General features: G+C 56.8%; 1 protein-coding gene across 8 annotated transcripts; it reads left to right on the top strand.

Moving 5' to 3' along the window:
• Positions 1 to 10,898: 10,898 nt before the first annotated feature.
• Positions 10,899 to 53,377, top strand: TPCN2 (two pore segment channel 2). Of its 8 annotated transcripts, none has more exons than XM_054438816.2 (25): positions 10,899 to 11,104; positions 16,041 to 16,105; positions 16,729 to 16,805; positions 17,183 to 17,360; positions 19,485 to 19,601; positions 24,805 to 24,911; positions 25,821 to 25,893; positions 31,950 to 32,052; positions 34,125 to 34,190; positions 34,527 to 34,591; positions 35,094 to 35,194; positions 35,796 to 35,877; positions 36,084 to 36,170; positions 41,269 to 41,388; positions 41,521 to 41,580; positions 41,679 to 41,807; positions 42,616 to 42,665; positions 44,190 to 44,289; positions 46,183 to 46,254; positions 47,434 to 47,510; positions 47,894 to 47,975; positions 48,071 to 48,153; positions 48,746 to 48,827; positions 49,279 to 49,373; positions 50,041 to 53,377. In XM_054438816.2, exons 1-25 carry the CDS (start codon positions 10,996 to 10,998, stop codon positions 50,117 to 50,119), a joined length of 2,259 nt encoding a protein of 752 aa, XP_054294791.1. In that variant the 5' UTR covers positions 10,899 to 10,995; the 3' UTR covers positions 50,120 to 53,377. The 8 variants fall into 8 exon arrangements, with proteins under 8 accessions (XP_054294791.1, XP_063526834.1, XP_054294792.1 ...); XM_054438817.2 differs by having other exon boundaries at positions 10,907 to 11,104; positions 31,953 to 32,052; XM_054438815.2 differs by having other exon boundaries at positions 10,907 to 11,104; positions 31,953 to 32,052; positions 35,079 to 35,194.
• Positions 53,378 to 68,575: the final 15,198 nt, after the last annotated feature.

Genomic DNA, 68,575 nt, shown 5'->3' with positions numbered 1-68,575 from the left:
TGAAACCCCGTCTTTACTAAAAATACAAAAAATTAGCCGGGCATGGTGGCAGGCTCCTGTAGTCCCAGCTATTCGGGAGGCTGAGGCAGGAGAATGGCGTGAACTCGGAAGGCGGAGCTTACAGTGAGCCAAGATTGCGCCACTGCACTCCAGCCTGGGCGACAGAGTGAGACTCCGTCTCAAAAAAAAAAAAAAAGAAACAAAAGAAACCACTCTAGGCCGGGGGCAGTGGCTTGTGCCTGTAATCCCAGCATTTTGGGAGGCCGAGGCAGACAGATCACCTGAGGTCAAGAGTTCGAGAGCAACCTGACCAACATGGTGAAACCCTATCTCTACTAAAAACAAAAATTAGCCGGGCGTGGTGGCGGGCACCTGTAATCCCAGCTACTTGGGAGGCTGAGATAGGAGAATTGCTTGAACCCGGGAGGCAGAAGTTGCAGTGAGCCGAGATTGTGCCACTGCACTCCAATCTGGGGGACAGAGCAAGACTCTGTCTCAAAAACAACAACAAAAAAAGAAATCACTCATTGCAGAGTAGGGCGTCCTCGGGAAGCAAGAGGAGGAATGCTTCTATCTTAAACACAGTGCTTGCTATGTTAAAAACAGTACGCTTTATTACAAAGGCTTGTGATCAGCTTGCGACAGACTATTAGCATTATTTTCCTATGTTACTATGGATTTTAATAAGAATTTACCAGTATACTATTATCTTTAAGAAAAACCTCTTCTGGCGGGGCCTGGTGGCTCACGCCTGTAATCCCAGCACTTTGGGAGGCCGAGGCAGGTGGATCACGAGGTCAGGAGTTTAAGACCAGCCTGGCCAAGATGATGAAACCCTGTCTCTACAAAAATTAGCCAGGCGCGGAGGCAGGCGCCTATTATCCCAGCTACTTAGGAGGCTGAAGCAGGAGAATCAGTTGAACCTGGGAGGCGGAGCTTGCAGTGAGCCGAGATCGCGCCACTGCACTCCAGCCTGGGTGATAGGGTGAGACTCCGTCTCAAAAAAAAAAAGAAAAACTTCTTCTTCTTTTTTTTTTGTAGCCCAGGCTGGAGTGCAGTGGTGCAATATCAGCTCATTACAACCTCCGCCTTCCGGGCTCAAGCAGTCCTCCGGGCTCAGAATCCTGAGTAAATGGAACTACCAGCATGGCCACCACACCTGGCTAATTTTTAATTTTTTTGCAGAGATAGGGTTTCACTATGTTGCCCAGGCTGGACTCGAACTCCTGGGCTCAAGCAATCCACCTGTCTTCGCCTCCCAAAGTGCTGGGATTATGGGAGCAACCCACACGCCTGGCAAGAAAAACTTATTCTTAACCCAAGAATGCTTTTTGTTCTTGAAAGATCGGGGCATTTCCATCAGTTCTGGGTCTTTAGTTAGTTAGCATCATCAACTCATTCTCTCAACCATAAAAAAACATCTTGTGGGCAAGACAGCCCAACCCCTTGGAATGTAACCCAGGAGGTTTGGCCTTATCTGGCCTTTATTCGAGATGGAGCCACTCTGGTTAGGACGCCTCTGACAATCCCAGCGAGCTGCTGTGGGTTGACCAGTGTATTAGTCTGTGCTCACATTGCTAATAAAGACATACCTGAGACTGGGTAATTTCTAAAGGAAAGAGGTTTAATTGACTCACAGTTCAGCATGGCTGGGGAGGCCTCAGGAAACTTACAATCATGGTGGAAGGGAAAGCAAATATGTCCTTTTTCACGTGGCCCCAGCAAGGAGAAGTGCCGAGTAAAAGGGGGAAAAGCCCCATTAATAAAACCATCAGATCTCATGAGAACTCACTATCACAAGAACAGCAGCGTGAGGGTAACTGCCCCCATGATTCAATTACCTTTCACTGGGTCCCTCCCACAACATAGGGATTATGGGAACTATAATTCAAGGTGAGACTTGGGTGGGGACACAGCCAAATTACATCAACGGGACTGGGTCAGCCTCACCCTCCTGACATCATCCTACTCTGGGTGGGTCCTGGCCTCGTGTGAAGCAGTGGATGACGTACCAGGGCTGCTTCCAGACACTGTGCCACCAGCCCTCTGGGCAATGCAACATCACAGAGTCCCTCTAGCCTCAGCTTTCTCATCTGCCAACTAAGAAGAGTGACAGTGTCCTTGGCTCACAGGCTGGCTGTGAGAACCAGATGGGAAGTGGGGTATGGGATCTTAGGAGGCATAGGAGCAGGCGTATACCCAAAGTCTCACTTACCACTGTAAACTTCCACACTACATATTGTGGTAGGCCGCCTTCTAAGATGACCCCCAAGGACTCCCACCTCTTGGTGGTCACAGCTTTGCTGTTCCCTCCCCTTGCGGGTGGGCTGGACCTGGTGACTTGCTTCTACCTGATAGAATACAGCAAGAGTGATGAGATGTCACTTCCGAGATTAGGTTGGAAGGACGGTGACTTCCATCTGGTTAGTCTTCTCTTGGGCTCTTCTTGTTTGCTTGCTCTGGTGAAGCCAGCCACCATGTCACATATGGCAGTAGCTGGTGAAGAGCTCAATCCAGCCCACAGCCACTGAGCAAGCTTGGAAGAGGACCCTTCCCTAGGGCAGCTTTGTGCTATCGTAATATAATAAAGAGTGTATATCTGGTTTTCATCTAGGGTTCCTGGCACTGAGTTTCTGGAACCACTGGAATTTCCTAAGTGAAAAGGGTGAGAGAAGTGTCTTTTGTTACTCATAATAAGCCCCCTTCAACCATACTTGAGTTTATTCTAATGAGGTGACTCATGGAGGTTGGGGGCTGGTAGCCAGAGGAACCAACCACGTGATTGAGGGTTGCAACTTTCAGCCTCACCCCCAACCTCCAGGGAGGAGAGAGGTGCCAGAGATTGAGTTCAATCACCAATGGCCAATGATTCAGTCAATTCACGCCTATGAATGGAACCTCCATAAAAACACTGGATCTCGTGAGAACAACAGAATACAGAGAGCTGGTTTGGTGCACGTATGCAGGCTCTGGGAGGGTGGTGGGCCCAGAGACGGCATGGAGCTCCTCTCCTATACCTCGACTATGCATCTCTTCGATTTGGCTTTTCCTGAGTTGTATCCATTATAATAAACTGGTAATGGTATGTAGACTATTTTCCTGAGTTCTATGAGCCATTCTAGCAAATTATTTAACTTGAGGAGGAGATTGTGGGAACCTTCAATTTATGGCTGGTCTGTCATTAGTGCAGGAGACCCTGGACTTTCAACTGACATCTGAAGTGGGGGCAGTCTTGTGGGATCCCTTAACATGTGGGATCTGCATTAACTCCAGGAAGATAGTGTCAGAATTAAATGGAATTGTAGAACACTCACTGGGTGTCCAGAGAGTTGGTTGGTGTGTGGGAAAAAATATCCCACACACTTGGTGTCAGAGATGTGAGTAAAAACAGGTCAGAGACCTTGCGATGACTGCAGCCCTGGCTGACACCTTGATTGCAACCTCTTGGGAGACCCAGAGTCTGAAGCATTCAGCCAAGCTGCATTCAGATTCCTGCCTAAGAAAAACTAGGAGATAATCAGCATTGTTTTAAACCACTAGGTTTTGGGGTTGTTATATGGCCATAGATAACTAACACACATATTTATTTTAACATCTCTTAGAAAAATAGAACTAACACATCAAATTGAGTTTTAGTGTTTATTACTTGCAATGAAACTAAGTAGAGGAAATGAATCAATGTAAATCAATTCAAAGAGAACCATAAGATAAACAGAGGTACAGATGGGTGTGGGATGGCAAACAGCAAGGGGTGGAAGGACAATGACTGAAGTTTCGTAAGCACTGAGCTAATTGAGCTGACCGTAATTCCAAAGCCATAGCATGCATGCTCAGTGTTAGGAATAACGAAGGGTTACCTCTGTCTGGGTGTAGGAGTCTACAGGGTGCAGCAAGTGCCTCCACTTCCAATGGTAAGTTGTGCCCTGCTGAGAGGGCTGCATATCAAAATAATCTGGGTTACCGCTGCCTGCCTCCCATAGCTCCCTCCCGTCCCTAGCTCCTTCTTGTCTTACCCCCAGCCTCAGTGCAGGCAGCACACCCATCAGGGAAGGAATGACTTTGTGACCTGTTTGCTGTAGCCCTGTGTCCAGTGGCCTGAGGGGACTGGAGATCCAGGAACCCTGGTTCTTTTTTTTTTTTTTTTTTTGAGATGGAGTCTCGCTCTGTCACCTAGGCTGGAGTGCAGTGGCACGATCTTGGCTCACTGCAACCTCCGCCTCCCAGGTTCAAGTGATTCTCCTGTTTCAGCCTCCCCAGTAGCTGGGACTACAGGTGCACGCAACCACACCAGGCTAATTTTTTATATTTTTAGCAGAGATGGGGTTTTGGTATGTTGGCCAGGCTGGTCTTGAACTCTTGACCTCAGGTGATCCGCCTGTCTTGGCCTCCCAAAGTTCTGAGATTACAGGTGTGAGCCACCGCACCCGGCCAGCATCCCTGGTTCTAGGATGGCTTCTGCCATCACCTGAACAGGGATTGTGGAAGAGTTATTTCTCTTCTCTGGGCTGAGGAAGAGGAACAGTGGTGGGTAGGGTGGAAGAGAAAGGAGACAGAAAGATAAGGGTAGGGGATAGGTGGGACAGGGTCAAAGGACGTCACTGCCCTGCCTCGAGTCCACTGCAGAACTGCCTCCCAGTCTGGGGCACCAGAAAGACCCACGGATGGGGCAGGCAGGAGGACTGGTGGCTTCACCCAACCTCGGCTGCAGATAAGGGGAGATCTTGGCCAAGCCCTTCTTGCCTCTGGGCTCAGTTTCTCCCTCCCTAAAAGGATTGCGGGGGCCTTTCTGGACTCTATAGCCTTGAAGGGGAGGTGGCCAGAGCCACTGAGTCTGTGCCCCTTCTTCTCTGGGTCTGGGAAATGCTGTCATAGCCTCCTCTTTCTGGGTTCTGTCTCCTCCGCTGGACCAGACAAGGAGCTCTGAGGATGGGGCCGGGCACTCAGACTGTGCCTGCTGGAAGGGTGCCCCCTTCACCAAGTGCTTCCCATTGGCCCCGCTTCTGACACATGTCATCTTGTTCGAATCCTCCCTACAGCCATGTGAGGTGCAATTCTCTCCCCACTTTACAGATGGGGAAACTGAGGCTCAGAGAGGGGGTGATGCGCCCGGCATCTCACAGCTGGGCCAGTGTAGGCATGGAATCAGCAGAGCCAGCAGCAGATCCCCATTTTGCCCTCCCCTCTATTGTATCCACAGCACCTACAAGAGCGCACAGCACATACGAGGCGCTCAGTAAATGCTTGCTGGGCAGGGCAGGCTAGTGGGTGGTTCCTGGTCAACCTCGCAGAGCAACTGGCCCCGAAGGAGCAGCTCGAGCCAGGGCCTGGACCTCCGCTATTGGAGGCATGTGTGTCTGGGAAGATCCCCCTTCACCCAGCACAGGGGGCTTGGGCTTGTTACGCCCCCACTTCATGGAAGAGGCAACTGAGCAGCCAAAAAGTGCTGTGACTTGCCCGAGGTCCTGCAGAGGCTGGGCTGGTGTCTCTCTAATTTTTTCTTTTTTGAGATGTAGTCTCACTCTGTTGCCCAGGCTGGAGTGCGGTGGCACGATCTCGGCTCACTGCAACCTCTGCCCCCTGGTTGAACCAATTCTCCTGCCTCACTCAGCCTCCTGAGTAGCTGGGATGACAGGCGTGGGCCACCATGCCTGGCTAATTTTTGTATTTTTAGTAGAGACAGGGTTTCGCCATGTTGGCCAGGCTGGTTTTGAACTCCTGACCTCAAGAGATCCGCCCTCCTCGGCCTCCCAAAGTGCTGGGATTACAGGCGTGAGCCACCGTGCCTGGCTGTGTCTCTCTAGTTTTACTCCCAGGCTAGCACTGCTCCCTTGGTGATGGGTCCCTAAGCCAGGGCCCAAAACACCCACAAACGGTGACTGCCAGGCTGCTGTGAGGATGGTGCTACCCAGAGGGGCCCCTACGCTAGCTCTTTCTCTCCCTCCCGAGACCCGTAAGTACGTGGCGACAGACTCACTGAATGCCGGTGAGGGACGCAACCCAGATGCCATCTGTCCGCGCCCCATTCTGGCTGTGCCAGGAACAGGTCATTGCCATCCCAGTCTCAGCGCCCTCTTGCGGGACCTCACTGGGCCCTGCCCCCATTGTTTGTTTCTGCTCCTTCTGAGCTCCCTCCTGCATCACGCTCCACATGGTGTAACTGCTTACTGGGAACCACATTCCACTAGGGCCTCTGGGGTTGTGTACCCAAACATCAAGGGAATTCTTTAGTGGCAATAAAGACAATTTATTGGGACGTGCCGTTTTTGCAGACAGCTGCGTGCATCTATTATTTCCTTTCTTCAAAATAAAAACATCTTATACTTTTTTCATGTTTTAAAATGTATGCTCCTTGTCAAAACAAAACAAAAAAACAAAACAAAACAAAACAAAACAAAACTCAAACCTGTGGCCACATCCTGGGATCTCTCTCGACCCCAGTCTGTTCCCTAGAGCTGTGTCATCTTTTAAACATTTGCTGACTTAGGAGTTCAGTGATTTCATTGTTACTTTAATGTGCATCCCTTTGTAGCCTAATGAGATGGAGCTTTATTTTAGGCATTCCTCACTGATATTTCCTCTTTCTTGGGAACTTCTGGTTCAAGTCTTTTCCCATATGTGGAATTTAAGGCTGAATATATGGGATTTTAAAGGCTCTGCAGGAAGCAGAATTTTGGGAGCTATGACCTTCACTCCTGGTGTCCGGCCCGTGGTTGTGTTAGATGAGATGGCAAAAAGCATTTTGTAGATGCGATTGAAGTTGCGAATGAGCTGATCTTAAATTAGGGAGATCATCCGAGATTATCTGATGAGCCCAGTGTAATTGTTACCAGAAAGAGGTCCTGATCTAGATCCCAAGAGAGGGTTGTTGGATCTCCCACAAGAAAGAATTCAGGGCAAGTCCACAGTGCAACGCAAAAACAAGTTTATTAAGAAAGTAAGTAGGCTAGGTGCGGTGGCTCGTGCCTGTAATCCCAGCACTTTGGGAGGCCTAGGCGGGTGGATCACCTGAGGTCAGGAGTTCGAGACCAGCCTGGCCAACATGGTGAAACCCCGTCTCTACTAAAAACACAAAAATTAACAAGGCGTGGTGGCGTGTGCATGTAATTCCAGCTACTTGTGAGGCTGAGGCAGGAGAATCGCTTGAATTCAGGAGGCGGAGGTTGCAGTGAGCCGAGATCGCGCCACTGCCCTCTAGCCTGGGGGACAAGAATGAAACTCTGTCTCAAAAAAAAAAAAAAAACAAAAAGAGAGAGACCAGGCACGGTGGCTCATGCCTGCAATCCCAGCACTTTGGGAGGCCAAGGCAGGCGGATTACCTGAGCTCAGGAGTTCGAGACCAGCCTGACAAACATGGTGAAACTCCGTCTCTACTAAAAATACAAAAATTAGCCAGGTGTGATGGCGGGTGCCTGTAATCCCAGCTACTCAGGAGGCTAAGGCAGGAGAATCGCTTGAACCTGGGAGGCGGAGGTTGCAGTGAGCTGAGATCACGCCATTGCACTCCAGCCTGGCGACAGAGCGAGACTCCGTCTCAAAAAGAAAAAAAAGGAAAAGAAAGTAAAGTGGTGACAGAACAGCTGCTCCATGGACAGAGTTAGGACATTCCGGAAAGTAAGGAGGAACGTGTCCACCCTAGGTATAATACTCGTTTATATATAGGATGAAAAAAGATCAAAGATCATGAGGACATGTGCTCTGCCACCGGGGTTTGTGATAAAGAATTTTCTTAATTATTGTATTTTGCAAGCATCAGTATTATTATCTTTAAAGCAAAAGTAGGGATGCTTCTGTTCTGAAGATATCAGGATATCAGGACACTCCCAAGTCTAGGTCTGCTTAGTAAACATTATCAATCTGTTCCCTTAACTGTGAACACCTAGTGGCTGAGAATGCCTCACTTTCTGGGAATGCAGCCCGATAAGCCCCAGCCTCATTTTTCCTAGTCCTCACTCAAGATGGAGTCCCAGCAAGTCCCAGCCTCATTTTTCCTAGTCCTCACTCAAGATGGAGTCGCAGCAAGTCCCAGCCTCATTTTTCCTAGTCCTCACTCAAGATGGAGTCGCAGCAAGTCCCAGCCTCATTTTTCCTAGTCCTCACTCAAGATGGAATCGCTCTGGTTCGAATGCCTCAGACATAATCATATGAGTCCTTGGCTCACTGCAACCTCTGTCTCCCAGGTTCAAGTGATTCTCCTGTCTCAGCCTCCTGAGTAGCTGGGATTACAGGCGCCCGCCACCATGCCTGGCTAATTTTTGTATTTTTAGTAGAGACGGCGTTTCACTATGTTGGTCAAGCTGGTCTCGAACTCCTGACCTCAGGTGATCCGCCCGCCTCGGCCTCCCAAAGTGCTGGGATTACAGGCATGAGCCACCGTACCTGGCCTGAAAGCAGAGTCTTGACGAATTATTTGTACACTGATGTTCAGAGCAGCATTATTCACAGTAGTCAAAAGTTGGAAGCAACCCAGTGCCCATCCATGGATGACTGGATAAGCAAAATGTCATGGATACATACAGTGGAGTATTATTCAGCCTTAAAAAGGAAGGAAATTTGGACACATGCTACATGGATGAACCTTGAGGATTTTAGGCTAAATGACATAAGCCAGTCACAAAAGAACAAATACTGCAGGATTCCACTTATATGAGGAACCTAGAGTCGCCAAAATCTTAGGGATAGAAAGGAGAATGGTGGTTTCCAGGGGCCGAGGGAATGAGGAGTCAGTGCTTAATGGGTCCAGAATTTCAGTTTTGCAAGGTAAAAAGAGTTCTGGAGTTGGAGGTGATAGTTGTATAGCATCATTAATGTATTTAATATCGATGAGCTGTACACTTCAATATAGTTATGTGAACTAAAAATATCTGAGACAGGTCTCAATCTATTTAGTAAGTTTATTTTGCCAAGGTTAAGGAGTGCCTGGGAGGCAGGTCTATGCCTTCCTCCAAGGATGATTTGTAGGACTTCAATATTTAAAGGGGAAAGAGGCCAGGTGCGGTGGCGGAGGTTGCTGAGTGAGCTGAGATCGCGCCACTGCACTCTAGCCTGGGCAACGAAGCAAGACTCTGTCTTAAAAAAAAAAAAATGGGAGAAAGGGTGGATATTGGGAAAGAGGGAGAAATTTTAAAAATAAGTGGAGAGATAAGAGACAAAGGTTGCATTCTTTTGAGTCTTTGATCAGCCTTTCACTGAAATACACAATTTACAGGTTGCGGGGGTAGAGGAATAGTCACTTAATGCCTTAGTCTGGCTCGGTGAATCTGCACTTTTACAGCAGAGGAAGCAATCAGGTGAGCAGAAGGATGACTTAGAGTTCCATCCTTTGTTCGGAACCTGTGAAGATCAGTTGTCAATTTACATTGTCAGGGTAAAATTCAACAAAACTGTTTTAGGGTAAAGATCTTGGGGGCCCACAAAAAATTTCCTAGTGGGCAAATTGTGAGGGAGGTATGTAGCTTTTTAAATCTTTGTAGTTGTTTTATTAAAGAAGAAAAGGCGAGGCAGTTTACCCAACGCAGTTCCCAGCTTGACTTTTCCCTTTGGCTTAGGTCCTCAGATTTATCTTCCTTTCACAGTTATGATGGTAAATTTTATGTCATATTTATTTTAAACCCTCACCCCTCCCCAAAACGGGGAAAAACCAAAGAGATGTAGCAGAAGGGTAAGTCACAGAGATTGGAAGCATCTTGCAGTATCCTTTTTTTTTTTTTTTTGAGATGGAGTCTCGCTCTGTCACCAGGCTGGAGTGCAGTGGCGCAATCTGGGCTCACTGCAACTTCAAGCTCAGCTCACTGCAACTTCCGCCTCCCGGGTTCAAACGATTCCCCTGCCTCAGCCTCCGAGTAGCTGGGACTACAGACACATGCCACCACGTCTGGCTAATTTTTTGTATTTCAGTAGAGACAAGGCTTCACCATGTTGGCCAGGATGGTCTTGATCTCCTGACCTCATGATCCACCTACCTCTGCCTCCCAAAGGGATGGGATTACAGGCATCTTGCTGCATCTTGAAGCGTCTTCAGTGTGCTCCTGCTTGCTGGCTCTGATGATGGAGATGTTCAAGCCATCGTGGGAATGCAGTGGCCTCTAGGAGTGAGAATGACACCAGCCAACATCCAGCAAGAAGACGTGGACTTCAGTCCTAGGCCCATGGAGACAATTCTGTTAACACCCTGGATGAGCCTGGAAGTGAGCTTTCCCCGGAGTCTGCAGGTAAGAGTCCACGGCAGCTGACATTTTGACTTTAGCCTCGTGAGGCCCTGAGACAGGAGGTTTCCTGCCCCTCAGGACTGAAAGATAATGAATGGGAGTTATTTTATATTTTAAGATTGTGGTAATTTGTCACTGTAGCAATAGAAAATGAATACAAGGTCTTTATGCATTAATGTTGAAAACACTTTTGATATATGTTGTAAATATTTTTTAAGCGTGTCATATGTTTTTAAACTTTTCCCTTAATGATATTGAATCCTCCTAATTTCACCATCAGAGGGTAAACTCCAGTTCCATTCTGGGGGGAGTCCTTTGCAGTCACCCCAGGTACTCAATACTCATATGCATCAGAATCACCCTGAATGCTTGTTAAAACACAGATTCCTGGGTCCTCCCCGCAGAGTTGCTAATTCAGTAGGTTTAGAAGGGCCCAAGAATTTGCATTTCTAAAACGTTTCCAGGTGATGCTAAAGCTCCTGGCCGGAAAGACCATCCTTTGAGAATGTATTTCCTCCCCAGCCCTCGGCCCTTAAGCCCCAGAACGCTGCCCCGCCCTGGGTGGAAGGAAGCTGAGCTCCACCCAGAGGGGCGGGGCCCTTTAGCTCCGCCCCACTCAGGAGACCGCCCCCCCTTTCTCATTGGCTGGGAGTGCAGGGATCCCCGGCGTCACAGGGCCGCCGCTCCCCAGCCAGAACGCCAGGGGCGGGGTCTCTGCGCCTGCGCAGTGGAGCTGGGCGCCCTCCGGGCTTGAGCTTCTGAGAGTCGGGTCCGGCGCGCGGGCTACCGGATGGCGGAACCGCAGGCGGAGTCGGAGCCCCTACTGGGCCGGGCCCGCGGCGGTGGCGGCGACTGCCCGGCGGGGCTGACCACTTGCCGTAGCATCCAAGTCGGCCCTGGTGAGCCGCCCGGACCTGGGAAGGGGACTGGCCCGGGAGACCAGGGTCGCGCGTGGGGGTCCCGCTGTCCGAGCACCCCGCGTTCTGCCGGGCTCGCCCCCACCAGGTTCGAGTCCGAGCGGGGCCCGGGCCGCGCCGGGTGCCAGGGGAGCCGGTGTTCTGAGGGCGAGTGGGCTGTGTCCTGCGGACCCGGACCGGGGTCAGGGCAGAACTGGGGTCGCTTCCGTGTCGCGTCCTGATCCCGACCAGCCGGGCGGAGAGGCCCTCTCCCAGCCTTGGGCAGCCCCGAGGGAATCGGCCCCTTGCGGCAGGCATCTTCCGTGTGCCCGGGCGGGCACAGACCCCATGCTTCCCCAGGGTCGCCTGATTGACTCAGAGAAGGCAAGCACTTTGATTTTTCCCGTTTCTTCTGGGAAAAGCAGAGGCTCACAGAGAGGCGTTACCCCACCCAAGGTCACACAGGCAGTAAGTGGCCGAGGTGGGATTCGAACCAGCTGGGACCTAAGAGTCCTTTCTTTGTAGGGTACCTTTACCTTTCCCACTTCCCGTGGGGCTGGGGCGGGTCCCCTAGACGGGGGAGGCTTCCTCCCCTTGCTGTCTGCCAGCCCAGAGTCCCCTCCCCACTCCCTCCTGCCCTTCCTGTTTTTTGTCCTAGTCTGAAGATTGCTGAATCCCCCCCGAGGGTGGGGTGCGTCCACCCCTCGCTGACACCAGGGGAATTAGGTTCTGGATTAGAGGTGGGAGGACCTTAGCTTCACTTTACAGATGAGAAAACTGAGGCCCAGAAAGGCCCTGAGACCTGCCCAAGGTCACAGCCCTCTGTTCTGGTGTGGCTGCTGCTCGAACCACTCTGAGAATTCACACCTGGCTGCTTCCCTCTCTGGCCTCTGTTTCCTTCTTCTCTGTCTGGAAGGAACTGGGTTGGAATCCTGGTGCCCACCCACTGGTCTGTGGCATGTGCCCATCCATGGAGTAATGAGGGGCCAAGGAGGAGACCCTGACAAGAGATGAAAAACCAGAGGCCAAGGTGGCCACCCTGTCTGCTCACCTCAGAAGCTGCCTCCAGGAAGTTCTTCAGGTGCTTCCTGGGACCAGTCAGGAACGAGATCTTCAGGGAGCAGCTCTGGCAGGCCCCTTGATGAGACGCCCAGCATATGGCACCGTTCAGGGAACACGGACTTTGTGTATAGGGGACTGGGCGTCTTTCTGGGGCTGCCCTGGCTGTGTGACCTTGGAAGGTTGCTTAACCTTTCTGTTTCTTTTTTGAGATGGAGTATCACTCTGTCACCGAGGCTGGAGTGCAGTGGCGTGATCTCGGCTCACTGCAACCTCCACCTGCTGGGTTGAAGCGATTCTCCTGCCTCAGCCTCCCAAGTAGCTGAGACTGCAGGCGCACGCCATCACACTTGGCTAATTTTTGTATTTTTAGTAGAGATGGGGTTTCACTGTGTTGACCAGGCTGGTCTCAAACCCCTGACCTCAGGTGATCTGCCTGCCTCAGCCTCCCAAGGTGGTGGGATTACAGGCATGAGCCACTGTGCCTGGCCATGCTTCACCTTTTCGAATCTCAGTAAAAGGGAGACAATACTAGGGACTGCCTGGCGGGCATTGTGAGGATTCAGAGAGAATCCAGAGTTTGTCCTCAGCACAGGGCCCGGCAGGCTGGTGTGGGGGCCAGTGGCGGTCCTGGGTAAGCACTGTGATCATTGCAGGTCCTCCCTGGCAGGTGAGACCCGCTCTGCTGGGCAGTGTGGCTGACGAGAGGAGGCTCTCAGGGAGCGCTCTTTGTCCCTATGCTGTGGCCTCAGCCAGGGCTTCTGAGAACGTGGACAGGACGCTCTGTGTTCTGAATCCCCTTGGCCAGGGTCCCCGGCAAGACTGGCAGACTGTGGAGCCGTGGAGACTCCGAAAAGCTCATTCAGTCTCTGTGCTGAGGCCTGTGCCGGGCTTTGAAATGAAGGCCCTGTGCTCTGGTTTGCAAGTCCTGTGGTTGGTCTCTTGCCAACGGGTTGTGGGGTGGCTGCTGCTGTGGGTGCCCCAAGGACCCCAGCGGACCCTGCTGTTGGGTCGTTTTGGCTTGGCCCCACCTGGTGGGGCCGGGGTCAAAGGTTGAGAACAGTTGTTTTCTCTTGTTTCTGGGTCAGAAAATCACACTCTTACTGGTTATCAAACAAGTCAGAGGACAAGGGATTGCGATGCTATAGAGGCTTTCAGAATAACTGAATGCTTATGAAGGGCTCACTTAGCAAAGTACTCTGGCTATAGTAAGTCATTCAGTCTGTACTTAGCTCCTGTTGGGTGGGGGTCCATGAGGACCTGGAGCACCGAGAGGTTAAGGGACTTGCCCAGGGTCACACAGGATGCTGGTCAGGACCCTACACAGGTTGTGCAGCCTGGAGCCTGGAGCAATAGGGGAGCGGGAGCTCAGACCTGGATGTTGCGGGTCAGAGGCTTGGATTAGGAAGCCGTGTCGAGGCCTGGTGTGCGGGATGCAGCATCTCAGCCCCTGCTGTCCTCTGTGCCCTGCAGAACCCTTCAGCCCCAGTGGGGTGATGGTGTGTGGACAGGTGATTGTCCTCCAGGGTGATGAGCTCAGGGCGGGGCAGCTCTGTGTGGACAGGTGATTGTCCCCCAGGGTGATGAGCTCAGGGTGGGGCGAGCTGCCCCAAGGGAGTCCCTGGACCCACAAATTGGGGGATGGTGCTCCTGGCAGAAGCAGCAGCCTGAGTAAAGGGTTGGAGGCTTTGGAGAGCATGGCCTTGGCAGAGCCAAGTTCAGAATGAGTGGCACGGAGGGTTGAAAGGCAGGAGAGAGGCGGGCCGGCAAATGTGGGAACCTGCAGTGCCAGGCCAGGGTGGAGTGTGGGCCTGGAATAGTGGGGGCCCAGGGGAAGCTGTGATGTGCTTCTGAGTGTTTGGAATAAGATCCTCGGGCTGTTGCAAGGTGAAACGGAGGATGGCCAGACCCAGAATTTTACAAACCAGCAACCAAAAAGCCAGGCGAAAGGGAACCACGAGTGCTGGATGGTTCCAGGGATGCCCACCACTGTTGGCCCGGGATGGCTGGCCTGGGTGGGTGTGAGTACTTTCCATGGTCCTGGGGTTGGAGTGAGCCCTGGAACTCGGCCGCTTGTCTGTTGTCTAAGAAGCTTGTATCACTAGATCTCTCCCGGTAGAGATTCTGTCTTCTCCCAGGGAATCTGGTAAGGTGGGGCCTCTCAGATCACCGGCCCCCCAGGCTCCCCTTGGGGCTGTTCATTTATTCATGGGATAAATCAGCTTTGAGTCCTGTGTGCTTGAGTTCTGGGCTCTGCAGATACAGCAGGGAACAAAACAGTGTGGCTTCTGTTTACAGCGATCCCAGGATGTGCTCAGGGGACATAAACAGTAGCCACTTTCAGAGCTTCCCTGGGGTGACATTCGGGTGTCCTAGGGGTGGGTCTCGTGGCTGTGCATGTGGGCACCAAAGCCTCAGGGAGGGAAGGCTCTTGCGCCCGGCAGTGCAGCAGGGCCGGGCAGAGCGAGGGTGGGGTCCAGTCTCCTGCCTCTGTCTGGGGCCCCCCACACCTCTAATCCGTCCAGGGCCCAGCTGCCTCTACCTCCTGTCTCCAAGCAGGAGCCCCGAGGACAGGGGCAGCTGCCTCCCTAAGGATGGCCAGCGGCGTGGGCGGGTCATGGCCTGGAGCTCTGCCCGGGGACCAGCACCTCCCGAGGCCTCTGCTGCTGCCTCCCGTGTCACCCCATTGTCTTAGTGCAGCTGTGGGCCCCAAGGGGCCAGGTGTAAAAGCCGAGTCTCAGCTGAAAAAGCAGCTGCTTCACCCTCTCCCCGTGCTGGGAAGTGTCAGCCTCTCCGGGTTCCTCAGTTGTTTCGGGTTGAGCTTTCCTTCCCTCTTGGCCTGCTGGGGAGCAGCTCTGCAGCGAGGCCTGCGATGTGGGTGGGTGGCCCAGGCCCCCCGCAGTGGCTCAGTGGTTGACCAGGTGCGCCCGCTGGCTGCTCCGTGGCAGGCGAGGGGCTTGTGAGCAGGCCAGGGTGCTGGGTCCTGGCTTCTGTGCCGCCTGACTTTTCCTGAAGGCCCCTCCTAGTCAGGAGCCACTGCTGCTTTTGCCCAGGCCTGCCGGGAGGCTCCACCCTGCTTGTGCTGTTGGTAAAGGCGGGCGGCCACCGTTCACCACGGAAGGCACCGGCAGAGGCTGGGGGACTCGCGCGTTGCCACAGCTCTGACCCTGGGAGTGATTTGGGTGGGCTTGCCTGGGCCCACGGACCGGGACAGTGAGGGGGCGGGACCTTGGTAGCTCTCCTGAAGCCTCACGGCGGTGCCTTCGGGTTCTAGATGCCAGTTCTCCCTGTCGGTGTTGAATCCGAGGTCTGGTTTGATGGGGGTGGGTGGGACACTGGGTGCAGTGTCCTGGCTCATGAAGGCTGTGCAGGAGCCAGGTAGGGCTGAGCGGAAGAGGGGTGACAGCAGCCCCGTGTACCGAGCATGCTTGGGGAGCGTGGCAGGGGGCTCTTGCGCTCCTGCGTCGCACCTCACAGTACCCTCTGGGGAGCCGATTGGGTGGCTGTAAATAGCCCCACTTGACAGAGGAGGAGCCAGCCACAGCCTTCCTGCCAGCATGTGGAGGAGCCGGGCCCTGAACCCCGAGGCTGGTGCCAGCGCCCTGCAGGACGCGCTCTTTTCACGGGCTTGCTGGGTGTGTGCGCTGCATGTGGAGGTGCCGTGCCCTGGGCCTGGCCTCTGCGTGTGATGCCGAGGCACTTACCTGGTTTGGTCCCTGCCCCGGGCAGGTACGCGCAGCCCCACTGCCGGGTGGAGTCATCTCTTTACAAACGGCCTTGGGAAGAACCGCAGCCGGCATGTTTCCTTGATCACGGGTGTCCTGGAGGGTGAGGCCATGTCATCCTGCTCAGTCACCTGATGTGTCCCCTCTGCCTGCAGGTGCCGCGGCCAGGTGGGACCTCTGCATTGATCAGGCTGTGGTCTTCATCGAAGATGCTATTCAGGTCGGTGGCACCTGCTCCCTGTGGCCGGGCCTGGGGGGTGGCCGCCCTCCGATTGGCTCACCCCTCCAGGGGCGACTGACTGGGTCCAAGGCCTCCGTTGCTGGACTGTAGGTTAAGAGAACTGAGGGTGGAGCCTCTGGGCACGGCTCTCCGTCAGTCCCCGGAGGACTTGTCTTCTGCATCCTGGACGCATTTGCTGCTTTGATGCACCGTGTTCTGAGGCCTGTCGTGGACCATCCCATTCTAGGTCCTGGGTGGGTGGGGGCATCCTGGAGGATGACACGGCTGCACGGGGCGTGGGAGGGTCAGCCTTGCACAGAGAAGAGAGAGCCTCGCAGGCAGACACGGGCACAGCTGTGCCCTCAGCAAGTGTTCCCTGAGCGTTTGCTCACGCACCCACCCACCCTGGGTGTGTGGCCTGCGAGGTCTTGTGTGTTGGGCAAACCTCGTGGTTTGTGATGGTGTGGGCCTGCTGGGTCAGGGCCAGCCACGTCCACACGCTGAAGCGTCCCCTGTGATCCACAGCCTGAGACTTGGGCCTGTCTCGTGTGTGGTGTGGGGCTCGGGTCACGGCCCACCCTGCGTGCACCCCTGTCATGCCTTGTGTGACTTTTCGCTTCTAGTACCGCTCCATCAACCACCGGGTGGATGCCAGCTCGATGTGGCTTTACCGACGGTATTACTCGAACGTGTGCCAACGGTGAGAACGCACCCATGTGGAACTCAGGGTTCCTGCCGGCTTGCATGGCGGGGGAGGCTGGCCCCCACCTGGGGATCACCTGGTCTCAGGGTCCAGGCAGGCTCCCCACTACATAGATAGGGCGGTTACCATCATCCTCTCCGGAAAGGAGATGGCCTGTGATGGAAGGCTCCTTCTACAACAAGGGTTCCTTTCTGGAATGCTGTAGTCAGCCCTTGGCAATGGAGCTTTGAGCAGATTCGTGATCTCCCCAGTCACGAGTGTCCACGCTCAGGCAGCGCCAGCTCCCGCGCTTCGGACTGGGGAAGCTCCTGATCAGCCTCTGGGCCCTGAGGGCTGCTGGCTCCTGTGTTTTCATGTTTCTGTCCCCTTTCCAGGACTTTGAGCTTCACCATCTTCTTGATCCTGTTTTTGGCTTTTATCGAGACCCCATCCTCGCTCACCAGCACGGCGGACGTGCGCTACCGCGCTGCCTCCTGGGAGCCGCCCTGTGGCCTGACCGAGAGTGTCGAGGTGCTCTGCCTGCTGGTCTTTGCGGCTGACCTCTCTGTGAAGGTGAGGCGGGCGCCAGGCCCTCTACATGCTGCCCCGGCCTCCCAGCGCCTGGCCGCTGCTCTCCTGGTTTATTGCTGATTCTCTGGAGCGAGCTGCCTTTTCCCCAGACTTTGTACTTTGTACTTTCACCCGGTGAGCAAGGCATACTTTCTTGGACAAGCAAGTGCCTGAGGCAGAGGTGGTGTCAGCTCTCCTCCTTCTCCACCATGCAAACTGAGGCCAGTGTGCAGTCAGCTCTCCTCCCTCTCCACCATGCAAACCCAGTGTGCCATCAGTTCTCCTCCCTCTCCACCATGCGAACTGGGGCCAGTGTGCCATCGGGGGTGGCGCAGGCTGGCAGGGCCTCTGGGAACAGTCCAGGATCTGCAGTGCTGCTGTGAGGACAGGTCCCAAGTGAATAAGTGAGGCCCAGGTGGTCCCTCCTCAAGGCTCATCCTGCCACCCCCAAAGAGAAGAGGAGAGGAGGTGGGCGTGGGGCAGAAAGGGGTTTCTTATGCACACAGCAGCTGCTGCATGTTTGACTCTGGGTTCTGCCTGTGACGCAGGTCCTCCCAGAAGCTGGAGGTGGGCCTTTGGTGCTCACCTAAGCTTCTGAGCCTCGTCAGAGCCTTAGTGCCTTTCCAGGGAGGTGCAGGCTACGTGTTCTATTTTTGTCAAACAGTGATTCCAGTGCTGCGGTCTCAGGGGCCCCCACATCCACGCCCATGGTGTTAGATCGGGCCCTGGCTGCAGCTGTCCTCAGCGCCAGCCCTGCCGCTCCTTGGCTGGGCCTTGGGCTCACGTGGCTTCCTGGTCGCGTGGGGCCTCTGCCCGGCACTGCCCTGTAGTCCCTTGTGGGCAGGGCGGGCTGTGTGCTGACCGAGGGTTGTGGCTGGATGCTGTGTGTGTGATTGCAGGCCCCGGGCAGTTTCTCATTTCTTCCTTTGTAGCTTATCATGTGGTTAGCAGGTCTGGGGGTTTTTCAACTGGAACTGAAACTGGCAAGAGGTTGTCATTAGCGTTTTTTGAATGGTTGGTGTGTTTGAGAAGTGTCAAAAGGTGAGAGAGGGTACATCAGCAAGCTGTGACCTCTGGGGGCTGTCTTTTATTTTATTTTATTTTATTTATTTATTTATTTTGAGACACAGTCTCGCTCTGTTGCCCAGGCTGGAGTGCAGTGGCGCAATCTTGGCTCACTGCAACCTCCGCCTCCTGGGTTTAGGCGATTCTCCTGCCTCAGCCTCTCCAGCAGTTGGGAATACAGGCGCGTGCCACCACGCCTGGCTAATTTTTTGTATTTTTAGTAGAGACAGGTTTCACTGTGTTAGCCAGGATGGTCTCGATCTCCTGACCTCCCAAAGTGCTGGGATTACAGGTGTGAGCCACTGTGTCCGGCTGTCTTTTATTTATTTATTTATTTTTGAGACAGAGTCTTGCTCTGTCACCCAGGCTAGGGTGCTGTGGCATGATCTCAGCTCACTGCAGCCTTCGCCTCCTGGGTTCAAGTGATTCTCCTGCCTCAGCCTCCCAAGTAGCTGGGATTACAGGTGCATGCCACCATGCCCGGCTAATTTTTCTATTTTTGGTGGAGACAGGGTTTCACCATGTTGGCCAGGCTGGTCTCAAACTCCTGACCTTGAATGATCTGCCTGCCTCGGCCTCCCAAAGTGCTGGGATTACAGGCATGAGCCACCGCCCTCTGGGGACTTTCTTGATGATGGGAAATGGCAGTTAGGTAAGGGAAGAACAGACCAGACCTCACTTCCCAAACTGCCTTGCTGTGGCGGCGGAGACCTGCCCACTGAGCCGGTACTCTTCTAGCCTTTTCCAGAGTGCATTCTGTGTCTTCTCAGCCTGCACAAGGTGGTTGGTTAGATAGGCAGAACAGGCAGGAGCCTCCGGTTACTGATGAGGACCCCAGGCCAGAGAGCTTCGATGCTGCCTGAGACTGCACAGCGAGTCCCTAGCAGGCTTGGGCGGGAGCTCGGGCCTCCTGACTGCTGCTCTGCGTCCCGTGGGGACCACACTGTTGTGGAGGCGCACCCTGCTCTGGTCGCCTGGTCCTTGCCCTGCGCACCGTCATTGTCTGGCTGCAGGGCCAGCATGTGGGGCTGCTTGCTACTCACCCACCCGTCTCTCTTGCAGGGTTACCTGTTTGGGTGGGCCCATTTCCAGAAAAACCTTTGGCTGCTGGGCTACCTCGTGGTGCTGGTGGTGTCTCTGGTGGACTGGACCGTGTCCCTGAGTCTTGTGTGTCATGAGGTAGGTGGTGAGGCGGCCCTGAGACAGGCGGAGAGCTCTGGGGGTGGTGTGGGTGCAAGGCCCACGGGGGTGCTGGGATGGAGCCCTGAGCCCGCCAGCCGTCCTGCCCACCCGCCCAGCACTGCCCACCTCCCGTGGCACTTCCTTCACTTGTTGGCTGGGGAGCCTTGTTCCTGTCTCGCAGATGAAGACACGGAGGCCTGGATGGGCACAGGGTTGCTCCTGGCTCGCCCTGTTGGTGAGGGCGGATCTGGGAGTGAGCTCCAGGACTTCTGCCTCCCGGCTCTCCGCTCTCTAGCTGAAGGCCTCAGCCGTCCAGCCCCGGATGAGAGCGCCACACCAGGGCCTCACCATGCCCTGTAGTCAACAAGCCTCTGTGAGGCCTGACAGTGAGAAAGCCCTCTCACCCGGCCACGCTCAGCCCTTTCCACCGCAGCACCTCGGTTTCCCCTCAGAGCATCCAGAAGCACCCCCTGGGCTTTGGGAGAATAGAACTGGGAGAGGTGGGTGCGGAGTCAGCAGAATCCATTGGGGTCTGTCAGGAAGCAGAGCACCGCAGGTGCCTCGTGGAGAGAATGAACAGAGGGCCTAAACAGGCTCTGAGAAAGCAACAGTGAAAGGAGCCCAGAACCCAGAACCGCCGGGAGCAGCCCCACCCCTGGGCAGGGGACGGGGGAGAGATGGGGGTTGTTAGTACCTGGAGGCCCAGGGGAGGGGTCCATAGAGCTAGGACCTTGCCCTCTGTCCTCTGGGAGGGGGTGCTGTCCGGTGGGCGCTGGTGCTTCCCAGAAGCTTAGTGAGGTTGGTCCCAGCTGTGCTGATGGGGAGGCTGGAAGCTCCAGGTACAGCTGATAGGAGCAGCCTAGTGAGTGCATCTCCTGTCCCCGCCTGCCCCAGGGCCCTGCTGGCAGGACCTGGTGGGGAGTAGCCGCTAAGGAGAGCTGGAACAGGCGGCATCGCGGCCCACAGCACGGCAGAGCGGAAGGGTGGCTGGAGGGCAGCCCCGTTGTGCTGCTGCGGGGCCTCCGTGGCCGCCTCCTTCCTGTCTCCCAGACTCGGCAGCTTCCTGCAGCCTCTTCCCTGCAAAGGGAGAGCCTGTCGCGTGACTGCCCCAGCAAGGGGAGCGAGGACGGCCCTCCCACCGCCATTTCTGAGTTACGGTTGTGGCAGCTGTATCATGTTCTGTAACTTACAGGCTAAATTGTAAGCCACACCAAGAATCCTTATATGAAATTAGGATGGGGAAGGAGACAGGAAAAAGAGACACAGGTCTACGTTACAAGCAAGGAAAAAAACGAATAAAGGCCTGGTTTTATACCTGGCCGTGGGCCCTGCCTGGATCTCTTCTGCCACCTGCTCCGCGCTCCCTTTGCCTCCGCCAGCTCCCCAGCTGGCCCAGGTTTTTCACCTGGCACGGGGACTGGACCTTCCTCCCTGAGGGGCCCGAGTCCTTGGTGGTCCTGCCTTTGGAAGGCTGGAGTTTTCTGCTAACTTTTCCTGTGGGACATAGGAGTATGAGGTGGCCCAGAGGACCCCCACCCAGCCCTCCCTGCTGTTCTCAATGGCAGCAGCCAGCCTGCCCGCTCACCCCGCTGGCGTAGCAGCCCTCTTTCCATGAACAAGCTATGGTCCAGCGTGTGTCCTGGTGGAAGCATCCCCACCTTGGGAGTGGATATTTCCAGAGCAGGGACCCAGAATGGGGGAGGTGGGAAGTGGAAAGCTGGCCATCCACCTGTGCCTCTTCACCGTGTTCACTCCCATTGCCCTTGCTGGGTCCCAGTGGGTCCTGGCTGGGGGAGAGAGAGCCCTGCCGAGTGGCCTCTGGTTCAGAGCCTGTGCTGTGCCCTGTGACCCTAAGCTGACAGCGTTGCTGAGTCTTCCTAAGGCTCTGGGACCCTTCCTACAGCCAGCTACTGTGGGGGCCACGCCGGGGCTGCCCCGGCTCTTTCACCTGAAGCAGCATTTGCAGGGCTGTGAGTGGGACACAGTGCCCCACTGAGTTCATTCCCCAAGTCCTAGGATGGTGCTGGGAGAGGTGTTGGGGGCAAGGCAGGCAGATCCATAACCTGCATGGCTGTCTGTCCCGGGAGGACAGATGAGCGACGGTTATGGGCAAGGGCCCCTCTGTTGCCAGGGGGCTGTCTCGGGCCGGTGCCTGGCCCTGCCTCTGGCTGAGTGGTTGTGCTGTTGGCACCAGGCATAGCCTCCGTGTCTGTCGTGGTGGCCGCTTTGTGTGTGGTGGAGGGAGTTAGGAGCAGGGTGGCTGAGGGAAGAGGCCCAGCTGCATCCACAGGACGCCTGGTCCTGGCCGGAGAGCCTCCTCTCCGCGATGCCCATGGTGGGCGTTCACGTGAGGCACCAGCTCCTTATGCCACGTGCCCTGCAGAACAGCTCGTTCAGAGCAGCTGGTCCACATGCTTCCTCCCAGACCTCGTCCCCAGTCTTCCACCCTTCTTTCTCCACGCTCCTGTCGTCCACCTGGGAATGTCCCCTTTCTCAGTCCACACGGGACCGCCCAACCCTGCGCACTGCAGAGCTTTCCCTTCCGCAGCGTCCGTGCGGCGCTTTCTTGATGGAGGCTGAAATGCGCATGTGTGTGTTTCTGGCTGGGCCGGCTATTACTCAGCACGTCTGCAACACAGGCCTGAGGTTTTCCCCTGTGGCCAGCTGTCCAGTCATAAAGAACTCCCACAGGCATCGGGTGGCTTGCAGGGAGGACTGGGTGCCCCCGAGCCTTGTGGCTGGGGGGGTTGGATAATACGGGGGCTGCCGGTCACTGTAGGGTTTTGCCCGTTCACTCTTGTCTTTGCAAGGGCTGTTTGGACGTGGTTTTTCCTCAAGACCTTGGGTCTGAGGGTCCCGGGGGCTTGACTGGCATTGTGGTGGGTTGTCCTTGGGGGCTGGTCACCTGGATGTACCTTCCAATCCTCATAGAGGCCTCATGGCCCCAGCTGTCAAGGGAAGGCCCTCAGGTTGGGCTCTTGTGTCTGGGGAAGCTATGCTGTGGTCTGTGTCTGACTACAGGTGAGGGTGCAAGTTCCTGGGCAGGGGAGGGGACCCAGCAGCACCTTCAGCGCCTCCATGGCCTGTAGAGGGGCTGAAAGAAGCCTTTTGTTATCAGGCCCTAAGACCAGAGTTTCCAACCAGTGGGCAATGAGTGGGTTCCGGGTGAGCTGGGCGCACAGGGCAGGGGCCAGAGCCCTGAGCAGTTCTCTGTTCACCGCTGTTCCCTTGGCCTTCTCAGTCCTGCACCAGGCCCTGGGGTCCCTTTTGAGGATGATGATTCACTTGGAGTGAGGGCTGGGGATCAGTCACTGGCAGACATTCCGGAGGGCCTGCCGTGCTGCTGCTGGCTGGACTTTGGTGAACAGAATAGGCAGGTCTCTTGTCCTCTCAGAGCCCCTTCTGGAGTGAGAGAGAGACTGCCAGTGCACAGAAGTGCCAGACACAGAGTGTGATTCCCAAGTGTGGCGGGTGCCGTGCTGGAGAGGAGCCCAGCAGCCCTGGCAGAGGTGGTGTTCTGCAGGTTGCGGGGGGCTGCGCCAGCTGGCTGGGCAGACACTGGCGGCCTGAGGGCCGTGGCCTGTGAGGCCTGGGAAGGGGCTGGACTGGCCGGGCCTGCTCCGTGGACCCCAGAGGCCATGGGCAGAGCCGTGGGCAGCTGTCGGAGGGTTTTGGTTTTGTGCAAGGAGCTGACAGCTCTGCGTTTCTAAAACAAGATACTGATGAGGCTGCGAGACTGCAGTGGAGAGCGTGGATTTGAGATTGTCAAGTGCCAAAGTGTAAACGTGATACTCAAGGGACTGAATCCGGGTTTGAGGCAGAGAGAGGAGGTGGGGGCAGGGTGCCCAGCACAGGCGGATCGGGCAGTGCGGGGGCCCGAAGGGCGGCCAGGAGCACCAAGGTAGCCCTGTCTGGTGCCAAGGGCGCCAGGGAGGATGGGAAGGTGCTCATGGGGACCCCCAGGTGGATCCCAGTGGCCAGGAGGGGAGGACGGGCTGGGATAGGAGCAGGAGAGTGAATGGAGGGAGAGCAGGGAAACGCGGCGTGACGGAAGCTGTGAGAACACTGGTGTGTGATGGTTGGGGCAGAAGGTGGTGACTGAGCCAATCCTGAGAGGGCTGGGGTGGGTTGACAGGACTGGGTGGTGGCTGTGGGTGGCCGTGGGTGGCCGTGGGTGGCCGTGGGTGGGCCCTTCTATCCCCACGGAAGGAAGGCGGGGAAGATGGGGATACCTGTGTGAGTGTGTGTGTGAGAGTGTGTGTGTGAGTGTGAGTCTGTTTTGCGTGGCCATAAAGTAAGACCTGAGGCTGGGTATTAATAGAGAAGGGGTTTATTTGGCTCACGGCTCTGTAGGCCGCATGGGAAGCATGGTGCTGGTGTCTGCTTCTGATGAGGCCTCAGGAAGCATCCACTCATGGCAGAAGGAGATGGGGAGCAGGTGTGTCACATGGCGAGAGAGGCCCCCAGACTGCTTTTAACAACCAGATCTCTCGTGAACCCCTCACCTGAAGTCATTACCGCAGGGAGGGCACCAGGCTATTCACGAGGGATCCACCCCACAACCCAAACCCCTCCTGCTAGATCCCGCTTCCAACATGGGGAATCAGATTCAACATGAGATTTGGAGGGGACGCACATTCACACCGTGTGAGTGTTGAGTATGGGAGCAGTGAGTCTGGAGGGTGCTGTGTGAGTGTGGGGGTGTGGAGGTGGGGCTCCTGGGGGCAGGGTCTGTGTCTGGGAGGGGAAGGCTTGGAGATGGGGGTATGAGAGGAGGCGGGTTGAGGGTTGAGGAGGCGGGGATGGTACCCTGAGAGGCCAGGTGTGCTGGGCAAGGCAGGAGGGTCCCAAGGGAGGCATGGGGCCACCACCCTTCCAGCTGTGTCCTGGGTGGGCAGAGGGGAGGATGGCCTTGGACAGGGACGGGGACAGGTGTTAGGATTGGGGAACCTCTGTGTGCAGCGCCCAGGAGTTGGGAGATGGGTAGGGGGAGACCTGCGACAGGGAAGGACTGCAGAGCATGTGGCCTGGAACAGGTCTCGAGGCCAGCTCTGGAGCCAGGCCCTCCACTCTGAGCTCAGTGACCCTGGAGTGGCCCCCAGGGCACCGGGGTCTCTGAACCGTGTGCCCATCTGGGATGGTCGGTGAGGGGTAGAACTAAGCACTCGACGTGGTCCTCAGTTTCCTGGGTCTCTTCCAGCCCCTGCGGATCCGCCGGCTCCTCCGCCCCTTCTTCCTGCTGCAGAACTCCTCTATGATGAAGAAGACCTTGAAATGCATCCGCTGGTCGCTGCCGGAAATGGCCAGGTGGGCTCTTGGTGCCCCGGGCTCGCAGGGTTGGGAAGGGGCTCTCTTTGCCCCAGGCCATGTGGTTGTGGGTGGGGCCCACCGGAGTCTCATCTTGGACTGCGTGCTGCACATCCCTGGCTGGCTGGTGATGGTGTGGGGAGGCTGCTGGGGGGGCGGGGGCGTTTGGGGTTTCTGTGGTTCCAGCAGTTCCCCAGAAGCCTCCCAGCAGCCTTCGAGCTAGGGCCAGGGCTGCAGACACCCCGACCCCAGCTCAAAGGCTGCTGAGTCCCATGGGCTCCCTCTGATGGGTCTCCTCTTGTCCCCTCTGTCCCCCTGTGGCTGTGCCCTGCCTCTCCCCTCTGCCGTCCCCTCCCACTCATGGTGTCGGCATGCTGCCAGTCTAGACTTCATAAAGCTGAGCTGCTCCTGACGGCACCCCTGCTTGGAAGCCCTCGTGGCTCTTGTTGCCACTGGAAGTGTAGGGCTCTCTCCCTGTGCCCCAGGTCCAGCCTCCATCCAGCCTCGGCTCACCCCGGTCCCGATCCCCTGCCACCCTCCGCTCTTGCCAGTGGCAGCGTTGCCCGAGTCCCTAGTGGCTGACCCCTCACCATCCAGCTCAGATGAATGGAAGTGGCCTCCCCTCTGAGAGCCCTGGGTCCTTGGATGCTGTCTCAGCTGGACCCCCAGGGTTTCATTTGTCACTGTCAAAGAAAGGACCCTGCCAGGGTAGGACCAGGCCTTTCCTCTGGGCCCCATGAGCTGAGCGTGAGGCAAGGCCCTCGGGGAGAGGGGGACCCAACTGCTGCCTGGATCTACGCCAGCTGCTGCAGACTCCTGGGCGCTCCTGTCACCAAGCCCTGCAGGCAGGTCAGGTGTCCCTGCCTGTCCGCCCTCCTGGCCCAGGCTGAGTGCCGTGCTCTCCCCCAGCGTCGGGCTGCTGCTGGCCATCCACCTGTGCCTCTTCACCATGTTCGGGATGTTGCTGTTCGCCGGTGGGAAGGTAGGGTGCCCATGGTCAGGGTCTGGGAATGGGGCTGCCCTGTGCTGTGACTAACAGAGGGGGCTGGGCTGGTGTCTGCTGCCGTGTCCTAACCCATGTGCAGACTCTGTCCAGTGATAGCAGTGGCCCATCTGGGGTCCAGGAGTCTGCCTTCGGGTGGCCACGGTGTTCCACCACCCCACTGCCCAGACACACCTGTCTGTCCTGGGGTCTCCTGGGCTCAGGGCCACTTGTCCTCTGTCCTGGCTGCCCCCTCCCACCCTCCTCTGCTCCCTCCCATCCTGACTCAGTTCCCCTATCCTCCTTCCCACTTCCCTCCCTCCCTATCCCCCGCCCCTCCCCGCCCCTCCCCGCCCCTCCCCACCCCTCCCCGCCCCTCCCCACCAGGCCGTTCACTGAGGGTGGGTCCTCCAGCCCCGCTCATCCTTCCTGACAACCAGGCTGGCCCTGCGCCCTCTCTGACTGCAGCCCCCAAGGCTGCGCTGGCCTATTGGGAGGGCCCTCACCTCCCACGCCCTCTCCTGCCACTAGTCTCTCCCACCATATCCTCCTCTGCGGCTGCCCCGGGGCCCAGCAGCTCGTTGCTGTGTGGAGGTGTCTTCCTGTCCCCCCACCCAGCTCCAGTGCTATGTGTTTGTCCTCCTGTCCTGGCTGAGGGCGCCATCCTTCTTGGGGCTGGGGCCACGCTGCGTCTCTGCGGCTTTGTCATGGGAGTGGACGGTGCTCAGCCTGCGCTGCTATTCCTGTTTGTGGCCGTGTTGGGGTTTGGTGTGTGTTGTCCAGAAGGGGAAGGCTGAAGCCTGCGTTCTCACCCAGGGCGAAGCGGTCATTGAGCCCCCTGTGTGTGTGTGGAGTCTGCATGTCTGTGTGCATGTTTGTTTGTATGTGTAGGTGTGTGGTGTCTATGTCTGTGTGCTTGTTTGTTGTCTGTATGTGTGCATGTGTGGTGTCTGTGTGCGTGGTGTCTGTATGTGTGTGTGTGTGTGTGGTGTCTGTGTGCGTGGTGTCTGTATGTCTGTGTGTGTATGTGTGGTGTCTGTGTGCGTGGTGTCTGTATGTCTGTGTGTGTGTGTGGTGTCTGTGTGTGTGGTGTCTGTATGTCTGTGTGTGTGTGTGGTGTCTGTGTGTGTGGTGTCTGTATGTCTGTGTGTGCGTGTGGTGTCTGTGTGCGTGGTGTCTGTATGTCTGTGTGTGTGTGTGTGTGCGTGTGGTGTCTGTGTGTGTGGTGTCTGTATGTCTGTGTGTGTGTGTGCGTGTGTGGTGTCTGTGTGTGTGGTGTCTGTATGTCTGTGTGTGCGTGTGGTGTCTGTGTGCGTGGTGTCTGTATGTCTGTGTGTGTGTGTGTGCGTGTGGTGTCTGTGTGTGTGGTGTCTGTATGTCTGTGTGTGCGTGTGTGGTGTCTGTGTGCATGGTGTCTGTATGTCTGTGTGTGTGTGTGGTGTCTTATGTGTGCGTGGTGTCTGTATGTCTGTGTGTGTGTGTGTGCGTGTGGTGTCTGTGTGTGTGGTGTCTGTATGTCTGTGTGTGCGTGTGTGGTGTCTGTGTGCATGGTGTCTGTATGTCTGTGTGTGTGTGTGGTGTCTTATGTGTGCGTGGTGTCTGTATGTCTGTGTGTGTGTGTGCGTGTGGTGTCTGTGTGTGTGGTGTCTGTATGTCTGTGTGTGCGTGTGTGGTGTCTGTGTGCATGGTGTCTGTATGTCTGTGTGTGTGTGTGGTGTCTTATGTGTGCGTGGTGTCTGTATGTCTGTGTGTGTGTGTGTGCGTGTGGTGTCTGTGTGTGTGGTGTCTGTATGTCTGTGTGTGTGTGTGTGTGTGTGGTGTCTGTGTGTGTGGTGTCTGTATGTCTGTGTGTGGTGTGTGTGTGTGGTGTCTGTGTGTGTGGTGTCTGTATGTCTGTGTGTGTGTGTGGTGTCTTATGTGTGTGTGTGTGTGGTGTCTGTATGTCTGTGTGTGTGTGTGTGTGCGTGTGGTGTCTGTGTGTGGTGTCTGTATGTCTGTGTGTGTGGTGTGTGCGTGTGGTGTCTGTTTGTGTGGTGTCTGTATGTCTGTGTGTGTGTGTGTGCGTGTGGTGTCTGTGTGTGTGGTGTCTGTATGTCTGTGTGTGTGTCTGTGTGTGGTGTGTGTGTGTGGTGTCTGTGTGTGTGGTGTCTGTATGTCTGTGTGTGTGTGTGGTGTCTGTGTGTGTGGTGTCTGTATGTCTGTGTGTGTGTGTGGTGTCTGTGTGTGTGGTGTCTGTATGTCTGTGTGTGCGTGTGGTGTCTGTGTGCGTGGTGTCTGTATGTCTGTGTGTGCGTGTGGTGTCTGTGTGCGTGGTGTCTGTATGTCTGTGTGTGTGTGTGTGCGTGTGGTGTCTGTGTGCGTGGTGTCTGTATGTCTGTGTGTGTGTGTGCGTGTGTGGTGTCTGTGTGCGTGGTGTCTGTATGTCTGTGTGCGTGTGTGGTGTCTGTGTGCATGGTGTCTGTATGTCTGTGTGTGTGTGTGGTGTCTTATGTGTGCGTGGTGTCTGTATGTCTGTGTGTGTGTGTGGTGTCTTATGTGTGCGTGGTGTCTGTATGTCTGTGTGTGTGTGTGCGTGTGGTGTCTGTGTGTGTGGTGTCTGTATGTCTGTGTGTGTGTGTGTGTGTGTGGTGTCTGTGTGTGTGGTGTCTGTATGTCTGTGTGTGTGTGTGCGTGTGGTGTCTGTGTGTGTGGTGTCTGTATGTCTGTGTGTGTGTGTGTGTGTGTGGTGTCTGTGTGTGTGGTGTCTGTATGTCTGTGTGTGGTGTGTGTGTGTGGTGTCTGTGTGTGTGGTGTCTGTATGTCTGTGTGTGTGTGTGGTGTCTGTGTGCGTGGTGTCTGTATGTCTGTGTGTGTGTCTGGTGTCTGTGTGTGTGTGTGTGTGTGGTGTCTGTGTGTGTGTGTGGTGTCTTATGTGTGCGTGGTGTCTGTCTGTGTGTGCGTGTGGTGTCTGTGTGTGTGGTATCTGTGTGTGTGTGGTGTCTTATGTGTGTGTGGTGTCTGTATGTCTGTGTGTGTGTGTGTGTGTGGTGTCTGTGTGCGTGGTGTCTGTATGTGTGTGTGTGTGGTGTCTTATGTGTGCGTGGTGTCTGTATGTCTGTGTGCGTGTGGTGTCTGTGTGTGTGGTATCTGTGTGTGTGTGGTGTCTTATGTGTGTGTGGTGTCTGTATGTCTGTGTGTGTGTGTGTGTGTGTGGTGTCTGTGTGCGTGGTGTCTGTATGTGTGTGTGTGTGGTGTCTTATGTGTGCGTGGTGTCTGTATGTCTGTGTGTGTGTGTGGTGTCTGTGTGCGTGGTATCTGTGTGTGTGGTGTCTTATGTGTGTGTGGTGTCTATGTCTGTGTGTGGTGTGTGTGTGTGGTGTCTGTGTGCGTGGTGTCTGTATGTCTGTGTGTGTGTGTGGTGTCTTATGTGTGCGTGGTGTCTGTATGTCTGTGTGTGTGTGGTGTCTTATGTGTGCGTGGTGTCTGTATGTCTGTGTGTGCGTGTGGTGTCTGTGGGTGTGGTGTCTGTATGTCTGTGTGTGCGTGTGGTGTCTGTGCGTGATGTCTGTATGTCTGTGTGTGCGTGTGGTGTCTGTGTGCATGCTGTCTGTATGTCTGTGTGTGCATGTGGTGTCTTGTGTGTGTGGTGTGGTGTCTGTGTGCGGGCATGGTATCTGTATGTCTCTGTGTGCGTGGTGTCTGTTTGCCTGTGTGCGTGTGCATGTGTGTGCGTATCTCTGTGTGTATGTTTGTGTTTGTGTGCCTGTCTGTGGGTGGTGGGGGCAGCTGGGTTGTGGAGATGGAACCGGCTGACAGAATCTCAGGCCTTCCTCTGTGTGACCGTCCAGTGACCGCTGCGGTGGCGCTGTTTGCCAGAGCCCGTGCCAGGTGGATGGCGTCAGTGTGGGTGCTGGAAGTGGCAACAGCCTCGGCCTTGAGGCCAGGGTGTGGTCCTCCGCCCCGGGAAGGCCGAGTGTCCCGTCCTGAGGCACCTGGAAGGGTTGGCTCCTCCTCCAGGCGTGGGTTTCTGCCCCACGAAGGGGACCTAGGGGAGCAAGGTGTACCTTGTGTAAGGGGTGAGTGCTTGTCGTGGTCTTGGCAGGAGTCTGGATCCCTGTCCGAGGCAGGACTTGAGAGGAGTGTGGGATGGTGGCTGGCCCGTCCTGCCTTCCTTCCCTGGCCGTCATGCCCTGCCAGCCTGGTCTGGGGACGGTAGCCAGGCTGTGCTTCTGGGCGCAGCGGCCGCCTTGCTTTAGCTGCCTTTGTGAGTGCGGTCCAGAGCCAGCCTGCTTGTCCTCTGCTGGCTTTGCTCGTTGTGAAGCTCCAACCTGGATTGATTTCCAAGAACCAGGGTTGGGGTTGGGGTGTGTGGTCTCCCAGCAGCTGTGATGGTGCTGTCCCATTTTACAGATGTTTCTCAGGTTGGGGCTGTGGGCTGGCTCGGGTCCATCGTCGCTGGTTGTGGCAGGTTGGGCAGGAGCCCACGGCTCCTCTGTGTTCCTGCAGAGCTGTGGCTTGGGCTGGGCAGGAGGTACGGGAAGTCACGCCTAGGGTCTGGAGCTGAATTGTAGAGGAGGAGCGTGAGGCCTGCTGGGAGGCGCACAGTGTGGGATGGGAGATGGGCCGGGGCAGGGCCACCTGCCTTGGGGAGTTCTGTCGGCTCTATGGACCTCAGCGTCTGTTAGGTGGTGTGCCTCAGCTGGCTCGAAGCCTGGCCCTAAACCTTGCTCCGTGGGCGCTCGGTGGGTTGCTTTATGTTTGGGAACGTGGTGGTTTGACTGGGTGAGAGTGGGATGGGGGAGGCCCGGGAGGCCTGGGCCCAGCACTCCGGTCCTGCTGTCCCCGGTGCCCGTTGGAGGCCAGCCTGCCCTCCAGGCCTCGGAAGGCCTCGCTCTGCTCCTCCACTCTGGCTTGGGCTGAGGCCCAGGAGGGGCCCGCCTCGCTCTCCCCAGCAGGGGAGCCTGTCCCCACCTGTGGCTCTGTGCCTGACAGCGCTCCCTGCCTTCTAACTCCCTCTCAGTGGCCCCTGTGCCCCCTCCCCCTAGCAGATTGTGGAGTCTTCACCAATTAGCTCACGTGTCCTTGGGAGCCCCTGACTGGACAGACGAGGGGACAGTGCCATTTTATAGGTGAGGCCTTGGAGGCCTTGGTGCTGTTGATGGGGCTCTGAGGCAGGAAGGGTGGCCTATGCGAGAGAGAGTGGCCATCACAGGTGCCTCCGTGCCAGGGCCTGCCTGCGGGGTCGCCCCTTGGCCAGCAGCTGGGATTGTGGCTTTGAAACGATCCCTAAGAGAAGAGGTTGCTTTGTGTGCCAAGTCCCGCTGTGCCACCTGCCCCCACAGTTCATACAACCAGTCTGGTTTGCGAGAACCACCCATCTTCCAGCTGGGGGGTCTGGAGGCTTGGTAGGCAGAGGGTGCCCACGAGCCTGGCCCGGAGTCTCAAGCGGAGTTGCTTTCCGAGCAGAAACGCTGCACATGCCAGCTGTGTTTTGTGGCTGGGACCCCTCTCAGGAAGGAGAGAGGATAGGGACTCCGGTGTGGATGCCCCCTTGCCAATGGCTGTGATTCACCACAGCCACGAGCACAGTGCCACTGAGTCCCGTGGGTGGCTGTGGGCGGCCGTGGGCCCTGACACACAGCCCCTAGAGCAGGCTTCACGAAGGGTCCAACCTATCCCACCCTGGCAGCCTGGGCCCCTCTGCTCCTCCTGCCCCTCCTGCCTCTGCCCTGTAGTCTCACTGCTCACACAGCGTATGGCAGAGTCGGCTGCGAGCAGGCGAGGTGGCCTGAGGGAGGTCACTAGGCTGGCTGAGGGCTTTTTGCTGCGGTTCTGAGCTGGCCTGCTTCTGGGCACCGTGTCCATGCGGGTGAGCAGTCTCCCTGGGTGCCCACTCTTGAGCCCGGAGATCCTGAGTTTGGTCCTGTCTGGTCATGAGCTCACCCTGCTGGGAGACCACAGGGAGATGCAGGCTGGGCAGTGGGTGGATGGTTCCAGCCGCTTGGGTCTGGGGCCTGGAGCTCAGCCTGTGGGGTGGGGACCCAGTGGTGCCCTGGAGCTGTCGCTTCTGCTCTCAGCAGGATGATGAGCAGGACAGGGAGAGGCTGACCTACTTCCAGAACCTGCCTGAGTCTCTGACTTCCCTCCTGGTGCTGCTGACCACGGCCAACAACCCCGATGGTGCGTGCAGGGCCAGGGAGGGGCCCTGGGGGTTGGTGAGCCCAGCATGTGGGGGCCGGTTTGGGCCGCTGAGCCTTAGAACCCAGCGGGAGTGTCTGAGGCCTTTTTATCGATAAATGGAGAAGAAAGGGTGACATTTTCCTTCCTCACCTTCTTTTCCTTTCTCTTCTTTTTTTGTCTTGGTTTTCTTCTCCCTCTCTCTTGTCCCTTCTCTTTCCTTCTTTCCTTTTCTGTCTCATGCCTTTGCTTTCTCACTCCCTCCTCCCTTTTTCTTTTCGTCTCCTCTTCCTCCTTGTCTTCTCACTCCTCTGAGAAGCTGAAAGTGGCTGGTGTTCTTCATAGGGCGATGATAGCGGTGGTCAGAGGGGTCCCCCGGTGCCCTCCTACTGGAGATCAGTGGTCAGAGGGGTCTTCCGGTGCCCTCCTACTGGAGATGAGTGGTCAGAGGGGTCTCCCGGTGCCGTCCTGCTGGAGATCAGTGGTCAGAGGGGTCCCCCGGTGCCCTCCTACTGGAGATCAGTGGTCAGAGGGGTCTTCCGGTGCCCTCCTGCTGGAGATCAGTGGTCAGAGGGGTCTTCCGGTGCCCTCCTACTGGAGATCAGTGGTCAGAGGGGTCTCCCGGTGCCCTCCTACTGGAGATGAGTGGTCAGAGGGGTCTCCCGGTGCCGTCCTGCTGGAGATCAGTGGTCAGAGGGGTCTCCCGGTGCCGTCCTGCTGGAGATCAGTGGTCAGAGGGGTCCCCTGGTGCCCTCCTACTGGAGATCAGTGGTCAGAGGGGTCTTCCGGTGCCGTCCTGCTGGAGATGAGTGGTCAGAGGGGTCTCCCGGTGCCGTCCTGCTGGAGATCAGTGGTCAGAGGGGTCTCCCGGTGCCCTCCTACTGGAGATCAGTGGTCAGAGGGGTCTTCCGGTGCCGTCCTGCTGGAGATGAGTGGTCAGAGGGGTCTCCCGGTGCCGTCCTGCTGGAGATCAGTGGTCAGAGGGGTCTCCCGGTGCCCTCCTACTGGAGATCAGTGGTCAGAGGGGTCTCCCGGTGCCGTCCTGCTGGAGATCAGTGGTCAGAGGGGTCTCCCGGTGCCGTCCTGCTGGAGCTCCACACACCCACACTCCTGTTGCTGCCGAGGTTCAGCTCTGGGAGCCACTGGGTAGCAGCGTGTGAGGGCCAAGGGTCTTACTGGCCACGATGCTCACCCTGTGTGATGCTGATGGGGCCTCCGCTCCTCAGGTGCAAGTGTGGCCAGGATGGAGGCCACGGTCCTGGGCTTGGCTGTGGCCCAGCCACCCTGGTTGGTGCCTTTCATCTTGTGGACCATGAGTGCTGTCTCTTGTGTCCTCTGAGTCCTAGCAAGTGACCGCAGGGGGAGCAGGACTGTCTGAGTCCTAGCAAGTGACCACAGGGGGAGCAGGACTGTCTGAGTCCTAGCAAGTGACCGCACTGGGAGCAGGACTGTCTGAGTCCTAGCAAGTGACCGCACTGGGAGCAGGACTGACTGTGGGGAGGGCTGCAGGGAGGCTTTCAGCTCTGTGCGCAGATGGACATCCTTGATAGGTAGGGAGTTCCCCGTCCTGGAGGGTGTGCGAGCAGAGGCAAGAGATCGAATTTGGACAGGAAGGCCTATCAGCCCTCCCAGGAGACCTCCTTTCTTTTTTTTCTTTTCTTTCTTTCTTTCTTTCTTTCTTTTTTGTTTGAGACGGAGCCACGCTCTGTCACCCAGACTGGAGTGCAGTGGCGCAATCTCGGCTCACTGCAACCTCCACCTCCCAGGTTCAAGCGATTCTCCTGCCTCAGCCTCCCGAGTAGCTGGGATTGCAGGCATGAGCCACCACGCCTGGCTAATTTTTGTATTTTTAGTAGAGACGGAGTTTCACTGTGTTGGCCAGGCTGGTCTCGAATTCCTGACCTCAAGTGATCCACCCGCCTCAGCCTCCCAAAGTGCTGAGATTATAGGCGTGAGCCACCACGCCCAGCAGTGGAGACCTCCTTTCTATTGCAAAAGCAAATAGGGTAGCGTCAGGATGGGAATGGGATCAGGTACTGAGGTTGTCAGTTTCTGTTATTTCTTTGTCCTTTCAGTGATGATTCCTGCGTATTCCAAGAACCGGGCCTATGCCATCTTCTTCATAGTCTTCACTGTGATAGGTGAGTGCAGGTAATGTGGCCAGCATTCTATGACAGGATCCCGAGAGCTCAGGGACCGATACACCCTGCTGCCTCCACATCCGTGTTTTTCACTCCAGAGATCACCCCGGGGATCCCCCGCCAACAGCTTCGCCCCAGGGATCCCCCACTCCACTCTTTCTGTTCTGTCACCACCGTTGACCTCGTCGTCCTCCCGCCCGTGACTGCGCTGGCCAGGCCACGTTTCCCTTTGCTAGGGGACACCCCCGGCGCTCTGTTCTCCTGTGCCGGCCACCCTCGCGTTGGTTTTGCTGCTGTGCTGGTGGCGCCCCTGATCGTGGCTGTCTCCTCTTGAAGGAAGCCTGTTTCTGATGAACCTGCTGACAGCCATCATCTACAGTCAGTTCCGGGGCTACCTGATGGTGAGCGAGCTCCCCCATGCTGGCTGTGCCTGGAGCTGCCGGGAGGCCAAGCAGGGTGTGGCTTGAGCTGAGCAGCTGGGTGACCCTTGCCGGCCAGGCTCCTGGTGGGATGGGAGGGCAGGGTTGCCACCTCCTGTGGATCAGCCGGGGATACACATGTGTGGTTGCTCTAGCCACTGCCAGAGATGGCAACTCCCAGGACAGCAGACCCTAGACACTTTTGAGGGGGAGCCGGGGGCCCCCCCCAACACACAGAGAAGAAACGCGGCCCAGCGTATCGCAAGCACGCCCGTCAGACACCTTCCTGTGCGGCCTGTCCCGGGAGTCTGACCAATCCTCTCATTCCCGGGGGGGTGAGGGGCTGCCCCCAGGCTGTGGGGAACTGGGCCCCCTCCAAGGCTGCCCAGACTCCCCCTCTGCCTGTTCCCCAGGGGAGGGACGGGTCGGGGGTTCTGAGCCGGGGGAGGGCTGATCCTGCCGTCCACAGCCTTCCTCTTTGCAGAAATCTCTCCAGACCTCGCTGTTTCGGAGGCGGCTGGGAACCCGGGCTGCCTTTGAAGTCCTGTCCTCCATGGTGGGGGAGGGAGGAGCCTTCCCTCAGGCGTGAGTGCTGGGCATGGACCCTCTTCTCCCTGAGGGTGGGCGCTGTGGCTGCTGGGCAGGGGCCGGGTGTTCATCAGGGGCTTCTCGTGCTCAGCCTGTGCCTCGCCCCTGCTGGCTGGCACCCGATTCATGGAAACCACCATGTCCCTGGCGCTCTGTGGTTCCTGGCGTCCTTGTCCTGAGTCCACGCCTTTGTCTTCGTGCCTCCCAGGGACCCTGGGCTGGTGAAGGACCCAGTGGCCCGGCCTTCTTGTCCCCCTTTGTGCTCTTCCACCCTTCTGTGCTGACTTAGGCAGCAGAGCCAGAGGTGCGTGGGCCAGCTGTCCACACCACTGTCCTGCTTGCAAATGAGGGCAGAGAGCTGGAGGGACATTGCAGTGGAAAGTTCTGGTCCTGACTGCTCATAGTGGTGAAGTCAGTTTGCCCCTCCTCGGGGGGATGGCAGTGGCAGGACACTCTACAGGCGCTCTTGGTGTGGCTCAGGCTGCAAAGTGGCTTCATGGCAAAGCTCAAGCCAGACGCCAGGGCAGGAGGACCCAGGCCGGGGTTCCAAGGGAGCCGAGCTGGCTCTGCTCACCGGGCTGTGGGTTTTTCCCTGCAGAGTTGGAGTGAAGCCCCAGAACTTGCTGCAGGTGCTTCAGAAGGTCCAGCTGGACAGCTCCCACAAGCAGGCCATGATGGAGGTACCCGCCCCCTGCTCCCAGCCTCCTCTGGGCTCCTCCCGGGAGGTCACTTGGGCCAGCAGCCCCTTTTCAGGACTGGGGGTGTGGCTTCAGGTCACCTGCAGCATTCACAGCCCGTCGGGGTGGGGTTGGGGCTGGGGGCGCTCACCTCTGAGGGCGCTCACCTTCCTGTGCACCCCTGCTGACCTGTGCTCCTTCCTCTGCAGAAGGTGCGTTCCTACGGCAGTGTTCTGCTCTCAGCTGAGGAGTTTCAGAAGCTCTTCAATGAGCTTGACAGAAGTGTGGTTAAAGAGGTACTGGGGCCACAGCCGCCCAGGGTGGATAGTGGGGGCCTTCCAGTTTCCACTGCCCTTGATCACCTGGGGAACTCTTCTAATGATCAGTGCTGGGATTCACTTGCCAGGGATCCTGGCTCCTAGGATGGGAACTGGGAATGGAGATCTCTTTGGCTCTTGGAGATTGGGGAGATTTTTATGAAATTCACTAGACCCCAGGAACTAGCCTGAGCCCAGCTCGACACGAAGGAGTCTTCCAAATGGTCTTCTCGGTTTCCATGACATACTCTCCTTTTCCTGTCTGTCCTTCCTCAGGAGGTCCGCACGCTGGTCCTCTCCAAGGCGTTTGCCTTTCACCCTTGACACTGGTTTACAAAGTTCCCAGGTGGGCCTGAGCATCCGGCTAAGCTCTGTGTCCAGAAGGCCTGGGCCGGGTGGGCGGAGACAGTGAGAAACAGCCCAGGTGCTCACAGGCAGTGTGGGGGCAGCACAGGGGCTGCCATTCCAGCTGCTCAGCCTCAGAGGACTGAGCCAGACCCTGGAATGGGGATGGGGTAGAGAGGTGGGGTGGCAGACGCCTGCCAGTTCTGTGTCACTTTTCTCGTTTGCTCACACTCCTGGGATGGCACCACAGACTGGGGCGGGGGCAGGACTGAAGCAGCAGACATTTGTCATCTCAGTCCTGGCCGTCAGTCTGAGGCCAAGGTGTCACAGGGCTGGTTCCTCCTGAGGCCCCTCTCAGTGGCTTATAGGCACTGTTCTTTCCCTGTGTCCTCACCTGAGGCCCCTCTCCGTGGCTGTAGACATCGCCTTCTCCCTGTGTCCTCACGTGGTCATCCTTCTGTGTGTCGTCTCCTCTTCTTATAAGGACCCTATTCAGATTGGATTAGGGCCCATTCTAATGGCCTTGTTTTCACTAAATTACCTTTTGAAAGGCCCAGTCTCCAAATATAGTCACATTCTGAGCTACTGGGGGTTAGAGGTTAAAGATACGAATTTCGAGGGAGACAAAATTCAGCCCATAGCAACTGTCACCTACTTCGGGATTCCTTGTCGGCCTCTGTGGCTGCAGGCCCCTGTCAGAGGTGGTTCTCTAAAAAACATATTTTCCTAACTTCTGGAGTCAGGCCTCTGGAGTCAGGCCCTGTCCCAGCCTGAGCTTGAGTGCCGCGCACTCATCCGCATCGTCACTTTGGGCATCCCCTTTAGGGCTGCATTCCTCAGTGTGGCACCCCCAACCGCTTGGGGCATATGGGCAATGAGTGTGGTGAGGATCAGTAGGTGGCACTTTGAATATTCACGCCATCAAACCTCTGTTTGGGACAAGGCTGGGCAATGCGGTATCAACTTAAGGTTGACTTGAAGATACGAAATAAAGTTTACCAGGTGCAGATTTCGCAGAAACTGTGGAGATGGTCCTCAGATGACAGAAAATGAAGAAGCACTGTTCTAGATAAAGGTGCTTGTCCTAGGGCTGGAGGTGTTTGGGGCTCAGGAAGCAGCTCTTAGTGGCTGTCGTAGGCTAGGTTCGCTGTGATCCGGCCCCTTCCAGGGGCAGGCAGACGCAGGCTGGGAGAAGCCAGTCATCCTAAAGGTTCTGGAAAGGTGGTTTTCATTCCTCAGGCTTTGCTCCTGGTGTGCTCTGGGCCATCTGGGCTCTCCCTGGGCAGTTGTCGCTGTTCCCTAGGGTGCAGTTGAGTCCTTGTTGTCCAGTCCCTTTTCCAGTGTCAGGATTTGATGAGACCTGGAAAGGGGTTCCTCCTCCCGTGGTGATGTGGAGGAAGGGCGGATGGATTGCTTTGGCCGTGACCCAGTAGAGCGGGCTCGTGTGCGTGCAGGAGTGGGGAAGGCCCAACACACAGGCCTGGCCTGATTCCCAGCCTGGCGGTCCCCCTGGAGGTCCCGGTGATGCTCTTCCCAGGGCACTGAGCACTCGGCTTTGAGATGGGAGTTTAGGTTCCACAGGTTTTGGGAGCTGCCGATATCCTTAATCTGGTTTTCTGACACCTTTCCTCAATAATGCTGACTGTAGAGGGGAGGCCGTCGCCCCTCGGTATCTGTAGGGATTGGTTCTAGGACTCCATGTGGATACAAAATCCATGGATGTTTAAGTCTCTTGCTTAAGATGATGTAGTGTTTGCATGTAACCTACACACATCCTTCCGTAGACTTTAAATCATTTCTAGAGTACTTAGAATACATAGCACCTAGGAATGCGGTGGGAGTTTGGGGAATAAGGGTAGGAAAACCTGTACATGCTCCGTACAGATGCTTTTTCCCCAAGTATGTTTTGATCTGCAGTTGGTTCAGTCTGCGGACGCAGAGCCCGCTGATGTGAAGGGCTGGCTGAGCTTCAGTTTGGGAGGCAGATGCTTCTGGGATTGCTCAGATTTGGGGCAGTCTGTGGTTTTGGAAGCACAAAGAGGTGCTTTCTCGGCAGGCTGACGTCATGGGAGCTCCAGCCTTTTTGAGAGCCCTCCTGTGTGGGGTCACTGCCTGGGCGTCAGCCTGGCCATGGCCAGGGAGTCAGTTGGTGCTTGCTGGCGAGCTTCAGAGAAGGTGCCCTGCCTGCTGCTGAAAGAAGTCTCCTCTTCATATGAGAAGCTTTTGGGGTTTAAAATGCAGTGGTCATTCATTATAGACAACAGGGAAGTGGGAAAATCCACCTCACTGGCTTTCTACCCAGAGACAACCACTTTAGTCATATCAGTTATCTCTCAGTTACACAGCTAACATATGAACACCTCCTCCTTGTAACAATTTAGACATAATAGATAATGCTAAAATCTCTCTTGGCCAAGGTGTTGGTCTGGGTTAAACGGAAAGTGTCGTATACAGAAGTGGCAACTGTGATAAAAGAGTAACTGCAAGATGTGAGGAAACCATGTGGCGTCCTTGGGCTGAGGGGAGTGCATGAGGAAGGATGGACCTGGAAGGGGACCCTCCGAAGCCGGGGTCCAGACCTCTTGAGAGCGGGTGTGGTTTCGCCCACAGGAATGCAGAGACGTTCACTGGCTTCCCTGGGCTGCGGTTGGTCTGTGGTCACTGGGTAAGCAGGAGGTGACCCTCCCGGGTGCAGCAGGCCCAGGCTATGAGCAGGCAGTGGCGTGGTCCTGCCGAGGGAATTGGGTGCCAGTGCGGGCAGGTGGCCTTTGGGCACTGGTTTCCACATTGAGGACTGTGGGAAGCTGGGAAATTTTCAGGAGGTCAGGCTGTGGCTGTAGGTCGCCTGGGGACTGTGTGTCTCAGACAGAGCGTGTCCAGATGTGCTTAACACCACACCCCGATCCACCCCGTAGCATCTGGAAACCGCAGGGGAGGCTTGCCTTCCTGCCGTGTCCCTCCACCTGCCCTCCTGCCGTGTCCCTCCACCTGCCCTCCTGCCGTGTCCCTCCACCTGCCCTCCTGCCATGTCCCTCCACCTTTCCTCCTGCCCTCCTGCTATGTCCCTCCACCTGCCCTCCTGCCCTCCTGCCTTCCTGCCCTCCTGCCGTGTCCCTCCACCTGCCCTCCTGCCATGTCCCTCCACCTGCCCTCCTGCCATGTCCCTCCACCTGCCCTCCTGCCATGTCCCTCCACCTGCCCTCCTGCCATGTCCCTCCACCTGCCCTCCTGCCCTCCTGCCATGTCCCTCCACCTGCCCTCCTGCCATGTCCCTCCACCTGCCCTCCTGCCATGTCCCTCCACCTGCCCTCCTGCCATGTCCCTCCACCTGCCCTCCTGCCCTCCTGCCATGTCCCTCCACCTGCCCTCCTGCCCTCCTGCCATGTCCCTCCACCTGCCCTCCTGCCCTCCTGCCATGTCCCTCCACCTGCCCTCCTGCCCTCCTGCCATGTCCCTCCACCTGCCCTCCTGCCCTCCTGCCATGTCCCTCCACCTGCCCTCCTGCCATGTCCCTCCACCTGCCCTCCTGCCCTCCTGCCCTCCTGCCATGTCCCTCCACCTGCCCTCCTGCCCTCCTGCCCTCCTGCCATGTCCCTCCACCTGCCCTCCTGCCATGTCCCTCCACCTGCCCTCCTGCCATGTCCCTCCAGCCCCTCCCCTGAGAAAGCCTCACCTCCTGCTCACTGTGGATGAGATGCTGAAAGGGACCCTGCCCGTTGTGGCAGAATGCGTATCGAGGAGGATATCGGGAGCCGAGAGGAAGTTCGCTGATCATTGACACCGCCAGTTTGGGTCTCACTGGAGAATAGCCACTCTATTCAACTGGATATTCTGGTGTTTTCCTTCCAGACTTTTCCCCGTGTAATTTCAGGCATTCGTAGTTACCTGGGGAAACAGTTGCTTTGTTCTTCTTTGACGTATACATGAAGCATTGCGATTTTCACTCCGCAGCCTGCCTGTTCACGCAGCCATGTCTTCTTACCCTCTCCATTTTCATATGGACTTTTTTGGGGGATGAGCTGTAGCCACATGTCACATCACATGTGGCTGTGGAGTACTTGACACGTGGCTGTTGCCACCGAAGAACTGAGTGTTGAATTTTGTTGCATTGAAATGTTCATGAAATAGCCGCCGGTGGTCAGTGACTCCTGTGTGGGACAGTGGGTGTAGGTCCCCTTGCTGAGAAATGTTTAGGCCGTTCCCCTTGTTGACCTCGTGCACACACGGACATGTCTCAAGGAGGCTGCTGAGCGTGGGAAGTGCCGGGTCTCAGGAGGGTCCTGACAGTGGCGGCGTCTGCCCACCTGCCCCTCATTGCCTTCTGCTGCTGCCGGCCCACAGTACAGGAGTCGGTTCTGTACTAAGTTTCTGTAGCTATGAGCATATCACTTACATGTGTTTTTTCACACAGGTTTTTTTTTTTTTTTATATCAGGGTGACACTTTGCATACGTTTAAGGTGACTCTAATATCACAACATGGTTTACTTACAGCCTCAGTGGACGTTTCAGTTGCTTATATTTCTCTTTGGGTGTTACAAAGACCACTGAGATGAACACCTTTGTGTATAAAGCGATTTCTGTGTCTGGGATTATTTCCTGTGGCTGGATACATAGGACGGGAGATAGGGTAGGAAAAAATCAAATCCCAGAATAAGAGGGTATGAGCATTTTTGGGCTGCAACAGCCAGGGCTTCTGGTCTGTGCTTCTGAGCGCGTGTGTTCCTTGCCCAGCACCCGCCGAGGCCCGAGTACCAGTCTCCGTTTCTGCAGAGCGCCCAGTTCCTCTTTGGCCACTACTACTTTGACTACCTGGGGAACCTCATCGCCCTGGCAAACCTGGTGTCCATTTGCGTGAGTGTGGATTTGCCCCAGAGCTGGCGTGGAAGTGCCTGTTCCCGCCCACCTTGCACGGGAGCCTGCCCCTCCTGCCTCACCCAGCGCTGTGCTGGGCTAGCCGGCGAGCCCTCTGCTCTGGCTTTGCAGGTGTTCCTGGTGCTGTATGCAGATGTGCTGCCTGCTGAGCGTGATGACTTCGTCCTGGGGGTAAGTTCTGAGCTGCCTACCTGTCAGGGCCAGGGTGAGGCTGGGCAGGGTTGGCAGCCCTGGGGCCCAATGCTGGGTGCCTCTTCTGCCCCTTTCAGATTCTCAACTGCGTCTTCATTGTCTACTACCTGTTGGAGATGCTGCTCAAGGTCTTTGCCCTGGGCCTGCGAGGGTACCTGTCCTACCCTAGCAACGTGTTTGACGGGCTCCTCACCATTGTCCTGCTGGTAAAGTAGGCGCGTCCGAGGCCGGCCTCTCCTGGGTGGGTGGGTGAGTGCCACCTGGGCTCTGTGCTGGCCCATCTGAGGCCTCCCCTGAGGCCCAGAGGCTGTGGGAAGGTGGGCTCCTGCTCTCAGTGGTGAGGGCTGGCTTCCCTGCTGGCCGAGTTGCTCAGTGGGCAGCCGGTGGGGGCTTTAGGAGGCTGGGTTTCTACTGCATCTGAGCGTCATGGGGGGCAGGCTGCCACTCCCGACCCCCAGGGGAAGCCCTGAAGGACCTATAGCCCTGGCCAGCGACTCCAGCCCGGAGCCCAGCCTCTAATGTCACTGATAGATGGTGTGACCTCAGCATGGGTGGAGCGAGGGGCCAGGGGGCTCTCAGGCACCAGGGTGTTCTCAGGAAATGCTTACACTTCCTTTCCCCAGACCCTGTGGGAGTGAGGGCATGTCACACTTGGTGTGTGTGTCATAAGCAGCCACATGAGAGTGACGTTTCCTGTAGCCAGCAGGCCCCTCGGCACACGGGTGAAGAGAAATTTGAGAAGGGCCCTGTGGTCTGTCCTTGACTCAGTATCTTCTCTGCCACCTCCGCCACCCCAATCTGTGCAGTCCCCCGATTCCTGAGGCCAGGGTGTCTTTCCAGCTGAAAGAAGTCCCGACATCTGGAACCAACCCATGGGGTCCAGGACCAAGCTCTGATTTCTCCCCAAAAGCCCCTTTTGGGGAGAATGTGTTAGAGATGAGCTTTATAATTCCTTTAAGGGCCACCTAGATTAGTGTTGCTGTAGCGAAGCCTTCTTTTCTTTTGTAATTAAAGGTTTTGGAGATCTCAACTCTGGCTGTGTACCGATTGCCACACCCAGGCTGGTATGTGACTGGGCAGAACCGAGGGCGGCTACAGCAAACAGCACCACCACCTAGCGCCCCTGGGAGGGTCTCAGTGGTGTCCAGGGGGCCGGGTCTGCTCTGACTCTAGGGCAGACCCCGTGATGGTGGAATGGGTGGGCCGATCCCACAGCAGAGGCTGTGTTGGGGCAGGGTCCTGCCATCGCTCTGGGGGTCCTCTCTGCAGAAGCTGGCACCCCGCAGGCTGTGGAGGGAAGCTGTTGTTCTCCCTCGGAGATGCCTTCCAGGGCGGCAGTGGGCTCCCCCTCCCAGCACACATGCTGGGGGCTGGCAGCAGAGATGTCCCTGGCTCGGGTCTCAGGGGACCTGTGACCGCTGGGATTCGGCTGGGCCCCTCTGCTGGCGGGAAGGTCCTTGGGAGAGCCCCTGCCTCACAGTGTGACCTTGAGTCATCACCTCCCACTCTGGACGTCACTTTAGCCCCCTTAAAATAGTGGAGCCAGGGGCCTGGGGCTCACTGAACTCTGAGGCTGTGTGTTGATTCCCCACTGCCCGGGGTTCTGGCCATGAAGAGACAACCTGGGCAGGGACCCTGGAACCTCGTGGCACTGCAGGGCTGTCAGCCAGGCTGCTGTGCCCGGAAAGCGTGGCTCCGATGTGCCTGTGATGAGACAGGAAGGGTGGGGCGCAGGGCCCAGCATGCCAGCCTCGGCCCTGTGGTTATGCTGGGCTCCTTGGGTCTCTGTGTGCTGTGTCATCCACCCCACTGCCTAGGGAGCAGCTGGGAGTCGCTTGGTGGGGGTGGGGACGGTGAACTGCAAGAGCCTTGCTATTCCGTCACCTCCCTAGGAGGCCCCCCAGAGCTTACCTCAGGAAGGCAGGCAGTGCCACCACGCTGCGCCATGGGGCTGGCATCGCCTCGTCTTTCATGTGCACTGAGCATGCCAGCTGCACTTCGTTCTGAGTCATTACCTTGGGGGGCTGACACTCTGGATGAGAATGGGTTTGAGTTTCAACAGAAATGAAAGCATGGAAAGACCATGAGGGATGCCAAGCGGGGCGCGGGTCAGGGACGGGGTCAGGATCAGGGTCATGGGACAGGAGGTGGGCGATGGGGGCAGGAACCAGGGGATGGGGCTGGCGCCGGAGACCAGGGCAAGAGACATGGGCTCACCCAGTTCTGCTGGGGCCTGAGCTGGAGCAAGTCTCAGTGTCTGGAACCTCCGTGCCCTCCCGTGTGGACCGAGGGTCTGTGTAGAAGGAGGGCTGCAGCCTTCCTGCGCGGGCTGGCTGGGAAGGTGTTGGGGGGCGGGGGTCGCTCCGGAGCTGCAGGTGGAAGCAGAGCTGTGAGTGGCCCGGGCCCCGCCCTCTCGCTGCCCTGCAGAGGCTTTTCTGCTCGGTAATTGGCTGTGGGGTGCACTCCCGTCATGCCCTGTTGTTCTCCCTGCGCCTCCGTCCAGGAGCCCGCGCGTCTCCTTGTCTCCTTGTCTCCTCCCTGTGGGGCCTCTGGGCTCCTCCCAACCCGCCTCCCGTGTCTCTCCCCAGGAGGCCAGAGATGCTGGGCCTGCTGTCGCTGTGGGACATGACCCGCATGCTGAACATGCTCATCGTGTTCCGCTTCCTGCGCATCATCCCCAACATGAAGGTGTGTGCTGGCCCCACCCCTACACTCGCCCTGCCCTCCTGGTTCACGCTGCTGCGTTGCTCCAGGGTGGGTGAGCCTGGGGCAGGAAGGGCCCGAGGACTGTGCCTGTCACCCTGGGCTCCCTGGCTGCACCCTCAGCTCTCTGCCGTGTTCTTGTGATGCTGGGGTAGGGTCATTAGAAGCGGGAGAGCCCAGCCCTGCATTTCTGGGTGGGGAGAGCAAGGTGGGCAACGGCGTGGCGGGTGCAATGCTTTGGCCAGTGGCAGGAGCTCCTTGGGGCTGGAGCCCTGGACACCAGTGCTCCCCCAGGTCTCTGAGGTTCCCAGAAAGGCCTTTGCCATGGCTCCCAGGGTGCTAGTAATGAGGGGCAGTGGTACCCCTGGCCAGGGAGCTCGTTTCCAGGATCCCCTAATGCGGGCGCAGGTGGCTCATTGACCATCTCTGAGCGCTGGTTTCTCTTAATGCACCGGTTAGGGGCAGTGGGCACCTTGAAGGGGCAGGCAGGCAGAGGCCGGGGGGCTGGGCCTTGCTGCTCCTGGCACCATGTCCTAAGACCCATGTTCTGAGTGTCCAGGTCCCTCCTCTGTCCCCATTCATCCTTCCTCTGACCTGTGCACCTGTCCCACCTGGCAGTATGTCCCACTTGAAGGCAGCTCAGGGGTCCTGAGCCATCCTAGGGGGCTGCTGTGCTGGGACCTTCATACACACACACGTGCGCACACATGTTCACACGTAATTACAGTCATACAGGCACAATCATACATATATACAATACAGGCATGCACACGTGATCTCACAACCACACGTGACCATGCACATGCATATACACACACACGATCACAGGCACACATGATCATACACAGTCACACATATACGATCATGTTTGCATACAATACACATCATCATGCACATACACACATACATACACGTACATTAATTCACACGCACCCCTGCATCACCGTATGCACAGATAATCATGCAAATATCCATGTGAACTTATGCTTGGGTAAGACGCATGATTGTGTGTGCACACATCGCATGCAGATATCCATGTGAACTCATGCCCGTGTAAGATGCATGATCGTGTGTGCACACTCCACAGTAAGGCCTCAGTGCCATCCACAGGTTCTTGGAAACTGTGACTTTAAGGGAAATGGTGCACAGCAGGCCCTGCAATCATGCCGTTTTGCTTGAAGTCGCAGTTTCCCAGGACCTCTCACGTGAGTATATACGTGCTCACGATGACATGCAACATGTGCACATGTACATGCTGACTGGTCTCCACGGTGGCATTCAGCTGTGTTGTCTAATTTGGATTCCTCAGGTGGGTGGATGGGGCTGATGTGAAGGCCTTTCTCCCGGCTAGGCTGTGATGAGGAGGAGCGGCTCTTTGGAGTTGGGGCCTCCCTGCTGGTCCTCAGAGGCCCCTTCTCAGACTCGGTTCCTGCGGGTGCTCCTGCCACCTCTAGCTCTGCATTTTGGCGCCTCCAGGCCACAGAGTAGCTGACCCACCCGCAGTGGGTTGGGAGGCAGAGAAGGGCTTCCCACAGGGACTTGAAGTCAGTGCTTGAATGAGGCTGGGGTGGAGGTGTTGGGATGCGGGAGTGGGTGAGTGAGTGCGTGCGGGTGGGCGATGCAAGTGTGTGCGAATGCGTGTGGGTAGATATGGGTGTTGCGGTGCGAGGGTGTGTATGGGTGGACGTGGGGGCCTGACAGGCTGTGTGGGTGTGTAGAGGCGTGTGGGGGTGGCTGTGGGTCCAGGTGCGTGTGTGTGTTTGTGGTCACTGGCCTGCCCCATCTTGCCTTTCTGTCAGGGTCAGCATGGTGGGCCGGGATGGTGTCCCCTCAGCGGGGCCAGGAGGAGTAAGGGCTGTGCTCTCTTCCTGTCCTCAGCCGATGGCCGTGGTGGCCAGTACCGTCCTGGGCCTGGTGCAGAACATGCGTGCGTTTGGCGGGATGCTGGTGGTGAGTCCCAGGCTGTTGCTGGCGGCGGGTTATGCACTGGAGTGGGAGGCTGGGAGACTGGCGGGAGGCAGTGCCGGGCCGGCTCATTGCTCTGTCGGCAGGAAGCTTCTTGGGTTCCTGAGGCCAGGGAAGTACAGGGTCGGGGTAAGAAGCCAGAGGCATCCCCTTCTTTGCAGAGCAGGGAGCTCGGGGTGGTGTGGCTGGTGGCCCTGCCTGAGCATGCTTCCCTCCCATGCCAGAGACTGTTTGGTAGTTTTTGAGTCTCTCGTGTTTTCTGGGTTGTGGATCTCGTTGAGAAACTAATGACAGAAATTTAAGAGGTGCAGGGCTTTGCCTGCAGGGACCCTGAAGCCCGCACAAGCCCTGGGATGAGGACTTGGTCGAGGCTCCTTTCTTAGAGGGATTTCAGGGACTGGCAGCCACATTTGCTGAGCGAGAACTGTGGGACGCCCCGGCCCCTCCCCGGGGGCCAGCCTTCCAGCTGAGGAGCCCATCTGCTCTGCCTGGTGACCGGGCTTGGGCAGGAGAGGGGCCCGTGACCAGGCAGGCCCCAGATCCGCTCCGTGTGGAGTGATAGGAAGCGCCCTCTGCAGGAAGCCCGGCCACACTTCAGGCAGTTTTGCCATTTTATTCGGACCACCTTGACGTAGGGACCACTGGGGTGAGAAGGTGTCTCTGGGGTCGCGGGGTGCTCTGGGCTGGACCCCAGCTGTGCCTTGCGCCTCTGGAAATAGACGCTGGGAAGAGAATCTTGCCTCAGGCACTGTCTGCCCAGCCCCCTAACTTGCACAGCAGAGGAAACTGAGGCCCAGAAAGGGGACCAGGTTAGCCCAGGCGTGTACCCCTCCACTCTCTGCTGACGCATGTTAGGGACAGGCCTGGGGTGGGCGGGCAGCCTTTCTAACTGTGGCTGCCAGGGTACCTGGGGGGGCAGGGCCCTGATTCCCTTAGGAGCTCCGTGACCACCCCTGCCTGAGCCCCACTGTGTCTGTGGACCCGCCAGCCCTGGGGGAGGCCAGCTGCATGTGTTTTGAAGTAGCAGCCAGGCTGGAGTCCCAGCCCTGGGCAGAGGGTCCTGGCCTCACAGGCATCCTCTGGCTTTGCGGTTCTGTGTGGGGAGCGGGGTGGCGGGTGCACCCATGGGTGGGGCTGACCAGTTCCCGGCTCCTGGCCCGCCAGGTGGTCTACTATGTATTTGCCATCATTGGGATCAACTTGTTTAGAGGCGTCATTGTGGCTCCTCCTGAAAACAGCAGGTGAGGTGGGGTCTGAGGTGCCACGGGGAGTGTCTCAGGGGTGCTGGGGTGGGTGGGAGGCCTTGGTGGTGGCCTCAGTGGGCTCAGCATCTCAGGAGGGGAGGGCGTTCTCCCAGTTCGTTCGTCTCCTCCCTCCACCCCCTTTTCCCGACCCCCAATTTCCACCTCCGCTCCACACCTCTCCTAGGAGCCCTTGCCTGGAGTCTGCTAAACACATTTCTCGTGGCCTGCTCAGAGCAGCACTTTCCCTGTCCCTGCCCCTCTGTATCCCAGTTTGGACCTTCAGGCCAGGCTGAGCACGCCAGCAGAGGAAGGGGGTGTAAGGTATTAGGCCTCAGAACCTGGAGCCCCTGCCCCTGACCCAGGTGTGTTGTGTCCCCTAGCCTGGCCCCTGCCAATGGCTCGGCACCCTGTGGGAGCTTCGAGCAGCTGGAGTACTGGGCCAACAACTTCGATGACTTTGCGGTGAGCCCTGCGCCCTGCCCCAGCGCCCTGCTCCCCGGGCTTCTCCCCTCCCCACCTCCTGGGCCCTCCTGGACTGCTGGTCTCTGCCCCCGCAGGCTGCCCTGGTCACTCTGTGGAACTTGATGGTGGTGAACAACTGGCAGGTGCTCCTGGATGCGTATCGGCGCTACTCGGGCCCGTGAGTCCCTGTCTCCCTGACGACGGTGATTCTCCGTGCAGCCTGGGGGTTCCCTCACCTCCGGGCACACTGCACCTGCACTGGATGCCCGGAGCGTGGCTGGGACAGGGACTCGGGCCTTGACAGGGAAGTCGGCCAGCGTGGCATCCTGGCTCACCTTGCCCCTGCCCCCTGCATAGCCACATCGTGACTCTCAGGATGGTGGCCAGTGACTCTGGGTTTACACCTCCTGGAGGTCGTTGGTGTGTTTGGGGCTTCTGAGGAATTCCACGGGGGTGGGGGAGCCCCGGGAAGGCTGAGTGAACGAGATAGTTCAGCTCTGAGCTTGAAGAGCTCAGACTGGCCCCAGCAGATGGTCCTGGGTTTTAATCCCAGCACCGCCTCCTGCTGGCTGAGCTACCTCTGCAGCTTGTTGCACGTTTCTAGGCCTCGGCTGGGTTGTTTCTGAGATGGAAATCGTAACGCGCTCTGCATCATGGCGTGCGTGGGCCGGCTGCCCGAGAGCTGTCCTGGCCACGCAGCAGCGGTGTTTGTATCGAGTGCTCTTGCTTTGCCCATCGTGGTTCACGGGGTGGGTCTCTGTCCTCCGCAGGTGGTCCAAGATCTATTTTGTATTGTGGTGGCTGGTGTCGTCTGTCATCTGGGTCAACCTGTTTCTGGCCTTGATTCTGGAGGTATCAGAGATCCCCACCCAGGCTGTTCTCCATGGTCGTTTGTTTCTAATTCACTCTCGATGGGCCTGAGGCCACCGGCCGGGCCTGCCTGGAACTTTGATGGGAGAGTCGTGCTGGGTTAGGCGGCCTCCCGTGGGGCTCAGTGCTGCCCGCCCTGGCTGCTGGGGCCTTGCGGGGTGCTCCTGACATCTGGGCTGCTGGGGCCTTGGGGGGTGCTCCTGACATCTGGGCTGTGGGGATTCTCAGGCCCCCAGGTCGGGCTGAAGGAGGGACTTGGACATCGGCTCCAGGAGGAGCCAGCAGCCTCGTGGGGCCTGTGCCTGGGTGTCCAGGGTGAACAGCTCAGCCCCCTCAGCGGGTGCCCTGTGGCTGACCCTGGAGGAGCCGGGGATGGGGCAAGGCTGCTTTCACTCGGGGCCCACACTCACTGGCCACTCCTCCTGCTTGCCAGAACTTCCTTCACAAGTGGGACCCCCGCAGCCACCTGCAGCCCCTTGCTGGGACCCCGGAGGCCACCTACCAGATGACCGTGGAGCTCCTGTTCAGGTGTGTGGGTGGGGAAGACGCCTCTGTGTGGCCCCCTGGGGTGTGAAGCCAAGAGCTGGGGGTGGAGGGGCCAAGGCGGCGGGCAGGCCTTGATGACCCTCCTCCCCCTCCACCCGGTTATCTGGCTTTGGTCCTGTGCTCTAGGGGAGAAGCTCAGAGCCGGGATCGGGGGGGCTTCTTCTTCCTGCCACTGGTGTCATAGCCTTTGTCCTGTCCTCCTGCTCTTGGATCGGGCATATTTAAGGCCCCATCCTTCAGGGTCCATTGGATCCTGTTGGATGTAAACAGGGGACCTGAGGAAACCGCACCCATCTCTTTTTCTGGCAGCTTTGAGATGGTTCCTCTACTAGTCCAGAAAAGTGACCAGCCAGAGGCAGCCCTGCTGTGGGGCCTCTGTGCCTTCCATGAGGGGCTGCTGAGTTGCTGTAGCTGAGCCCTGCGGTCCTGCCAGCCAGTGGGAAGACGTGTCCCCTGGGCTTTTAAGAATGCCATGTAGACATTTCTAGTGGCTGCATCCATCCTGAGGCTCGTCTGAGTCCCCGTGTCTCTGTGTCCCTGTGACACTCACTTCGCATGTGTTGCTAAGCTCTGCTCCCTTGTTCTTGGGAGCAGGCCAGGGTCTCCCTCCTTTAGAGGCCCCTGTGTGCATCTTTCCTCAATTCCACAGGGATATTCTGGAAGAGCCCGGGGAGGACGAGCTCACGGAGAGGCTGAGCCAGCACCCGCACCTGCGGCTGTGCAGGTGACGTCCCGGCTGCCGTCCCAGCGGGGGCGGCGGGAGAGAGAGGCTGGCCTACACAGGTGCCTGTCATGGAAGAGGCGGCCATGCTGTGGCCAGCCAGGCAGGAAGAGACCTTTCCTCTGATGGACCACTAAGCTGGGGACAGGAACCAAGTCTTTTGCGTGCGGCCCAACAACCATCTACAGAACAGCTGCTGGTGCTTCAGGGAGGTGCCGTGCCCTCCGCGTTCTTTTATAGCTGCTTCAGTGAGAATTCCCTCGCCGACTCCACAGGGACCTTTCAGACAAAAAAGCAAGAAGCAGCGGCTCCCCCTGTCCCCTGCAGCTTCCGTGGTGCCTTTGCTGCTGGCGGCCCTTGGGGACCACAGGCCTGACCAGGGCCTGCACAGGTTAAACGTCAGACTTCAGGGGCATTCAGGTGGGGATGCTGGGGGTTTGACATGGAGAGAACCTGGACTGTGTTTTATGATTTCGTGGCTTGTATGAGTGTGACTGGGTGTGTTTCTTTAGGGGTCTGATTGCCGGTTATTTTCATCAATAAGTCTTGCAAAGAATGGGATTGTCATTCTTCACTTCAGCACAGTTCTAGTCCTGCTTCTCTGGAGTAGGGTTGTTGAGTAAGGTTGCTTGGGTTGTGCACTGCACAAGGGCACATGGCTGTGAGGCATATCCTGGCGGGGGGCTGTCTGCCTGCAGTGAGGGGCACCTTTTCTGTTTTGCTCAAAGGCATGTATAAGCCAATGGTGGCCTTATTTCCTGTGTCCTCAAGGTGTGTGGCAGGGGGTCTGGGGTGGGGAGGCAGGGCAAGCGAGCAGTGTGTGGAAAGCCTCGTTGTCACTTGATCCGTGCCAGGTCCGGATCAGGTGCCAACCCACGCCCCCTTTCTGCTGAGGTTTGGGTGCCATCTAGTGGTGGGTTGGGATTTGGTTGACTACTTTTAAGGCAAGGTGGACCCAGCAACTCCCAGAAACAACTCCAGGGACACCGCTCCCCGTCACATTCCACACTGAGCCTGGTGCCCGGTCTGTGCCCGAGCTCAGCGGGAGCAGGAAGGGATGGGCCCTGCCAGGGTTGCCCCTGCACTGTGCATCCTCGCCTGGGAGGCACAAGTTCTTTCGTCTGCTTTTCCTTCAGAGGTGCTGAGCCCACGCCATAGCCCCTGTGGGATGGTGGGGCAGGGGGCGACCCGAACAACAGTGCGGTCGGTATTGAGATTAGGGAGAGGAGCAAGTCCAAGGAGAAGGTCATGAGTTTCTTTTTACTCACGTAGAATAATAACAACAATGACAATATGGAAACCACCGCAAACTTGGAGAAAATTGCAAGTACAGTAAAGAGAAGCTTCCTTCTGAGTCACTTGAGTGGTTGCCGTTCTGGCCCTGCACCCTCTGTGCTTTGGGACGGCGTCCAACCCGCATTCGCGTCAGGAGTGAGTCGCACGTGGCTTTGTGGTCATGGCGACTTAATCCGCCTGGACGGTGGCTCCGTCTCCCTGGGCTTAGACGACCTTGGCACCTCTGGAGATAAGCCCGTGGCTCCCAGGTTGTGTTCATGTGATGTTTCCTCGTGGTAGGTTCTGGGTCTGCGTTTTGTCTAGGAGTGTCACAGGATGGACACTGCCTCCTGGCAGGGGCTGCCCAAATGCAGTTAGCCTCCTGCTGGTGTTCTCTCTTGTTGCTTGGTGAAGGTAGCCCCGGTCAGCTTCTCCACTGCCCAGTAAACGACCCTTTTGTAATGAATGAGTGGGGAGGTAGTGTGAAGCGATGTCAATATCCCATCCCTGTCAAACTGCCTTTACTTTTTCCTTCCTTCCTTGCTCCCACCTGTGTGCATCTTGGTCCCTTCTTGTATTCAGGGCTGTGGTCTGTTATGGTGTTTACTCTCAGGCTCAGGTCCTGCTTGTTTGGCCCGTGGGAGGCCCTTCTTCTGCCTTTGTGTTTTTTTGTTATGTACCTACAGTTCTTTAGCTGTTTCTTTACTTTCTGGTGCAAAAAGATGTTCAAGCCTTATTTTATATCTGCCTGCCCCTTTCTCTTTCATTTATTGGAGTGAGCCATGGCTCTAAGGAGCCCTGTTCCTTTGAATGGAGAGTAGCATCAGGAACCAGGATGTGGGTGCGAGGGGTGCTCCTGGCTGTTGTGGATTGCTGCGCCCGGGAGCTCTTAGTGGACAGAGCTAGAGGATATGTGCACATACTTCCATCTCACTCTCTCTCATCTATTCACAGCTGGGAATGACACTAATACCTCCGATTTCAGCCCAGCACCACAGGGTACGTTCCAGCTTTCTCTCTTTCCATAGTTGTAAGGCCCTTTCGGGGAATGGTTCTCATTCTCCTTAATCTACTATTGGGTCAGTTTTCCTGCATGTCACCAGCCTCCCATCACTGCCACCCACTCCCCACAGAGAGGCCCTGCTCATCTGACTGGGGCTTTGACTCCTCCCACACTGTGTGCCTCTCTTGTGTGGATGCCCTCCTGCCAAAACCTCCAGCAAACAGCTTTCCAAATGGAAGTTGTCACTGTCAGGGCCTTTACAATCAGGAACAGCAAAATCTACGTGCTGCTGAGGGTCCTGGCTTGTTAAAATGCAATAAATATGCAAGTACATAAAAACAGCAATAGAAGAAATGTAATGCTTAATTCTCAAATATGATGTCTGCATAGAAAAGCCAAAATTATTAAGAATAGTAAGAATTCAGCACAGTTGTTTGCTATGAGATTTAAAAAGTTTTTACTTTATTACTTATTCATTTATTTATTTTAGGGTCTTGCTCTGTTAACCAGGCTGGAGTGCAGTGGTGTGTCATGGCTCACTGCAGCCTCCAACTTGTGGGCTCAAGCAGTCCTCCTACCTCGGCCTCCTGAGTAGCTGTGACTACAGGCACATGCCACCAGCTCTGGCTAATTGTTTTATTTCTTGTAGAGATGGAGTCTCTCTATGTTGCCCAGGCTATTCTTGAATTCCTAGGCTCAAGTGATCCTCCCACGTTGGCCTCCCAAAGTGCTGAGATTACAGGTGTGAGTCACTGCACCTGGCCTGCCCTGAGATTATATACTGAAATCCATTGCTTTTCTAGATACTAGCAATAAGCTTATAAATTATATTCAAGGATTCAGTTATATTCATTTTTTAAAAGATATTTAAGTAAGATTAAAAATTCTTAAGGTTTCTAAAAATAAATGGAAGGAAAGATATTCAAGGCCTTTATACAAGAAAACTATAAAACTTCATTAAAGCCCATGACTGTAGATACAAGTAAATAGACTATGGTAGTTTTCTGTTGCTGTGTAACAAGTCCCCACATACTTGGTAGCTTATCACAACCTCATTTCTTAGCTCCAAGCTATGGGTCAGACATCCAGGCACGGCTTGGTAGGCCCTCTGCTCAGCAGAAATTGGGGTATCAGTGGGCTGGGTTCCTTCTGGGAGCTCCGGAGAAGAGTCCGCTCCCATACTCACTTGGGTTGTTGGCCAAATGCAGTTGCTTGCAGGTGTTGGGCTGATGTCCGTTTCCTGCTGGCTGTCAGCCAGGGGCTGCTCTTAGGGACTAGAGGCCACCCACATTCCTTGCCATAGGGTCCCCTCCATCTTCAAAGTCAGCAACGAAGAAGCTGCCTCACATTGACTCCCACTCGCCCTTTGAATCTCTAGGAAAAGCCTGTGCCGTTTACAGTTTCACCTGATAAGGTCAGACCCACCAGGACAGCTGCCCATCCTTAAAGTTCTGTGTGCCACCTAACATAGCCCAAGTCTGGGAGTGACATATTCACGGGAGGAGATTGTGTAAGGGTAAGGATCACTGGGATCATCTTGGAATTCTGGCCACCACAGTTTTTGTATCTTCATGGTCAAAAAGAATTGATATTGTAAAAATGTCAGCCTTCTCCAGTTTCATCCAAACACTCGTTATCAATCTAAACATAATGCCATTTTTTCCCCACAAAATTTGATAAGTTGATTGAAAAATTAACATGAAAGTACAAAAACAAGAAGAGCAAAAATCCTTTCTGTGGGAGAATCCAGTTGAGGGAGTTGCTGTTCCATTATTCCTGACTTTCATTGCTGGGGCAGCAGCCACAGCAGCGCGGTCCTGGTGCAGGAGCTAATAGGCTAAGGGGAGAGAGCGCGGAAGCCCCGCACACTGGCGCAGGGGCGGATCGGCTAAGGGGAGAGAGCGCGGAAGCCCCGCACACTGGCGCGGGGGCGAATCTGCTAAGGGAAGAGAGCCCGGAAGCCACGCACAAATGCGGAACTGCGACGGATGGCAGCAAACCCGCAGGGAAGGGATGGTTATTTAATAAATGCTGCCAGAAATTCCAGCCCAGGTGGGAAAAGAATGAAATAAGTTCCCAGTTTCACACCTAACACAAAAGTACATACCGACTGGAGGCGGGCTTAAGTGTGAAAAGCAAGTTTTAGAACATTTAGAAGATGAACTTAATATATTTAAATTAAGAACTTCTTTCTTTAAAAAAGGCCTTAACATAGGCAAGCCACACACTGGGAGAAGATTTTGGTAACTGATACAACTAAGAACTTATATCCAGACCACATAAAGAGTACCTACAAATTAGGAAGAAAAAGACAAAGCAGTAGAAAGTTGGGCTTTTCACAGAAAAGCGAACACCCAGGTTCCATAGCTATGTCAAAAGTTGCTCCATCTTACTAGTTATTAGGAATATGCAAAATGAAACTGAAACACACTGTTTCACTCACTCCATGGTCAAAATGGAAGAGGTTGGACCATCTTAATTGTTGGTACTTACATGTTTATTCTTAGAGTCAAGCTAAGCTGAAACAACCTCTTTGGAAAATTGTTTGGTGTCATTTGTTGCAATTGAATAGGACATACCTTGGTAATTCTCTGCTAGATACACTCACAAGAGAAACCGCTGCCCGTGTGCCCTGGAAGACAGTTGGCAGAGTGATCCTAAGAGCAGTATCAGTACTAGCAACACACCTGCCCGCCAAAACGTCCTCAACAGAATGACAGGTACACTGCAGCTTGGTGACAGTGGAGTACTACACGGCTGTGAACATGAATGAACTCCAGCTGCAAAGAGCTACCTGGAAGAATCTTAGAAACATAATGTTGGCTGAACAAGTTCCAGAAGTCTCCACACGGCACGGTATTATTCATGTAAAATTCGAAAGCAAGATTAAACAACATACCATGCAGGCACACATACGTCAGTGATGAGGTTACTTCAACACGAGACGGCCAGAAGCCTATGGTCCAGTCAGTGCTGAGATTACTTCAACACGAGACGGCCAGAAGCCTATGGTTTGGGGAGCGGCCACCTCTTGGGGAAATGGGGATGGGATGGGAAGGGACTGACTGCCATGAGCACGTTCCCGGGGAGGTTCTTGTCCTGGTGGGGCTGGGCAGGGCTCATGGTCATGGTATTAACCTTAGGAACATGCACATGTTACATGCGTTCTTTTGCACGTGCCGAATATTAAAAGGAGAGCGAGAGAGGCATTGAAGACAGTGAGGATGGACGGCTCCCACAGGGAATCTTGCTGCAAAGGGGAGGGGAGGCGGGGTCAAGAGGATATCGTGATGGTTTTCACGTGGGAGGATCCTGTATGGACTGATGGGGAAGACCCAGGGTGCAGCCAGAAAAGTGACAAAGCAGGAATGAGAAGGCCAGGCAGGGGTCAGCCACAGGGACATTGCTGGGCAGTGGCAGGAGGTGCAGTAGTGGGGCAGAGGCGGGGCGGGGCTTGGTGGGGCTGGGCAGGGCCGGGCTGGCAGGTCCTCTGCCCCCGGGGCTCAAGCACAGGGCTGACCAGAGCAGCGGTTCTGCCGGCCCTGCAGGCCTGGTGTTGCCAGTGGGAGCACTCAGTGGCCATCAGGGTCCTCTCCCAGGTTCCCTCCCACGTGCTGTCCCAGTGCAGGTGGCTGGATGGGGTCCAAGACCCATGCCCAATCTGTCGCTGGGGCCTGGGAGTGGGGTCTTAGCGGGTAGGCTGGGGCCTTTCATGTGGTGTCTGGCCCGCTGGGCACAGCAGGGGGAATCTTCCCTACTGCCAGAACGGCTTGGATTGGGTTTCCCGCCTGAGATAATTAGTGGTTCTTAGGAAAAGGTTAGAACAGTTCTTGCTTAAAAACCACCAAATGGGACTGGGCACACTGCACTGTTCCTAAAAATCAAAGAGGAGGCGTGGAGCCCAGACAACGCTCCTCACATCAAAGTGGCCAGCAGACGGCCCAGGGCAGCGGGCACGGCCTCCTGCACACCTCTCCCCAGCCCTCTGGGTGTGTGTGGGGGGCCAGCTATTCTTCTGGGTAATTCAATCGGAGCCTCACACAGTGGTGGGACCCACACCTGTGGGGGGTCTGGGTAGGCCTGGGTGCCTTCCTGGTTCTGACCGCAGTTGGCTAATCCACACCTGGGCCTGGGCCCCAGCAGCACCTGTCGCCAGGTGAGCCTGCCTGCCTGCCTCCCAGGCCCTGCAGGGTGTGGCCTTTTTAAGCACAGCTGACGGGCACACTGACTTGTGAGGTGGGTGGGAGCCTGATAACACAAGTCCACGGTGAACATTCTAGAGTGGTTCTTATTTCCGAAGCTGAGACCTATACAGTGCCGGGCAGGTGTCTGCCAGCGCCCCTCAGACGTGAGCATGTGTCAGAACTCTCTGGGGAATGTTGACAATGCAGATTCCCATGCTCTGCCCCAGAGTTTCTGATTGAGATGGCCAGGGTTGAGGATGCACATGTGTGAAAAGTTCCAGGCGCTGCTGCTGGCAGGGGGCCACATGTGGGGGTCGACTGGCCTAGGAGCGCCAGCTTCCTTCCCTCCTTCCCTTGTTTTCTTTCAGCAAATTGTAAGGAGCACCCAGAGCTGCTAGGGGCCAATTTGAAACCAGCAGTGCTTTGGGAGGAGCAGCTACAGAAAGGCCCCTTCTCTGGGTGGTTGGAATGAACCCAGCCTCTCTGGGTGGGGGAGTCAGGGAAAAGCGCTGGCTGCTCAGTGCTACAGTGCCCCCAGCCACACTGGCAGACACGTGGCTTGGCTGGCAGGAGCTAGGCAGGACATTGGCCCGTCTGCCTTGGCTCTGGAGTGTGTGCAGGGTGCACGACTGGATGTGGAGAGCCTGGCCGGACCCTGCCATGCTCAGGGGCATGGGCGCGAACACCAGCAAGAGCCCCTGGGCATGAAGAGAGCAGAGATGGGGTCCCAGCCTCTGTGGGGTCTGGAAGTTTCCAGCTGATACCTCCCATCCCTTATGTCCATGCTCCTGGGCTTTTGAGCCCCTCCACTCACCCTGTGAGGCCTTGTGATGTGGAGAAATTTGTAGATATTCATGCCATCGAATGCCAGAAAGAACAGAAGGTAGCTTACATCTAGTGCTGTAGCGTGCAGTCAGTGTTTATCTGTGGCTACTGTGAGCCAGGCACAGGGCGCTCACGTTCTCACCTGGACGTACCAGGGGGATGACAGCAGAGAAAAGGCTGGGACCAGGAGGAGGAAGAACAGGCTGGATATGAAGCCTGAAGATCCACTGTTACTCCAGGCCAGCTTGGAACTTCGTGAGGGCCTTTGGGAAAAGGGAAAAGGTTTCTACCTGAAGAGGCACGGTTCTTGTTGGTGAGCCCTGCCCTTCCTGGCGGAGACATCCCTGGGTGGGCTAGGCCTGGAGAGGGCCACCACCCAGTGTTGGTGACCCCAGCACCATGTTGGAAAACATTGGGATGTGAGCCAGGACCCACAGAAGCCTCGATTTGGTCGTCCGCGTGTTTTGAAGGCTCATGGCGAGAGGCTCAGGCGGTGAAGGGTATGAAGGCACCTTCTAGTGTTGGAGGCAGGGAACACATGCCCATTGTCTGCATTTTATTTCCCTTAGAAGGAATCTCAGGAGAGTAATAATAGTGATAATTAGTTGGTAGTGACAGAAGTTATGTTGCTGGAGGCCTGCTGGCCTTTAGGTGCTTTCCGGAGCCCTTTCCCTGCTGGCCAGCCGATGGATGTGTTTAATCCTACAGAGTCACCCGCTGTGGCCCTGTTTGACAGATGGGGAAACTGAGGCTCAAAGAAGGTGGATGACCTGCCAAGGGTGCCCGGCTGGTGAATGGTGCTGCTGCTGCTCCCGGCCCCAGCCTTCTCTGCTTTCCACCCCCTGGTACCTCCGGGTGGAAACGTGAGCTCTGTGTGCCTGGCTTGTCCTAGCCGTGGATAAACACTCGCTGAACCAATGCTGCAGCGTCAGATGCACTCCCAGGGTGGCCAGTTCCAGTGGCTCCGTGTATCACCATGGAAGGTGGCAGGTGACACTCGGCCTGGAGTCTGAGGCTTGGCCTGGGTCCTGCCTGCTACTGGCTGTGGTCTCGGACTTGAAGTCGGCTTTTCCTGGCACCTGTCCTGTCTTTTGGGAAAGGAGGTGAGTGGGCTCGTTGGGAGAATGGCAGTGAGGAAGCCGAGCCAGCGACCCTGGCATGGGCTCTGTGCTTCAACCACCAGGTTCAATCCTTGGAGCTCCTTGCATGTGGGGTCATTGTCCCCATCTTGCAGGTGAGAAGGCTGAGGCACAGGGAGATTCAGGGACCCATGCAGATAGGTGGCAAGGTGGAGCGTGAGCCCAGGGCCCCTCTGCCTGCAGCCCCAAGCTGTGGCCACGGACTTCCCATGGGGCAGCTCCTGGGTTTCCAGGCCTGGGCTCAGCCATAGCAACTGCGGTCTGGGTGGACCACCAGCCTCTCTACACTCATGTCCTTAGCTCTCAATGTTCAGGATGGCGGTGGGCATATGGCCCCTCTCCTTTCCCATGTCCTGTGGTAATGACCTCGATAAGTGCAGAGTGGAGTGAAGAGTGAGGGAGGGAGAAGCAGTGTGGGGTGCAGCAGGCAGAACTTCCAGTAGCAATGCTCCAGGTGAGGGACCCTCGAAGCTGTGGTTGCAGGACCCATCCCCGGTGCAGCCGGGCCCTCCCATTGCCAGGTGAGGGGCGCCAGGCATGTCGGGAAGGAGGGGGATGTGGGTCAGCCGCGGAACTCGTGGGAACTCTGTTGTGACGGGAGTCATGGGATCCGGCCACTTCCTCTCTCCTGGCACCTCTTCCTTCCAGACTTGCTGATCGAGGCACTGGCGGGAGAGATCAGAGGCGAGGGGCCTTTCTTTCCTGGGTCGATGGAGGTGGGCTCTGACGTTGGGTGATGCGGGTGGCCTCCAGCTGAATCGGGCTCCCTGGGTGCCTGTCAACTCCTCTGCTGGGCCCTTCATTGACCCGGTGCCTCAGGCACTGGGGACCCTGGTCCTCCCATGGGTCCTTAAGCCAGTCTTCAAACAGTTCATGCCACGGTCCTCTGCCCCTCCCGCGTGGTCCCCACCTGGATCCCGGCAGCCTCAGGTATTCTTGGGCCCACTGGCTGGAGGCTGGAGGTGCCCTTCCCGGCCCACCCCCGCATGGCCGGGCTGCTGTGGCATCAGGCACCATCTCCATGTGGGGGGCACCAGTCCACCCTCCAGGTGGCCCTCAGCCGTCTCACAGGCTGGGTGTTGGCTGGTGGAGTGGCCACACCCTTTGCACTAACCCCACTTTCTGGGTCCCTCTGGGTGTTCTGTCGTCTCCAGTGGGTGAAGAGGCCTACAAGTCGGGAGCTGGTTTTTCTTCATTTCCTTTGTAAATTCTTATGTTCAGAGGGCTCCTGCCTTGGGATTGACATCTCTGGTTTTCAGGTGGAAATGCCCATTTTAAATCCCGTTACAGGTGTGTTTGCAGAGAAACAATACTGCAGACAGATGAACGTGTCCTGTGGATGGTGGGTCAGTGGGGCATTTGCTCCTTTTATTGTCCTTTTTAGTATTTTATTATTTTTTGAGATGGAGTTTTGCTCTGTCACCCAGGCTGGAGTGCAGTGGTGTGATCTTGGCTCACTGCAACCTCCACTTCTTGGGTTCAAGCAACTCTCCCGCCTCAGCCTCCTGAGTAGCTGGAATTACAGGCACCCACCATCATGCCTGGCTAATTTTAGATTTTTGTAGAGATTGGGTTTCACCGTGTTGTCCAGGCTGGGTCAGGTTTGATCCCCTGACCTCAAGGGATCTGCCCACCTCGTCCTCCCACAGTGCTGGGATTGCAGGCGTGAGCCACTGTGCCCGGCCCCTTTTTAGTATTTTAAACCATTCCAGGCTGAACTTTAAGAACTATGAGGAAAAATAAGATGTTTAAAGTCATGAACAAACACACACATCTTATCCTGATGGTGAAACAAATAGTTACAAGCTACTTTAAAATACCAGGAAGTTCTGGGTTGGCCAGAGGGTGGGAGTCAAGGTTTGTAGCCAGTTGGGTGCCGGGGCCTCTAGGCATGTGCTGAATCCGTGGCTCTTTCTTCGAATAATGTCTTTATTTTATTTATTTATTTATTTATTTTGAGATGGAGTTCTGCTCTTGTCACCCAGGCTGGAGTGCAATGGCGCGATCTTGGCTCACTGCAGCCCCTGCCTCCTGGGATCAAGCAATTCTCCTGCCTCAGCCTCCTGAGTAGCTGGGATTTCAGGTGTGCACTACCACGCCTGACTAATTTTTTTTGTATTTTTAATAGAGATGGAGTTTCACTATGTTGGCCAGGCTGGTCTTGAACTCCTGGCCTCAAAAGGATCTGGCTGTCTCAGCCTCCCAAAGTGCCACGCCACTGCGCCCAGCCTCGAATAATGTCTTTAAATCAGCCCCAAATCCACGGAGCCACAAGGAAAATAATTACATCGAGCAGAAGTTAACAGAATATCCCAAACCCCAAGGTGTGACAGAGTAAGGCCTGTGCAGCTGCAGCGTAGTGCTGAGCAGGAAGGATGCGTGGAGATGCCGGCTGTGGCGGCCGCGTGTTTTGAAGGCACCTGTGACTTCTGCTCCTGATGGGGCAGAGGCCTCAGGAACACGACTGTGGTCTGTGGTGTGCTCACGTCGGAGGGAGTGCCAGGAAGTTCCCAGGCCCGGGACGGGCGAGCCTTCTGTTGGTCCATGCAGGTCTCCTGCCTGTCTTTTATGAGTGTAATGTCGGAGGTAGCTTAGCTCTGATTTTAAACTCAGCTGTACCTCAGCTCCGGTGTAGTTTAGTGGCTTAGCCGTGGCAGGGAGGGGATGGGGTCGGCCCAGCCCCCTCCCCAGGAGGACTTTCCTGATCTGCCCCATCAGAACAATCCCGTCTCAGCTCTTACCACCTGTTCCGTCTGTCCCAACATTGACCTCCCCCTCCTGTCGCACAGCGGGCTGTGGGCCTGTGAGTGCTCCTGGATGGAACGTCCCAGACGCCCTCAGTCCCAATAAATGAGCTTAAGTGTGGCACCCGATCCACCCAAAACTGAGACTCTCCAATACATATGGAAAGCGGGGTGGTGGGGGAGCTTTCCGGCATTGTTCCAGTGGTTCCCAAAGGTTAGTGTCCGTCGGGATTCCTGGAGGGCTTGTGGAACAGGCTGCCGGGCCTCGCACCAGGGTTCCGATTTGTCAGGCCTGGGGAGGGACCTGGGAATTCTGCTCCTGACCAGCTCCCTGGTGATGCTGATGCTGCCGGCTGGAGGTCACACAATGAGAACCACCTCCCAGCATTAGCATCACTGTAGTGGGCTCAGCGGGGATCCCCCAAAGTATGACCAGGTCCTAACCCCTGGCACCTCAAACGCGACCCTATTTGGGTAATAGGGTCTTTGCAGATGTAATGAGGTTAAACACCTTGAGGGGGGTCATGCGGGATTTCGGGTCGCCCTGATAAGAAGAGAGAAGGCAGAGACCACAGAAAAGACCACATGAAGACAGAGGTCAGAGGCCGGAGTGATGTGGCCACAATCCAGGGAATGCTGGGAGCCCTCCGGGGCTGGAAGAGGCAGGAAGGACCCTCCTCTAGAGCCCCCGGTGGGAGCATGGCCCTGCCAGTGCCCTGACTTCTGAACCCCGGAACTGTGGGAGAAGAAACCTCTGCTGTTCTGAGCTCCGGGTCGGTGGTGATTTGTTGTGGCCGACAGAGGAGACCAGTGCAGCCCCCGAATTGTGCTCATTAGCAGCCACTTCCGGGTGCCGAGCTCCGCAAGACCTCACATCACGACCTCCAGGCAGCCAAGGTCGCGTGGGGCAAGCGCAACGAGTTTGTGCTTCTGCGCCCTCCTGTTTCTCCATGCAGCAGCCCATGGGTGCTTCTGGAACACATCTAGGCCCAAGCCCCTGGGTCCCGGAAGCCTGTGGAGAGCTTGCAGCCCAGGGCTGTCCCCAGGGCCCCTCTCTCTCAGTTTTGTTTGGAGCGGTGGCCTCGAATGCTGCCCAAGCCTGGGCTGGGGGTACCAGCTGGGCAGAGGGATGCCCTGTGACCTCTCAGCGGGCTGCGGCATCTGGGAACAACCTGCCCTGGGCCCAGGGTCGGGGGGTCCACGGGACAGGCATGGCGGGGTGGTGCTGGTGCAAAGCCACCTGCCCAGGTGGGGAGTGCTTCAGCCGCACGGGGCATCCATCAGTCACCTTGGGTATTGCTCCAGGAGCAGGCAGTCTGGGAGGCCTCAGAGGAGGTCTGCTGGCTGGTCCACTGGTTTGTCAATCACTGGCAGGGCAGAGAGTGATGAGCTGGGCTTGGAGGGGACACAGTCTTGGATATAAGCCCAGCTCTGTGGGCACAGGCACTGTGGCCCCTTCTCCACTGGCCTCAGGTTCCTGGTGTGTGAAATGAGGTGGAAATGAGTGGAAGGGGCTCCTGGCAGGGCTGTGAGCCTCCTACCTCTGGGTCCCACATCGGTGCTGGGTCCCAATGCCCACCTTGTCTCAGGGGTGACGTCATCACCTTTTGAAGAAGCCCCAGATGGTGTTGAATAGTGATCGCCACCTGCAGTGTGCACCAGGGAAGGAGCACCTGCCTTGTGGACCTAGCAGATGAGGGCAGGCATGACTGAGCCCGTCCCAGCTGGGCCTGGGGCCAGAGGCTTGTAACCCACAAGATGCCCTCAGAGCATAATTTGCACACAGGTGAGGGCCTGCGACAGAGGCCCTGCATGTCCAGAGGCAGGGCCAGGTAGAGCAGATAGGCTAGACACACCTGGAGATGCTGCCCTGGGCACACGCAGTTCCTGGGTAGGCCAGCGGAGGGCAGCAGAGCCTAGTGGCAGGCGACCCGGTGCCCAGGCCCTGATACCCTCCTTGCCCCGCTCAGCACCAGGCCTGGGAAGGCAGCGGGAGTCCTCTCCTGGCAGGAACTCCTCCTCCTCCTGGCAGCCTTCCTGGGCCTGTGCTGGGAACCTTACAACCCTTGCCTAAGGGACCCTAGGGGAATCTGTGTGGTGGCGGTGACAACCAACACTTGTTAGATTCTAGCCAGGAGGGAGGGCAGCTTGCTCTTAGTGGGGAGAGGGTGTGATGAGGTGGGCTGCTGTCTCCCACCACCAGGCCAGCCGGCTGCCTGGAGTGCAGGGCACTGATGGGGCCCTCTCTGGCTGTGGGGTTCCTGCTGGGTGGGGCTGGAGCAGCCCCTGGGTCTGTCCACCTGCCAGCCACTGTGGGGACGCTCAGACTCCCTTCTCCCCGGGTGGGGCACATCAGTGCCCCCAGGCATGTGAGGTGCTCAAAAGACCCTGTGCTTCTGTGGGTATGCGACTCATTCCACCTCATTTCCCCAGAAATCCGGGTCTCCAGGAGGCTCTTGCAGTCACCTCTTGCCGGTGCATGCGCTTAGGGAAAGGCCATTTTCAGCCTTCACTGGGGCAAAGGAAAGAGTCTGTGTGCCTGGGGATGCAGTGGGCAACTGGTGAGGGGCGTCACGCTTTGCAGACAGGGCCAAAGTCCCAGAAGGGGAAATAGGTTGGGAGCTGTCAGAGGCCGAGTTGGACAGCCCTGCCTTTCCTCCTGCACTGCACAGCCTCTTCTCCTGGAATTGGACAGGGCAGGGAGGACTGAGAGGGGAAACCGAGGCCCAGACATCCCAGGCAATTGCTGAGGTCACCCCAGTGTCTGTTCCTTGAGTGCAGCAGCGGCTTGGGCCCTGGGTGCCCTGCCTGTCCATCAGCTCCGCCCACGCCCCCTCCCTGATTTTTCTCCTTGGCATAGCCCACCCAGCCTCTGGCACAGCCCTGGAAAAATGGTCAAGGAAAACTCTGGGTGCTGGGCCAGCATCAGAGCAGAGCCTGGGGGACCCTGGACCTCCGTCGGTGGCCACAGCAGGAACACTGTGTGGAAGTGTGCTGTGCATACTCAGGCATCCTCACTTCTGACTTACAGAGGAGGGAGCTGGGGCTCAGAACATCCTGGAACATGCCCACCCCTGAGCACACCTGGGCTGGCTGCCTCCAGAAACCAGGGTGGTGTTGGCCACTCTGATAGGCAAAAGGGATTGCATTTGTTTTGGGGACTGTCTGAGGTTAGAAGTCACCCAGTGAAGACAGGAGAACACGGGTGGGGGATATTGTCTCAGTCTGAGTGCCCGAAGGTGGCGGTATTAGCTCAGCCGTGGGGACAGGCGGTGCACAGCCTGTGCTCTGGCCAGGAGGAAGGGGTGCATCAGGGGCTCTGTGGCTGGAGGCGAGGAGACCTCTAAGTAGAGCTGGGAAGGAGGAGTGGGGGCCCTGCTCCTGTGAGAGGTGGCAGGTGGGCAACGATGGCCATGGCTGGGCTGGAGGGAAACTGCTGACCCATGTCACTCGAGCGGGACATGAGACTGGCCCAGGCAGAAGGGCCTGAGACCCCAGGGCCCTCATCAAACGTTCACTGGCTGCTTGGGGTTTGATGAAGGGTCCGGCAGTGTGCCCCCTCTGGGAGGCAATCTTGCCCGGCTCATCCACCTCTGGCATTTGTTTCAGTTGCCAAGAATGTGTTTGGGGGTGCCAGGGCCGATGGTCCCGTTTTCCACCTGGCAAGTAGTCCTGCCGCATAACTGAAAGGCAGCGACTCCACATGACCACGGGGCAGGCAGGATGGCGAGCTCTGCTCCAACCTGCGTGGGGGCAGCGGCCCCGGGAGGCGGACTCCGGGCTGGACAGGGGACACGGGGGAAGAGTCAATCTGGTAGAGGTTACAGAGGGGCCACCCACTTGGCTGGTGCAAGCAGGAACGCTCTCCAGAGAGGCCACCCTTCCAGGCTCTGGGGACCCGTGCATAGGGGTGGAGAGTTCTGGCATTTATTATTATTGTTTGTTCCAGAACAAAATTCACTGCCATTCTCAGTTGGCCAATAATGTGGTAGGAACAGGTGGGAGCTACCCCCAGATACAGGGTGCTGGGTGCTGTGCTGATTTTCTGGGGCTGCTATGCAAAGTACCACAGCCTGAGTGGCTTTAGACAATGGAGATGTGCTGTGTTGCAGTTCTGGAGGCCAGAAGTCCCAGGTGCAGGTGCCGGCAGGACCGGGCACCCTCTGAAGGCCCTAGGGAAGCATCCCTCCTTGCTGCTCCTGGCTTGCGGCTCTGGTGTTCCTTGGCTTGTGGCTGCATTGTTCCAGTCTCTGTCTCTCTCTTCATGTGTCTTCTCCCCTGTGTGTCTCTGTCCACATTTCTCTCTACTTATAAGGACATCGATTATATTGGATTCAGGGCCTTCCCTGCTCCGGTATAACCTCAACTTATTACATCTGCAGGAACCCTATTTCCAAATAAAGTCACATCTGAGATTCCAAGTGGATGTGAATTTTAGGGGCACACGATTCTACCTTTCCAGGTGTTTTCTGTCTCACAAGCATCCATGGGCAGGCAGCTTTTTGATTTTTACGGTGAGGGGCGGACCCAGCGTTGCTTTGAATGGCCTCATGCTAGGCATTGGGAGGGGGTGAAGGCCAGAGAGTGGGGTGCAGGTATCAGGAATGAAGGGATGGGGGCCGGGGGCTCTAGCATCCAGTCTTCCTTCTGATCCCAGCCTTGCCATTTTCAGCTGTTTGGTGTTTGAGCAAATTATTGGACCTGCCTGAACTCTAGTTTCCACATCTGTAAGGTGGGCCCATTATTTCTCCGCGCTGCATTGGCATCAGTTGCTGATTCTCTGTAGCGAATGGAGACGACAGAGTCGGTTTGTACGGGGCCGGGAATGGTGTCCTCAGAAATGTTCCAGGGGCGGGCCCAGCTTCTTCTCCACCCGCTGGCTGCACAGACTCCTTGTGCTTTGGGTGCCTCATCTGCAGAATGGGAATAACCACAGTTCCTGCCCTGTTGGCTTAAGGCGAGGACAGGTGGGAGGCAGGCCCAAAGCCCTCCTGGGTGCCTGGCCCGGGGCCAGCCTTCGATGCAGATCAGCCTCCGTGCAAGTCACTCTGGGGCTCAGGCATCTGGAGATGGTCGGGGAGGCTCTTGCAGACCTTTCTGCTTTCCCCCGAGACCCTGGCTCCACCGTGGGTTTTGTTGGCATTATTGGAGGGCGGTGGGGAGTGAGTGCCGGCGAGATGGACCTGGTAGCGATGACAGTTGCCAGCCACATCTCCAACGTGGACTTGGTCCCAGCCTGGCAGCACAGGTGAAGCTGGGAGTGGTATGTGCAGGGCTGTCTGCATAAGCGGCATCCCAGAGCCTTCCTCTTGGACACTGACCGACGGGACATCGGGCCACGCAGCATCCACGCGCAAGCACTTGCCACCAAGTGTGTCTGCAGCGAGAAGATGCCAGGGGCTTGTGTGACAGCGGAGCTGCCAGCGCCCACCTGCTGGGTCGAAAGCACCTGTCTCTGCCCAGAAGGGAGGGTCCCGTGGTGGGTGAATGAAGGTTGGGTTGGTTTCACAGACCCCCCCTCGTGCCCACTCTGCCCATCTCTCTGTCTAGACCGAGGCCACGTCAGCTGGCAGGGCCTGTGAGCCCTCTGGCCTTACATTTCCTTGGTCTGGGCCTCTCTCTGTCACATGGTGAATGATCCCTGAGCAAACAGTGCCATGTCCTTGGGGAGCTTCGGTTTGAAGGGGCCCCACCATGGGTCTTTTGTAATGTGAGCCATTGCCCCGTGGATTGGGGTTTCCATGGATTGGTGGGGCACACCGCACCTGTGGTCAGCCCCCACCCCCATCTTTGAGTCTGGGTAAGACAACTCCAGCCTTGCCCGGCCCCGGGTGCCCCCACAGCTCATTCACCTGGCACAGAGAGGCAGTGAGCAACCAAGAAAGGCACTTTTGATCTGGGCATGGCTGGCACGTTTGCCAAGAGCCCCCAGACATCCCTGCCTGGCTCGAGCCCAAGGCAACTTCTCAAAGGGCAGTTCCTTCAAGAGAGACTGTTGGGAAACACCTTTGAAAAATGGCTTTGTGCAGCCGGCCTGGAGGGCTGTGGACCAAGCCCCAGGGCTCCTCCTTGGCCACCAGCCTGGGTCCCAGGACGCAGGGCCATATGGCAGGTTTAGAAATTAAGCCAGGCCCTGACATTCCTGTGTGCAGCTCCGGAGGCCCCCTCCCCGCCCCATGCCTGCAGCCCACTCCCTACCTCTGCCAGCTCGGGGCTCAGCGCCTGCCCTGCGCTTGGGGTGGGGTGAGGGGCTGGGCTTCCACACCAGCCGACTGGGAAGCTTCTCCAAGTGGTGAAACCCAAGGGAAAGCCATGGAGTCTTTCCCCGCCGCCACCCGCCTTGGTTTAGTGATGCTCTGCTGGGCCACGTATCCTGCTCTCAGAGTTCGGAAGGGACTTAATCTATTTTTGTCCTGTTCAGCCAGGATGATTATCTTTAATAAGGCCATCTTGAACGTTTCCTTGTCAGCTGGTTTTAAGGAAATGTTTGTGCATTAAGCATTTTCCCACAGCGGTAAGACAATGTGCTGTCCCTTGCCAAAGATCACATTTGCCATCCTCGGCGTTCCTGCCTCTGGACGGTGAGCCTGGAGGCTGGCCAGCCCAGCGCTGCCAGGGGCCCTCCGTTGATCACTATCAGGATGTGATTGATTAATATCTCATTGAGGAGGAGGCCTGCGCTTGTCTGGCCCGGAGCTCCCTGCTGCCGAGGTGCTCTGTGGGCAGGGTCCCTGACCACTGGCAGTGGGGAGGGGCAGCAGAGAGGTGGTGCATGGGCTCCGGCAGGTGGCCTGAGTGATGGGCTGAGCTTGGCTGTAGCCGTGTGAACCGGCTGCCCGGCCCTGCTCCCAGCTCTTTAAAGCACTTCTAGTTTGCCCAGCTGGGTACGTCCAGTGCAGCCCTTTACATTTCCAGTTTGTCCAGATCCACGAAGCAAAACCAAACTGTCCGGGTCTCCTGAGGCCTGCTGGCCCTGGCTCCCAGGCCCGGCTGCCCAGTGAGGCGCTGTGGGAAGGTGCCTCTGGGTGATTCTCTGAGCCTGTGGGCAGGGGACAGAGGGAGCTTGTCCCAGCCTCCTGTCCTTGGTGAACTGCTCCAGTGGGGACAGGCCTCTCTCCACCGTCTTCCCACTCAGGGCTACACAGAGGCCAGGCTCCCAGGGCCCAGCCCTCACCTGCTGAGTGACCAGGGCAGGGGACAGCATCTGTATCTGGCTGTGTGGGGGCCCAGCCACAGAAAGGCAGGTGGGACAGCAAATGGCAGCATTTGGGGTTTTCAGAGGCCACAGCTTCT

The sequence above is a fragment of the Pongo pygmaeus genome, chromosome 9 (assembly GCF_028885625.2).
Source record: "Pongo pygmaeus isolate AG05252 chromosome 9, NHGRI_mPonPyg2-v2.0_pri, whole genome shotgun sequence".
In the NCBI taxonomy this organism is placed as follows: Eukaryota; Metazoa; Chordata; class Mammalia; order Primates; family Hominidae; genus Pongo; species Pongo pygmaeus.
This window is presented reverse-complemented; position numbering and strand designations above follow the sequence as displayed.

Bases quoted from the DNA above. Each gene is read 5' to 3' on its own strand.
- TPCN2 (XM_063670764.1), top strand. From the start codon at position 10,996: ATGGCGGAACCGCAGGCGGAGTCGGAGCCCCTACTGGGCCGGGCCCGC. The intron at 25,894-34,124 runs GTAGGGTGCCCA...TTGTCCTTTCAG, and splicing joins TGCTGTTCGCCGGTGGGAAG to TGATGATTCCTGCGTATTCC. The intron at 34,191-34,526 runs GTGAGTGCAGGT...CTCCTCTTGAAG, and splicing joins CATAGTCTTCACTGTGATAG to GAAGCCTGTTTCTGATGAAC.